Source organism: Lissotriton vulgaris, chromosome 12 (assembly GCF_964263255.1).
Source record: "Lissotriton vulgaris chromosome 12, aLisVul1.2, whole genome shotgun sequence".
Taxonomy (NCBI): domain Eukaryota; kingdom Metazoa; phylum Chordata; class Amphibia; order Caudata; family Salamandridae; genus Lissotriton; species Lissotriton vulgaris.
The window spans coordinates 452,017,181-452,081,481 of record NC_141700.1 but is presented as its reverse complement, the minus strand read 5'-3'; the positions used below and the strand labels follow the sequence as shown (position 1 = coordinate 452,081,481).

The 64,301-nt window shown below is 39.5% G+C and overlaps 1 long non-coding RNA gene across 1 annotated transcript; it reads left to right on the top strand.

The window, feature by feature from the left end:
* Positions 1–3,730: 3,730 nt before the first annotated feature.
* On the top strand, positions 3,731–22,693 carry LOC147676756 (uncharacterized). The gene is made up of 14 exons (XR_015302432.1): positions 3,731–3,841; positions 5,170–5,292; positions 6,621–6,742; positions 8,069–8,191; positions 9,520–9,642; positions 10,970–11,092; positions 12,420–12,541; positions 13,869–13,990; positions 15,319–15,440; positions 16,769–16,889; positions 18,218–18,341; positions 19,670–19,792; positions 21,121–21,243; positions 22,572–22,693. It is a non-coding gene; the product is annotated as an uncharacterized LOC147676756 (long non-coding RNA).
* The last annotated feature ends 41,608 nt before the right edge of the window (positions 22,694–64,301 follow it).

Genomic DNA, 64,301 nt, shown 5'->3' with positions numbered 1-64,301 from the left:
ATCCTCCTGTGTGGTTAGCTTCCACAAGGACAATTGGTCCAGGGGTGTCTGACATCATAAAGCTAAAGCAAGAAGTTGTCTGACATGAGGTGCCATTCTGTTGCCTAGCAGTCTGACATCATAAAGCTAAAGCAAGATGTTTTCTGACTAGAAGGCCACTCTGTTGCAAAGCAGCTGGCATCATGAAGGTAAAGGAAGATGTTGTCTGACATGAGAGCCACTCTGTTGCCTAACAAGGAGTAGGATACATTTATCTTGGTAATGAGATGAGTTGCAGGGTAGACAGGATGCCCAACGAAAAGATGAGATGGTACGAAGAAAGAAATTAGAACTTTATTTAGACTTACTCATTTGTATGAACGCAGGTTTGAGCATAAGAGTCTCAACTTCACCATTGCTGCACTGGTAGGATTTGGCTGAATAGAAGATGCAAATTATGCTATTCATAGTTTCTATTATTCCTGTTAACTGTAGCATAACCCTTCCTCTCTCAACTTACCAGCTGGCTTAATCGCTACTGGTGTACCATATCCTAAAACAAAGGAAGTAAGAAGGGTGCGCTGCCACTTGGCTGGCAAAAAGATTTATATCCCAATGTACGTGCTACAATTGTTTAGAGAGTGTTAGCAAATGAGGCAAGGGAATGCAGAGAAGTATGAGAGGTTATAAACACAAATTGAGATTTGATTTTTTAATTGAGCTGTTGATTTTCACAATAAAACAGACTCCATAGTATTGATCTGGTTACCCTTTATAAAAATCTAAACTTTTTGTATTGCTTATACTAAATGTACTAACAGTGGACTTTTCCATCTGCAGATTATACTGAATGACCAGCAGTGGCAGTGTTTCACAGCAGAGTTTCTCTGAATTGCCGAGACTGAAGCAAAAAAAAAAAAAGGAAGTCTTCTGGCATACTGCATCATTTTACCAATTTATGTGGTAAGTAAAACTCCCAGTCATTCTTTTAGGCATTAAAAAGATGTAAATAGCATCGGAATGTCCTCACTAATTTATAGTGGGAGCCTGTGCCTGAATATAATTTCTGTCAAGATGGAAGTAATATGGATCAGATTATGTTGGTCATGATAGTTAATAAAAGACTGACTGACTCAAACTCTACTAAAACCTGCTTTAGATCCTGGTGCTAGCAACGTTCTATTCGAGGAAATAGCTGCCTTTGAGACTGAAATGCACCATCTCACTTATGAAAAATAGTGTTACATACTCAAGGAAGGAAGCTCATCTAACCTCTTCTCCTGCACTCTCTATGTTGGACTCTGATACTCAAGATGGATTGTTGTTAAGGTTAATCTGTCTTTGTACCTCAATCCCACTTTTGAAAAGGACACAGTGCTTCGACTGGTTCCCATTCCTTTACCATTCCCCCTCCTACGTGGCTGGCAGTCATGAATACAGATAGTAACCTACTGCATAACTTCTGATATCTCATCCTCCTGTGTGGTTAGCTTCCACAAGGACAATTGGTCCAGGGGTGTCTGACATCATAAAGCTAAAGCAAGAAGTTGTCTGACATGAGGTGCCATTCTGTTGCCTAGCAGTCTGACATCATAAAGCTAAAGCAAGATGTTTTCTGACTAGAAGGCCACTCTGTTGCAAAGCAGCTGGCATCATGAAGGTAAAGGAAGATGTTGTCTGACATGAGAGCCACTCTGTTGCCTAACAAGGAGTAGGATACATTTATCTTGGTAATGAGATGAGTTGCAGGGTAGACCGGATGCCCAACGAAAAGATGAGATGGTACGAAGAAAGAAATTAAAACTTTATTTAGACTTACACATTTGTATGAACGCAGGTTTGAGCATAAGAGTCTCAACTTCACCATTGCTGCACTGGTAGGATTTGGCTAAAGAGAAGATGCAAATTATGCTATTCATAGTTTCTATTATTCCTGTTAACTGTAGCATAACCCTTCCTCTCTCAACTTACCAGCTGGCTTAATCGCTACTGGTGTACCATATCCTAAAACAAAGGAAGTAAGAAGGGTGCGCTGCCACTTGGCTGGCAAAAAGATTTATATCCCAATGTACGTGCTACAATTGTTTAGAGAGTGTTAGCAAATGAGGCAAGGGAATGCAGAGAAGTATGAGAGGTTATAAACACAAATTGAGATTTGATTTTTTAATTGAGCTGTTGATTTTCACAATAAAACAGACTCCATAGTATTGATCTGGTTACCCTTTATAAAAATCTAAACTTTTTGTATTGCTTATACTAAATGTACTAACAGTGGACTTTTCCATCTGCAGATTATACTAAATGACCAGCAGTGGCAGTGTTTCACAGCAGAGTTTCTCTGAATTGCCGAGACTGAAGCAAAAAAAAAAAAGGAAGTCTTCTGGCATACTGCATCATTTTACCAATTTATGTGGTAAGTAAAACTCCCAGTCATTCTTTTAGGCATTAAAAAGATGTAAATAGCATCGGAATGTCCTCACTAATTTATAGTGGGAGCCTGTGCCTGAATATAATTTCTGTCAAGATGGAAGTAATATGTATCACATTATGTTGGTCATGATAGTTAATAAAAGACTGACTGACTCAAACTCTACTAAAACCTGCTTTAGATCCTGGTGCTAGCAACGTTCTATTCAAGGAAATAGCTGCCTTTGAGACTGAAATGCACCATCTCACTTATGAAAAATAGTGTTACATACTCAAGGAAGGAAGCTCATCTAACCTCTTCTCCTGCACTCTCTGTTGGACTCTGATACTCAAGATAGAGTGTTGTTAAGGTTAATCTGTCTTTGTACCTCAATCCCACTTTCGAAAAGGACACAGTGCTTCGACTGGTTCCCATTCCTTTACCATTCCCCCTCCTACGTGGCTGGCAGTCATGAATACAGATAGTAACCTACTGCATAACTTCTGATATCTCATCCTCCTGTGTGGTTAGCTTCCACAAGGACAATTGGTCCAGGGGTGTCTGACATCATAAAGCTAAAGCAAGAAGTTGTCTGACATGAGGTGCCATTCTGTTGCCTAGCAGTCTGACATCATAAAGCTAAAGCAAGATGTTTTCTGACTAGAAGGCCACTCTGTTGCAAAGCAGCTGGCATCATGAAGGTAAAGGAAGATGTTGTCTGACATGAGAGCCACTCTGTTGCCCAACAAGGAGTAGGATACATTTATCTTGGTAATTAGATGAGTTGCAGGGTAGACAGGATGCCCAACGAAAAGATGAGATGGTACGAAGAAAGAAATTAGAACTTTATTTAGACTTACTCATTTGTATGAACGCAGGTTTGAGCATAAGAGTCTCAACTTCACCATTGCTGCACTGGTAGGATTTGGCTGAATAGAAGATGCAAATTATGCTATTCATAGTTTCTATTATTCCTGTTAACTGTAGCATAACCCTTCCTCTCTCAACTTACCAGCTGGCTTAATCGCTACTGGTGTACCATATCCTAAAACAAAGGAAGTAAGAAGGGTGCGCTGCCACTTGGCTGGCAAAAAGATTTATATCCCAATGTACGTGCTACAATTGTTTAGAGAGTGTTAGCAAATGAGGCAAGGGAATGCAGAGAAGTATGAGAGGTTATAAACACAAATTGAGATTTGATTTTTTAATTGAGCTGTTGATTTTCACAATAAAACAGACTCCATAGTATTGATCTGGTTACCCTTTATAAAAATCTAAACTTTTTTTATTGCTTATACTAAATGTACTAACAGTGGACTTTTCCATCTGCAGATTATACTAAATGACCAGCAGTGGCAGTGTTTCACAGCAGAGTTTCTCTGAATTGCCGAGACTGAAGCAAAAAAAAAAAAAGGAAGTCTTCTGGCATACTGCATCATTTTACCAATTTATGTGGTAAGTAAAACTCCCAGTCATTCTTTTAGGCATTAAAAAGATGTAAATAGCATCGGAATGTCCTCACTAATTTATAGTGGAAGCCTGTGCCTGAATATAATTTCTGTCAAGATGGAAGTAATATGTATCACATTATGTTGGTCATGATAGTTAATAAAAGACTGACTGACTCAAACTCTACTAAAACCTGCTTTAGATCCTGGTGCTAGCAACGTTCTATTCGAGGAAATAGCTGCCTTTGAGACTGAAATGCACCATCTCACTTATGAAAAATAGTGTTACATACTCAAGGAAGGAAGCTCATCTAACCTCTTCTCCTGCACTCTCTATGTTGGACTCTGATACTCAAGATGGATTGTTGTTAAGGTTAATCTGTCTTTGTACCTCAATCCCACTTTTGAAAAGGACACAGTGCTTCGACTGGTTCCCATTCCTTTACCATTCCCCCTCCTACGTGGCTGGCAGTCATGAATACAGATAGTAACCTACTGCATAACTTCTGATATCTCATCCTCCTGTGTGGTTAGCTTCCACAAGGACAATTGGTCCAGGGGTGTCTGACATCATAAAGCTAAAGCAAGAAGTTGTCTGACATGAGGTGCCATTCTGTTGCCTAGCAGTCTGACATCATAAAGCTAAAGCAAGATGTTTTCTGACTAGAAGGCCACTCTGTTGCAAAGCAGCTGGCATCATGAAGGTAAAGGAAGATGTTGTCTGACATGAGAGCCACTCTGTTGCCTAACAAGGAGTAGGATACATTTATCTTGGTAATGAGATGAGTTGCAGGGTAGACAGGATGCCCAACGAAAAGATGAGATGGTACGAAGAAAGAAATTAGAACTTTATTTAGACTTACTCATTTGTATGAACGCAGGTTTGAGCATAAGAGTCTCAACTTCACCATTGCTGCACTGGTAGGATTTGGCTGAATAGAAGATGCAAATTATGCTATTCATAGTTTCTATTATTCCTGTTAACTGTAGCATAACCCTTCCTCTCTCAACTTACCAGCTGGCTTAATCGCTACTGGTGTACCATATCCTAAAACAAAGGAAGTAAGAAGGGTGCGCTGCCACTTGGCTGGCAAAAAGATTTATATCCCAATGTACGTGCTACAATTGTTTAGAGAGTGTTAGCAAATGAGGCAAGGGAATGCAGAGAAGTATGAGAGGTTATAAACACAAATTGAGATTTGATTTTTTAATTGAGCTGTTGATTTTCACAATAAAACAGACTCCATAGTATTGATCTGGTTACCCTTTATAAAAATCTAAACTTTTTGTATTGCTTATACTAAATGTACTAACAGTGGACTTTTCCATCTGCAGATTATACTGAATGACCAGCAGTGGCAGTGTTTCACAGCAGAGTTTCTCTGAATTGCCGAGACTGAAGCAAAAAAAAAAAAAGGAAGTCTTCTGGCATACTGCATCATTTTACCAATTTATGTGGTAAGTAAAACTCCCAGTCATTCTTTTAGGCATTAAAAAGATGTAAATAGCATCGGAATGTCCTCACTAATTTATAGTGGGAGCCTGTGCCTGAATATAATTTCTGTCAAGATGGAAGTAATATGGATCAGATTATGTTGGTCATGATAGTTAATAAAAGACTGACTGACTCAAACTCTACTAAAACCTGCTTTAGATCCTGGTGCTAGCAACGTTCTATTCGAGGAAATAGCTGCCTTTGAGACTGAAATGCACCATCTCACTTATGAAAAATAGTGTTACATACTCAAGGAAGGAAGCTCATCTAACCTCTTCTCCTGCACTCTCTATGTTGGACTCTGATACTCAAGATGGATTGTTGTTAAGGTTAATCTGTCTTTGTACCTCAATCCCACTTTTGAAAAGGACACAGTGCTTCGACTGGTTCCCATTCCTTTACCATTCCCCCTCCTACGTGGCTGGCAGTCATGAATACAGATAGTAACCTACTGCATAACTTCTGATATCTCATCCTCCTGTGTGGTTAGCTTCCACAAGGACAATTGGTCCAGGGGTGTCTGACATCATAAAGCTAAAGCAAGAAGTTGTCTGACATGAGGTGCCATTCTGTTGCCTAGCAGTCTGACATCATAAAGCTAAAGCAAGATGTTTTCTGACTAGAAGGCCACTCTGTTGCAAAGCAGCTGGCATCATGAAGGTAAAGGAAGATGTTGTCTGACATGAGAGCCACTCTGTTGCCTAACAAGGAGTAGGATACATTTATCTTGGTAATGAGATGAGTTGCAGGGTAGACCGGATGCCCAACGAAAAGATGAGATGGTACGAAGAAAGAAATTAAAACTTTATTTAGACTTACACATTTGTATGAACGCAGGTTTGAGCATAAGAGTCTCAACTTCACCATTGCTGCACTGGTAGGATTTGGCTAAAGAGAAGATGCAAATTATGCTATTCATAGTTTCTATTATTCCTGTTAACTGTAGCATAACCCTTCCTCTCTCAACTTACCAGCTGGCTTAATCGCTACTGGTGTACCATATCCTAAAACAAAGGAAGTAAGAAGGGTGCGCTGCCACTTGGCTGGCAAAAAGATTTATATCCCAATGTACGTGCTACAATTGTTTAGAGAGTGTTAGCAAATGAGGCAAGGGAATGCAGAGAAGTATGAGAGGTTATAAACACAAATTGAGATTTGATTTTTTAATTGAGCTGTTGATTTTCACAATAAAACAGACTCCATAGTATTGATCTGGTTACCCTTTATAAAAATCTAAACTTTTTGTATTGCTTATACTAAATGTACTAACAGTGGACTTTTCCATCTGCAGATTATACTAAATGACCAGCAGTGGCAGTGTTTCACAGCAGAGTTTCTCTGAATTGCCGAGACTGAAGCAAAAAAAAAAAAGGAAGTCTTCTGGCATACTGCATCATTTTACCAATTTATGTGGTAAGTAAAACTCCCAGTCATTCTTTTAGGCATTAAAAAGATGTAAATAGCATCGGAATGTCCTCACTAATTTATAGTGGGAGCCTGTGCCTGAATATAATTTCTGTCAAGATGGAAGTAATATGTATCACATTATGTTGGTCATGATAGTTAATAAAAGACTGACTGACTCAAACTCTACTAAAACCTGCTTTAGATCCTGGTGCTAGCAACGTTCTATTCAAGGAAATAGCTGCCTTTGAGACTGAAATGCACCATCTCACTTATGAAAAATAGTGTTACATACTCAAGGAAGGAAGCTCATCTAACCTCTTCTCCTGCACTCTCTGTTGGACTCTGATACTCAAGATAGAGTGTTGTTAAGGTTAATCTGTCTTTGTACCTCAATCCCACTTTCGAAAAGGACACAGTGCTTCGACTGGTTCCCATTCCTTTACCATTCCCCCTCCTACGTGGCTGGCAGTCATGAATACAGATAGTAACCTACTGCATAACTTCTGATATCTCATCCTCCTGTGTGGTTAGCTTCCACAAGGACAATTGGTCCAGGGGTGTCTGACATCATAAAGCTAAAGCAAGAAGTTGTCTGACATGAGGTGCCATTCTGTTGCCTAGCAGTCTGACATCATAAAGCTAAAGCAAGATGTTTTCTGACTAGAAGGCCACTCTGTTGCAAAGCAGCTGGCATCATGAAGGTAAAGGAAGATGTTGTCTGACATGAGAGCCACTCTGTTGCCCAACAAGGAGTAGGATACATTTATCTTGGTAATTAGATGAGTTGCAGGGTAGACAGGATGCCCAACGAAAAGATGAGATGGTACGAAGAAAGAAATTAGAACTTTATTTAGACTTACTCATTTGTATGAACGCAGGTTTGAGCATAAGAGTCTCAACTTCACCATTGCTGCACTGGTAGGATTTGGCTGAATAGAAGATGCAAATTATGCTATTCATAGTTTCTATTATTCCTGTTAACTGTAGCATAACCCTTCCTCTCTCAACTTACCAGCTGGCTTAATCGCTACTGGTGTACCATATCCTAAAACAAAGGAAGTAAGAAGGGTGCGCTGCCACTTGGCTGGCAAAAAGATTTATATCCCAATGTACGTGCTACAATTGTTTAGAGAGTGTTAGCAAATGAGGCAAGGGAATGCAGAGAAGTATGAGAGGTTATAAACACAAATTGAGATTTGATTTTTTAATTGAGCTGTTGATTTTCACAATAAAACAGACTCCATAGTATTGATCTGGTTACCCTTTATAAAAATCTAAACTTTTTTTATTGCTTATACTAAATGTACTAACAGTGGACTTTTCCATCTGCAGATTATACTAAATGACCAGCAGTGGCAGTGTTTCACAGCAGAGTTTCTCTGAATTGCCGAGACTGAAGCAAAAAAAAAAAAAGGAAGTCTTCTGGCATACTGCATCATTTTACCAATTTATGTGGTAAGTAAAACTCCCAGTCATTCTTTTAGGCATTAAAAAGATGTAAATAGCATCGGAATGTCCTCACTAATTTATAGTGGAAGCCTGTGCCTGAATATAATTTCTGTCAAGATGGAAGTAATATGTATCACATTATGTTGGTCATGATAGTTAATAAAAGACTGACTGACTCAAACTCTACTAAAACCTGCTTTAGATCCTGGTGCTAGCAACGTTCTATTCGAGGAAATAGCTGCCTTTGAGACTGAAATGCACCATCTCACTTATGAAAAATAGTGTTACATACTCAAGGAAGGAAGCTCATCTAACCTCTTCTCCTGCACTCTCTATGTTGGACTCTGATACTCAAGATGGATTGTTGTTAAGGTTAATCTGTCTTTGTACCTCAATCCCACTTTTGAAAAGGACACAGTGCTTCGACTGGTTCCCATTCCTTTACCATTCCCCCTCCTACGTGGCTGGCAGTCATGAATACAGATAGTAACCTACTGCATAACTTCTGATATCTCATCCTCCTGTGTGGTTAGCTTCCACAAGGACAATTGGTCCAGGGGTGTCTGACATCATAAAGCTAAAGCAAGAAGTTGTCTGACATGAGGTGCCATTCTGTTGCCTAGCAGTCTGACATCATAAAGCTAAAGCAAGATGTTTTCTGACTAGAAGGCCACTCTGTTGCAAAGCAGCTGGCATCATGAAGGTAAAGGAAGATGTTGTCTGACATGAGAGCCACTCTGTTGCCTAACAAGGAGTAGGATACATTTATCTTGGTAATGAGATGAGTTGCAGGGTAGACAGGATGCCCAACGAAAAGATGAGATGGTACGAAGAAAGAAATTAGAACTTTATTTAGACTTACACATTTGTATGAACGCAGGTTTGAGCATAAGAGTCTCAACTTCACCATTGCTGCACTGGTAGGATTTGGCTAAAGAGAAGATGCAAATTATGCTATTCATAGTTTCTATTATTCCTGTTAACTGTAGCATAACCCTTCCTCTCTCAACTTATCAGCTGGCTTAATCGCTACTGGTGTACCATATCCTAAAACAAAGGAAGTAAGAAGGGTGCGCTGCCACTTGGCTGGCAAAAAGATTTATATCCCAATGTACGTGCTACAATTGTTTAGAGAGTGTTAGCAAATGAGGCAAGGGAATGCAGAGAAGTATGAGAGGTTATAAACACAAATTGAAATTTGATTTTTTAATTGAGCTGTTGATTTTCACAATAAAACAGACTCCATAGTATTGATCTGGTTACCCTTTATAAAAATCTAAACTTTTTGTATTGCTTATACTAAATGTACTAACAGTGGACTTTTCCATCTGCAGATTATACTGAATGACCAGCAGTGGCAGTGTTTCACAGCAGAGTTTCTCTGAATTGCCGAGACTGAAGCAAAAAAAAAAAAAGGAAGTCTTCTGGCATACTGCATCATTTTACCAATTTATGTGGTAAGTAAAACTCCCAGTCATTCTTTTAGGCATTAAAAAGATGTAAATAGCATCGGAATGTCCTCACTAATTTATAGTGGGAGCCTGTGCCTGAATATAATTTCTGTCAAGATGGAAGTAATATGGATCAGATTATGTTGGTCATGATAGTTAAAAAAAGACTGACTGACTCAAACTCTACTAAAACCTGCTTTAGATCCTGGTGCTAGCAACGTTCTATTCGAGGAAATAGCTGCCTTTGAGACTGAAATGCACCATCTCACTTATGAAAAATAGTGTTACATACTCAAGGAAGGAAGCTCATCTAACCTCTTCTCCTGCACTCTCTATGTTGGACTCTGATACTCAAGATGGAGTGTTGTTAAGGTTAATCTGTCTTTGTACCTCAATCCCACTTTCGAAAAGGACACAGTGCTTCGACTGGTTCCCATTCCTTTACCATTCCCCCTCCTACGTGGCTGGCAGTCATGAATACAGATAGTAACCTACTGCATAACTTCTGATATCTCATCCTCCTGTGTGGTTAGCTTCCACAAGGACAATTGGTCCAGGGGTGTCTGACATCATAAAGCTAAAGCAAGAAGTTGTCTGACATGAGGTGCCATTCTGTTGCCTAGCAGTCTGACATCATAAAGCTAAAGCAAGATGTTTTCTGACTAGAAGGCCACTCTGTTGCAAAGCAGCTGGCATCATGAAGGTAAAGGAAGATGTTGTCTGACATGAGAGCCACTCTGTTGCCTAACAAGGAGTAGGATACATTTATCTTGGTAATGAGATAAGTTGCAGGGTAGACAGGATGCCCAACGAAAAGATGAGATGGTACGAAGAAAGAAATTAGAACTTTATTTAGACTTACTCATTTGTATGAACGCAGGTTTGAGCATAAGAGTCTCAACTTCACCATTGCTGCACTGGTAGGATTTGGCTGAATAGAAGATGCAAATTATGCTATTCATAGTTTCTATTATTCCTGTTAACTGTAGCATAACCCTTCCTCTCTCAACTTACCAGCTGGCTTAAGCGCTACTGGTGTACCATATCCTAAAACAAAGGAAGTAAGAAGGGTGCGCTGCCACTTGGCTGGCAAAAAGATTTATATCCCAATGTACGTGCTACAATTGTTTAGAGAGTGTAGCAAATGAGGCAAGGGAATGCAGAGAAGTATGAGAGGTTATAAACACAAATTGAGATTTGATTTTTTAATTGAGCTGTTGATTTTCACAATAAAACAGACTCCATAGTATTGATCTGGTTACCCTTTATAAAAATCTAAACTTTTTTTATTGCTTATACTAAATGTACTAACAGTGGACTTTTCCATCTGCAGATTATACTAAATGACCAGCAGTGGCAGTGTTTCACAGCAGAGTTTCTCTGAATTGCCGAGACTGAAGCAAAAAAAAAAAAAGGAAGTCTTCTGGCATACTGCATCATTTTACCAATTTATGTGGTAAGTAAAACTCCCAGTCATTCTTTTAGGCATTAAAAAGATGTAAATAGCATCGGAATGTCCTCACTAATTTATAGTGGGAGCCTGTGCCTGAATATAATTTCTGTCAAGATGGAAGTAATATGTATCACATTATGTTGGTCATGATAGTTAATAAAAGACTGACTGACTCAAACTCTACTAAAACCTGCTTTAGATCCTGGTGCTAGCAACGTTCTATTCGAGGAAATAGCTGCCTTTGAGACTGAAATGCACCATCTCACTTATGAAAAATAGTGTTACATACTCAAGGAAGGAAGCTCATCTAACCTCTTCTCCTGCACTCTCTATGTTGGACTCTGATACTCAAGATGGAGTGTTGTTAAGGTTAATCTGTCTTTGTACCTCAATCCCACTTTCGAAAAGGACACAGTGCTTCGACTGGTTCCCATTCCTTTACCATTCCCCCTCCTACGTGGCTGGCAGTCATGAATACAGATAGTAACCTACTGCATAACTTCTGATATCTCATCCTCCTGTGTGGTTAGCTTCCACAAGGACAATTGGTCTAGGGGTGTCTGACATCATAAAGCTAAAGCAAGAAGTTGTCTGACATGAGGTGCCATTCTGTTGCCTAGCAGTCTGACATCATAAAGCTAAAGCAAGGTGTTTTCTGACTAGAAGGCCACTCTGTTGCAAAGCAGCTGGCATCATGAAGGTAAAGGAAGATGTTGTCTGACATGAGAGCCACTCTGTTGCCTAACAAGGAGTAGGATACATTTATCTTGGTAATGAGATGAGTTGGAGGGTAGACAGGATGCCCAACGAAAAGATGAGATGGTACGAAGAAAGAAATTAGAACTTTATTTAGACTTACTCATTTGTATGAACGCAGGTTTGAGCACAAGAGTCTCAACTTCACCATTGCTGCACTGGTAGGATTTGGCTGAATAGAAGATGCAAATTATGCTATTCATAGTTTCTATTATTCCTGTTAACTGTAGCATAACCCTTCCTCTCTCAACTTACCAGCTGGCTTAAGCGCTACTGGTGTACCATATCCTAAAACAAAGGAAGTAAGAAGGGTGCGCTGCCACTTGGCTGGCAAAAAGATTTATATCCCAATGTACGTGCTACAATTGTTTAGAGAGTGTAGCAAATGAGGCAAGGGAATGCAGAGAAGTATGAGAGGTTATAAACACAAATTGAGATTTGATTTTTTAATTGAGCTGTTGATTTTCACAATAAAACAGACTCCATAGTATTGATCTGGTTACCCTTTATAAAAATCTAAACTTTTTGTAGTGCTTATACTAAATGTACTAACAGTGGACTTTTCCATCTGCAGATTATACTGAATGACCAGCAGTGGCAGTGTTTCACAGCAGAGTTTCTCTGAATTGCCGAGACTGAAGCAAAAAAAAAAAAGGAAGTCTTCTGGCATACTGCATCATTTTACCAATTTATGTGGTAAGTAAAACTCCCAGTCATTCTTTTAGGCATTAAAAAGATGTAAATAGCATCGGAATGTCCTCACTAATTTATAGTGGGAGCCTGTGCCTGAATATAATTTCTGTCAAGATGGAAGTAATATGTATCACATTATGTTGGTCATGATAGTTAATAAAAGACTGACTGACTCAAACTCTACTAAAACCTGCTTTAGATCCTGGTGCTAGCAACGTTCTATTCGAGGAAATAGCTGCCTTTGAGACTGAAATGCACCATCTCACTTATGAAAAATAGTGTTACATACTCAAGGAAGGAAGCTCATCTAACCTCTTCTCCTGCACTCTCTATGTTGGACTCTGATACTCAAGATGGAGTGTTGTTAAGGTTAATCTGTCTTTGTACCTCAATCCCACTTTCGAAAAGGACACAGTGCTTCGACTGGTTCCCATTCCTTTACCATTCCCCCTCCTACGTGGCTGGCAGTCATGAATACAGATAGTAACCTACTGCATAACTTCTGATATCTCATCCTCCTGTGTGGTTAGCTTCCACAAGGACAATTGGTCTAGGGGTGTCTGACATCATAAAGCTAAAGCAAGAAGTTGTCTGACATGAGGTGCCATTCTGTTGCCTAGCAGTCTGACATCATAAAGCTAAAGCAAGGTGTTTTCTGACTAGAAGGCCACTCTGTTGCAAAGCAGCTGGCATCATGAAGGTAAAGGAAGATGTTGTCTGACATGAGAGCCACTCTGTTGCCTAACAAGGAGTAGGATACATTTATCTTGGTAATGAGATGAGTTGGAGGGTAGACAGGATGCCCAACGAAAAGATGAGATGGTACGAAGAAAGAAATTAGAACTTTATTTAGACTTACTCATTTGTATGAACGCAGGTTTGAGCACAAGAGTCTCAACTTCACCATTGCTGCACTGGTAGGATTTGGCTGAATAGAAGATGCAAATTATGCTATTCATAGTTTCTATTATTCCTGTTAACTGTAGCATAACCCTTCCTCTCTCAACTTACCAGCTGGCTTAAGCGCTACTGGTGTACCATATCCTAAAACAAAGGAAGTAAGAAGGGTGCGCTGCCACTTGGCTGGCAAAAAGATTTATATCCCAATGTACGTGCTACAATTGTTTAGAGAGTGTAGCAAATGAGGCAAGGGAATGCAGAGAAGTATGAGAGGTTATAAACACAAATTGAGATTTGATTTTTTAATTGAGCTGTTGATTTTCACAATAAAACAGACTCCATAGTATTGATCTGGTTACCCTTTATAAAAATCTAAACTTTTTGTAGTGCTTATACTAAATGTACTAACAGTGGACTTTTCCATCTGCAGATTATACTGAATGACCAGCAGTGGCAGTGTTTCACAGCAGAGTTTCTCTGAATTGCCGAGACTGAAGCAAAAAAAAAAAAGGAAGTCTTCTGGCATACTGCATCATTTTACCAATTTATGTGGTAAGTAAAACTCCCAGTCATTCTTTTAGGCATTAAAAAGATGTAAATAGCATCGGAATGTCCTCACTAATTTATAGTGGGAGCCTGTGCCTGAATATAATTTCGGTCAAGATGGAAGTAATATGGATCACATTATGTTGGTCATGATAGTTAATAAAAGACTGACTGACTCAAACTCTACTAAAACCTGCTTTAGATCCTGGTGCTAGCAACGTTCTATTCGAGGAAATAGCTGCCTTTGAGACTGAAATGCACCATCTCACTGATGAAAAATAGTGTTACATACTCAAGGAAGGAAGCTCATCTAACCTCTTCTCCTGCACTCTCTATGTTGGACTCTGATACTCAAGATGGAGTGTTGTTAAGGTTAATCTGTCTTTGTACCTCAATCCCACTTTCGAAAAGGACACAGTGCTTCGACTGGTTCCCATTCCTTTACCATTCCCCCTCCTACGTGGCTGGCAGTCATGAATACAGATAGTAACCTACTGCATACCTTCTGATATTTCATCCTCCTGTGTGGTTAGCTTCCACAAGGACAATTGGTCCAGGGGTGTCTGACATCATAAAGCTAAAGCAAGAAGTTGTCTGACATGAGGTGCCATTCTGTTGCCTAGCAGTCTGACATCATAAAGCTAAAGCAAGATGTTTTCTGACTAGAAGGCCACTCTGTTGTAAAGCAGCTGGCATCATGAAGGTAAAGGAAGATGTTGTCTGACATGAGAGCCACTCTGTTGCCTAACAAGGAGTAGGATACATTTATCTTGGTAATGAGATGAGTTGCAGGGTAGACCGGATGCCCAACGAAAAGATGAGATGGTACGAAGAAAGAAATTAAAACTTTATTTAGACTTACACATTTGTATGAACGCAGGTTTGAGCATAAGAGTCTCAACTTCACCATTGCTGCACTGGTAGGATTTGGCTAAAGAGAAGATGCAAATTATGCTATTCATAGTTTCTATTATTCTTGTTAACTGTAGCATAACCCTTCCTCTCTCAACTTACCAGCTGGCTTAATCGCTACTGGTGTACCATATCCTAAAACAAAGGAAGTAAGAAGGGTGCGCTGCCACTTGGCTGGCAAAAAGATTTATATCCCAATGTACGTGCTACAATTGTTTAGAGAGTGTTAGCAAATGAGGCAAGGGAATGCAGAGAAGTATGAGAGGTTATAAACACAAATTGAGATTTGATTTTTTAATTGAGCTGTTGATTTTCACAATAAAACAGACTCCATAGTATTGATCTGATTACCCTTTATAAAAATCTAAACTTGTTGTATTGCTTATACTAAATGTACTAACAGTGGACTTTTCCATCTGCAGATTATACTAAATGACCAGCAGTGGCAGTGTTTCACAGCAGAGTTTCTCTGAATTGCCGAGACTGAAGCAAAAAAAAAAAAGGAAGTCTTCTGGCATACTGCATCATTTTACCAATTTATGTGGTAAGTAAAACTCCCAGTCATTCTTTTAGGCATTAAAAAGATGTAAATAGCATCGGAATGTCCTCACTAATTTATAGTGGGAGCCTGTGCCTGAATATAATTTCTGTCAAGATGGAAGTAATATGTATCACATTATGTTGGTCATGATAGTTAATAAAAGACTGACGGACTCAAACTCTACTAAAACCTGCTTTAGATCCTGGTGCTAGCAACGTTCTATTCGAGGAAATAGCTGCCTTTGAGACTGAAATGCACCATCTCACTGATGAAAAATAGTGTTACATACTCAAGGAAGGAAGCTCATCTAACCTCTTCTCCTGCACTCTCTATGTTGGACTCTGATACTCAAGATGGAGTGTTGTTAAGGTTAATCTGTCTTTGTACCTCAATCCCACTTTCGAAAAGGACACAGTGCTTCGACTGGTTCCCATTCCTTTACCATTCCCCCTCCTACGTGGCTGGCAGTCATGAATACAGATAGTAACCTACTGCATACCTTCTGATATCTCATCCTCCTGTGTGGTTAGCTTCCACAAGGACAATTGGTCCAGGGGTGTCTGACATCATAAAGCTAAAGCAAGAAGTTGTCTGACATGAGGTGCCATTCTGTTGCCTAGCAGTCTGACATCATAAAGCTAAAGCAAGGTGTTTTCTGACTAGAAGGCCACTCTGTTGCAAAGCAGCTGGCATCATGAAGGTAAAGGAAGATGTTGTCTGACATGAGAGCCACTCTGTTGCCTAACAAGGAGTAGGATACATTTATCTTGGTAATGAGATGAGTTGCAGGGTAGACAGGATGCCCAATGAAAAGATGAGATGGTACGAAGAAAGAAATTAGAACTTTATTTAGACTTACACATTTGTATGAACGGAGGTTTGAGCATAAGAGTCTCAACTTCACCATTGCTGCACTGGTAGGATTTGGCTAAATAGAAGATGCAAATTATGCTATTCATAGTTTCTATTATTCCTGTTAACTGTAGCATAACCCTTCCTCTCTCAACTTACCAGCTGGCTTAATCGCTACTGGTGTACCATATCCTAAAACAAAGGAAGTAAGAAGGGTGCGCTGCCACTTGGCTGGCAAAAAGATTTATATCCCAATGTACGTGCTACAATTGTTTAGAGAGTGTTAGCAAATGAGGCAAGGGAATGCAGAGAAGTATGAGAGGTTATAAACACAAATTGAGATTTGATTTTTTAATTGAGCTGTTGATTTTCACAATAAAACAGACTCCATAGTATTGATCTGGTTACCCTTTATAAAAATCTAAACTTTTTGTATTGCTTATACTAAATGTACTAACAGTGGACTTTTCCATCTGCAGATTATACTGAATGACCAGCAGTGGCAGTGTTTCACAGCAGAGTTTCTCTGAATTGCCGAGAATGAAGCAAAAAAAAAAAGGAAGTCTTCTGGCATACTGCATCATTTTACCAATTTATGTGGTAAGCAAAACTCCCAATCATTCTTTTAGGCATTAAAAAGATGTCAATAGCATTGGAATGTTGTCACTACTTTATAGTGGGAGCCTGTGCCTGAATATAATTTCTGTCAAGATGGAAGTAATATGGATCACATTATGTTGGTCATGATAGTTAATAAAAGACTGACTGACTCAAACTCTACTAAAATCTGCTTTAGATCCTGGTGCTAGCAATGTTCTATTCGAGGAAATTGCTGCCTTTGAGACTGAAATGCACCATCTCACTTATGAAAAATAGTGTTACATACTCAAGGAAGGAAGCTCATCTAACCTCTTCTCCTGCACTCTCTATGTTGGACTCTGATACTCAAGATGGATTGTTGTTAAGGTTAATCTGTCTTTGTACCTCAATCCCACTTTTGAAAAGGACACAGTGCTTCGACTGGTTCCCATTCCTTTACCAATCCCCCTCCTACGTGGCTGGCAGTCATGAATACAGATAGTAACCTACTGCATAACTTCTGATATCTCATCCTCCTGTGTGGTTAGCTTCCACAAGGACAATTGGTCCAGGGGTGTCTGACATCATAAAGCTAAAGCAAGAAGTTGTCTGACATGAGGTGCCATTCTGTTGCCTAGCAGTATGACATCATAAAGCTAAAGCAAGATGTTTTCTGACTAGAAGGCCACTCTGTTGCAAAGCAGCTGGCATCATGAAGGTAAAGGAAGATGTTGTCTGACATGAGAGCCACTCTGTTGCCTAACAAGGAGTAGGATACATTTATCTTGGTAATGAGATGAGTTGCAGGGTAGACAGGATGCCCAAACAAAAGATGAGATGGTACGAAGAAAGAAATTAGAACTTTATTTAGACTTACTCATTTGTATGAACGCAGGTTTGAGCATAAGAGTCTCAACTTCACCATTGCTGCACTGGTAGGATTTGGCTGAATAGAAGATGCAAATTATGCTATTCATAGTTTCTATTATTCCTGTTAACTGTAGCATAACCCTTCCTCTCTCAACTTACCAGCTGGCTTAATCGCTACTGGTGTACCATATCCTAAAACAAAGGAAGTAAGAAGGGTGCGCTGCCACTTGGCTGGCAAAAAGATTTATATCCCAATGTACGTGCTACAATTGTTTAGAGAGTGTTAGCAAATGAGGCAAGGGAATGCAGAGAAGTATGAGAGGTTATAAACACAAATTGAGATTTGATGTTTTAATTGAGCTGTTGATTTTCACAATAAAACAGACTCCATAGTATTGATCTGGTTACCCTTTATAAAAATCTAAACTTTTTGTATTGCTTATACTAAATGTACTAACAGTGGACTTTTCCATCTGCAGATTATACTGAATGACCAGCAGTGGCAGTGTTTCACAGCAGAGTTTCTCTGAATTGCCGAGACTGAAGCAAAAAAAAAAAAAAGGAAGTCTTCTGGCATACTGCATCATTTTACCAATTTATGTGGTAAGTAAAACTCCCAGTCATTCTTTTAGGCATTAAAAAGATGTAAATAGCATCGGAATGTCCTCACTAATTTATAGTGGGAGCCTGTGCCTGAATATAATTTCTGTCAAGATGGAAGTAATATGGATCACATTATGTTGGTCATGATAGTTAATAAAAGACTGACTGACTCAAACTCTACTAAAACCTGCTTTAGATCCTGGTGCTAGCAACGTTCTATTCGAGGAAATAGCTGCCTTTGAGACTGAAATGCACCATCTCACTTATGAAAAATAGTGTTACATACTCAAGGATGGAAGCTCATCTAACCTCTTCTCCTGCAATCTCTATGTTGGACTCTGATACTCAAGATGGAGTGTTGTTAAGGTTAATCTGTCTTTGTACCTCAATCCCACTTTCGAAAAGGACACAGTGCTTCGACTGGTTCCCATTCCTTTACCATTCCCCCTCCTACGTGGCTGGCAGTCATGAATACAGATAGTAACCTACTGCATAACTTCTGATATCTCATCCTCCTGTGTGGTTAGCTTCCACAAGGACAATTGGTCCAGGGGTGTCTGACATCATAAAGCTAAAGCAAGAAGTTGTCTGACATGAGGTGCCATTCTGTTGCCTAGCAGTCTGACATCATAAAGCTAAAGCAAGGTGTTTTCTGACTAGAAGGCCACTCTGTTGCAAAGCAGCTGGCATCATGAAGGTAAAGGAAGATGTTGTCTGACATGAGAGCCACTCTGTTGCCTAACAAGGAGTAGGATACATTTATCTTGGTAATGAGATGAGTTGCAGGGTAGACAGGATGCCCAACGAAAAGATGAGATGGTACGAAGAAAGAAATTAGAACTTTATTTAGACTTACACATTTGTATGAACGGAGGTTTGAGCATAAGAGTCTCAACTTCACCATTGCTGCACTGGTAGGATTTGGCTAAATAGAAGATGCAAATTATGCTATTCATAGTTTCTATTATTCCTGTTAACTGTAGCATAACCCTTCCTCTCTCAACTTACCAGCTGGCTTAATCGCTACTGGTGTACCATATCCTAAAACAAAGGAAGTAAGAAGGGTGCGCTGCCACTTGGCTGGCAAAAAGATTTATATCCCAATGTACGTGCTACAATTGTTTAGAGAGTGTTAGCAAATGAGGCAAGGGAATGCAGAGAAGTATGAGAGGTTATAAACACAAATTGAGATTTGATTTTTTAATTGAGCTGTTGATTTTTACAATAAAACAGACTCCATAGTATTGATCTGGTTACCCTTTATAAAAATCTAAACTTTTTGTATTGCTTATACTAAATGTACTAACAGTGGACTTTTCCATCTGCAGATTATACTAAATGACCAGCAGTGGCAGTGTTTCACAGCAGAGTTTCTCTGAATTGCCGAGACTGAAGCAAAAAAAAAAAAAGGAAGTCTTCTGGCATTCTGCATCATTTTACCAATTTATGTGGTAAGTAAAACTCCCAGTCATTCTTTTAGGCATTAAAAAGATGTAAATAGCATCGGAATGTCCTCACTAATTTATAGAGGGAGCATGTGCCTGAATATAATTTCTGTCAAGATGGAAGTAATATGTATCACATTATGTTGGTCATGATAGTTAATAAAAGACTGACTGACTCAAACTCTACTAAAACCTGCTTTAGATCCTGGTGCTAGCAACGTTCTATTCGAGGAAATAGCTGCCTTTGAGACTGAAATGCACCATCTCACTTGTGAAAAATAGTGTTACATACCCAAGGAAGGAAGCTCATCTAACCTCTTCTCCTGCACTCTCTATGTTGGACTCTGATACTCAAGATGGAGTGTTGTTAAGGTTAATCTGTCTTTGTACCTCAATCCCACTTTCGAAAAGGACACAGTGCTTCGACTGGTTCCCATTCCTTTACCATTCCCCCTCCCACGTGGCTGGCAGTCATGAATACAGATAGTAACCTACTGCATAACTTCTGATATCTCATCCTCCTGTGTGGTTAGCTTCCACAAGGACAATTGGTCCAGGGGTGTCTGACATCATAAAGCTAAAGCAAGAAGTTGTCTGACATGAGGTGCCATTCTGTTGCCTAGCAGTATGACATCATAAAGCTAAAGCAAGATGTTTTCTGACTAGAAGGCCACTCTGTTGCAAAGCAGCTGGCATCATGAAGGTAAAGGAAGATGTTGTCTGACATGAGAGCCACTCTGTTGCCTAACAAGGAGTAGGATACATTTATCTTGGTAATGAGATGAGTTGCAGGGTAGACAGGATGCCCAAACAAAAGATGAGATGGTACGAAGAAAGAAATTAGAACTTTATTTAGACTTACTCATTTGTATGAACGCAGGTTTGAGCATAAGAGTCTCAACTTCACCATTGCTGCACTGGTAGGATTTGGCTGAATAGAAGATGCAAATTATGCTATTCATAGTTTCTATTATTCCTGTTAACTGTAGCATAACCCTTCCTCTCTCAACTTACCAGCTGGCTTAATCGCTACTGGTGTACCATATCCTAAAACAAAGGAAGTAAGAAGGGTGCGCTGCCACTTGGCTGGCAAAAAGATTTATATCCCAATGTACGTGCTACAATTGTTTAGAGAGTGTTAGCAAATGAGGCAAGGGAATGCAGAGAAGTATGAGAGGTTATAAACACAAATTGAGATTTGATGTTTTAATTGAGCTGTTGATTTTCACAATAAAACAGACTCCATAGTATTGATCTGGTTACCCTTTATAAAAATCTAAACTTTTTGTATTGCTTATACTAAATGTACTAACAGTGGACTTTTCCATCTGCAGATTATACTGAATGACCAGCAGTGGCAGTGTTTCACAGCAGAGTTTCTCTGAATTGCCGAGACTGAAGCAAAAAAAAAAAAAGGAAGTCTTCTGGCATACTGCATCATTTTACCAATTTATGTGGTAAGTAAAACTCCCAGTCATTCTTTTAGGCATTAAAAAGATGTAAATAGCATCGGAATGTCCTCACTAATTTATAGTGGGAGCCTGTGCCTGAATATAATTTCTGTCAAGATGGAAGTAATATGGATCACATTATGTTGGTCATGATAGTTAATAAAAGACTGACTGACTCAAACTCTACTAAAACCTGCTTTAGATCCTGGTGCTAGCAACGTTCTATTCGAGGAAATAGCTGCCTTTGAGACTGAAATGCACCATCTCACTTATGAAAAATAGTGTTACATACTCAAGGATGGAAGCTCATCTAACCTCTTCTCCTGCAATCTCTATGTTGGACTCTGATACTCAAGATGGAGTGTTGTTAAGGTTAATCTGTCTTTGTACCTCAATCCCACTTTCGAAAAGGACACAGTGCTTCGACTGGTTCCCATTCCTTTACCATTCCCCCTCCTACGTGGCTGGCAGTCATGAATACAGATAGTAACCTACTGCATAACTTCTGATATCTCATCCTCCTGTGTGGTTAGCTTCCACAAGGACAATTGGTCCAGGGGTGTCTGACATCATAAAGCTAAAGCAAGAAGTTGTCTGACATGAGGTGCCATTCTGTTGCCTAGCAGTCTGACATCATAAAGCTAAAGCAAGGTGTTTTCTGACTAGAAGGCCACTCTGTTGCAAAGCAGCTGGCATCATGAAGGTAAAGGAAGATGTTGTCTGACATGAGAGCCACTCTGTTGCCTAACAAGGAGTAGGATACATTTATCTTGGTAATGAGATGAGTTGCAGGGTAGACAGGATGCCCAACGAAAAGATGAGATGGTACGAAGAAAGAAATTAGAACTTTATTTAGACTTACACATTTGTATGAACGGAGGTTTGAGCATAAGAGTCTCAACTTCACCATTGCTGCACTGGTAGGATTTGGCTAAATAGAAGATGCAAATTATGCTATTCATAGTTTCTATTATTCCTGTTAACTGTAGCATAACCCTTCCTCTCTCAACTTACCAGCTGGCTTAATCGCTACTGGTGTACCATATCCTAAAACAAAGGAAGTAAGAAGGGTGCGCTGCCACTTGGCTGGCAAAAAGATTTATATCCCAATGTACGTGCTACAATTGTTTAGAGAGTGTTAGCAAATGAGGCAAGGGAATGCAGAGAAGTATGAGAGGTTATAAACACAAATTGAGATTTGATTTTTTAATTGAGCTGTTGATTTTCACAATAAAACAGACTCCATAGTATTGATCTGGTTACCCTTTATAAAAATCTAAACTTTTTGTATTGCTTATACTAAATGTACTAACAGTGGACTTTTCCATCTGCAGATTATACTGAATGACCAGCAGTGGCAGTGTTTCACAGCAGAGTTTCTCTGAATTGCCGAGAATGAAGCCAAAAAAAAAAAGGAAGTCTTCTGGCATACTGCATCATTTTACCAATGTATGTGGTAAGCAAAACTCCCAATCATTCTTTTAGGCATTAAAAAGATGTCAATAGCATCGGAATGTCCTCACTACTTTATAGTGGGAGCCTGTGCCTGAATATAATTTCTGTCAAGATGTAAGTAATATGTATCACATTATGTTGGTCATGATAGTTAATAAAAGACTGACTGACTCAAACTCTACTAAAATCTGCTTTAGATCCTGGTGCTAGCAATGTTCTATTCGAGGAAATTGCTGCCTTTGAGACTGAAATGCACCATCTCACTTATGAAAAATAGTGTTACATACTCAAGGAAGGAAGCTCATCTAACCTCTTCTCCTGCACTCTCTATGTTGGACTCTGATACTCAAGATGGATTGTTGTTAAGGTTAATCTGTCTTTGTACCTCAATCCCACTTTTGAAAAGGACACAGTGCTTCTACTGGTTCCCATTCCTTTACCATTCCCCCTCCTACGTGGCTGGCAGTCATGAATACAGATAGTAACCTACTGCATAACTTCAGATATCTCATCCTCCTGTGTGGTTAGCTTCCACAAGGGCAATTGGTCCAGGGGTGTCTGACATCATAAAGCTAAAGCAAGAAATTGTCTGACATGAGGTGCCATTCTGTTGCCTAGCAGTCTGACATCATAAAGCTAAAGCAAGATGTTTTCTGACTAGAAGGCCACTCTGTTGCAAAGCAGCTGGCATCATGAAGGTAAAGGAAGATGTTGTCTGACATGAGAGCCACTCTGTTGCCTAACAAGGAGTAGGATACATTTATCTTGGTAATGAGATGAGTTGCAGGGTAGACAGGATGCCCAACGAAAAGATGAGATGGTACGAAGAAAGAAATTAGAACTTTATTTAGACTCACTCATTTGTATGAACGCAGGTTTGAGCATAAGAGTCTCAACTTCACCATTGCTGCACTGGTAGGATTTGGCTGAATAGAAGATGCAAATTATGCTATTCATAGTTTCTATTATTCCTGTTAACTGTAGCATAACCCTTCCTCTCTCAACTTTCCAGCTGGCTTAATCGCTACTGGTGTACCATATCCTAAAACAAAGGAAGTAAGAAGGGTGCGCTGCCACTTGGCTGGCAAAAAGATTTATATCCCAATGTACGTGCTACAATTGTTTAGAGAGTGTTAGCAAATGAGGCAAGGGAATGCAGAGAAGTATGAGAGGTTATAAACACAAATTGAGATTTGATGTTTTAATTGAGCTGTTGATTTTCACAATAAAACAGACTCCATAGTATTGATCTGGTTACCCTTTATAAAAATCTAAACTTTTTGTATTGCTTATACTAAATGTACTAACAGTGGACTTTTCCATCTGCAGATTATACTGAATGACCAGCAGTGGCAGTGTTTCACAGCAGAGTTTCTCTGAATTGCCGAGAATGAAGCAAAAAAAAAAAGGAAGTCTTCTGGCATACTGCATCATTTTACCAATTTATGTGGTAAGCAAAACTCCCAATCATTCTTTTAGGCATTAAAAAGATGTCAATAGCATTGGAATGTTGTCACTACTTTATAGTGGGAGCCTGTGCCTGAATATAATTTCTGTCAAGCTGTAAGTAATATGTATCACATTATGTTGGTCATGATAGTTAATAAAAGACTGACTGACTCAAACTCTAATAAAACATGCTTTAGATCCTGGTGCTAGCAATGTTCTATTCGAGGAAATAGCTGCCTTTGAGACTGAAATGCACCATCTCACTTATGAAAAATAGTGTTACATACTCAAGGAAGGAAGCTCATCTAACCTCTTCTCCTGCACTCTCTATGTTGGACTCTGATACTCAAGATGGATTGTTGTTAAGGTTAATCTGTCTTTGTACCTCAATCCCACTTTCGAAAAGGACACAGTGCTTCGACTGGTTCCCATTCCTTTACCATTCCCCCTCCTACGTGGCTGGCAGTCATGAATACAGATAGTAACCTACTGCATAACTTCTGATATCTCATCCTCCTGTGTGATGTCTGACATCATAAAGCTAAAGCAAGATGTTTTCTGACTAGAAGGCCACTCTGTTGCAAAGCAGCTGGCATCATGAAGGTAAAGGAAGATGTTGTCTGACATGCGAGCCACTCTGTTGCCTAACAAGGAGTAGGATACATTCATCTTGGTAATGAGATGAGTTGCAGGGTAGACAGGATGCCCAACGAAAAGATGAGATGGTACGAAGAAAGAAATTAGAACTTTATTTAGACTTACACATTTGTATGAACGGAGGTTTGAGCATAAGAGTCTCAACTTCACCATTGCTGCACTGGTAGGATTTGGCTAAATAGAAGATGCAAATTATGCTATTCATAGTTTCTATTATTCCTGTTAACTGTAGCATAACCCTTCCTCTCTCAACTTACCAGCTGGCTTAATCGCTACTGGTGTACCATATCCTAAAACAAAGGAAGTAAGAAGGGTGCGCTGCCACTTGGCTGGCAAAAAGATTTATATCCCAATGTACGTGCTACAATTGTTTAGAGAGTGTTAGCAAATGAGGCAAGGGAATGCAGAGAAGTATGAGAGGTTATAAACACAAATTGAGATTTGATTTTTTAATTGAGCTGTTGATTTTTACCATAAAACAGACTCCATAGTATTGATCTGGTTACCCTTTATAAAAATCTAAACTTTTTGTATTGCTTATACTAAATGTACTAACAGTGGACTTTTCCATCTGCAGATTATACTAAATGACCAGCAGTGGCAGTGTTTCACAGCAGAGTTTCTCTGAATTGCCGAGACTGAAGCAAAAAAAAAAAAAAGGAAGTCTTCTGGCATTCTGCATCATTTTACCAATTTATGTGGTAAGTAAAACTCCCAGTCATTCTTTTAGGCATTAAAAAGATGTAAATAGCATCGGAATGTCCTCACTAATTTATAGTGGGAGCATGTGCCTGAATATAATTTCAGTCAAGATGGAAGTAATATGTATCACATTATGTTGGTCATGATAGTTAATAAAAGACTGACTGACTCAAACTCTACTAAAATCTGCTTTAGATCCTGGTGCTAGCAATGTTCTATTCGAGGAAATTGCTGCCTTTGAGACTGAAATGCACCATCTCACTTATGAAAAATAGTGTTACATACTCAAGGAAGGAAGCTCATCTAACCTCTTCTCCTGCACTCTCTATGTTGGACTCTGATACTCAAGATGGATTGTTGTTAAGGTTAATCTGTCTTTGTACCTCAATCCCACTTTTGAAAAGGACACAGTGCTTCTACTGGTTCCCATTCCTTTACCATTCCCCCTCCTACGTGGCTGGCAGTCATGAATACAGATAGTAACCTACTGCATAACTTCAGATATCTCATCCTCCTGTGTGGTTAGCTTCCACAAGGGCAATTGGTCCAGGGGTGTCTGACATCATAAAGCTAAAGCAAGAAATTGTCTGACATGAGGTGCCATTCTGTTGCCTAGCAGTCTGACATCATAAAGCTAAAGCAAGATGTTTTCTGACTAGAAGGCCACTCTGTTGCAAAGCAGCTGGCATCATGAAGGTAAAGGAAGATGTTGTCTGACATGAGAGCCACTCTGTTGCCTAACAAGGAGTAGGATACATTTATCTTGGTAATGAGATGAGTTGCAGGGTAGACAGGATGCCCAACGAAAAGATGAGATGGTACGAAGAAAGAAATTAGAACTTTATTTAGACTCACTCATTTGTATGAACGCAGGTTTGAGCATAAGAGTCTCAACTTCACCATTGCTGCACTGGTAGGATGTGGCTGAATAGAAGATGCAAATTATGCTATTCATAGTTTCTATTATTCCTGTTAACTGTAGCATAACCCTTCCTCTCTCAACTTTCCAGCTGGCTTAATCGCTACTGGTGTACCATATCCTAAAACAAAGGAAGTAAGAAGGGTGCGCTGCCACTTGGCTGGCAAAAAGATTTATATCCCAATGTACGTGCTACAATTGTTTAGAGAGTGTTAGCAAATGAGGCAAAGGAATGCAGAGAAGTATGAGAGGTTATAAACACAAATTGAGATTTGATGTTTTAATTGAGCTGTTGATTTTCACAATAAAACAGACTCCATAGTATTGATCTGGTTACCCTTTATAAAAATCTAAACTTTTTGTATTGCTTATACTAAATGTACTAACAGTGGACTTTTCCATCTGCAGATTATACTGAATGACCAGCAGTGGCAGTGTTTCACAGCAGAGTTTCTCTGAATTGCCGAGACTGAAGCAAAAAAAAAAGGAAGTCTTCTGGCATACTGCATCATTTTACCAATTTATGTGGTAAGCAAAACTCCCAATCATTCTTTTAGGCATTAAAAAGATGTAAATAGCATCAGAATGTCCTCACTAATTTATAGTGGGAGCCTGTGCCTGAATATAATTTCTGTCAAGATGTAAGTAATATGTATCACATTATGTTGGTCATGATAGTTAATAAAAGACTGACTGACTCAAACTCTACTAAAACCTGCTTCAGATCCTGGTGCTAGCAACGTTCTATTCGAGGAAATAGCTGCCTTTGAGACTGAAATGCACCATCTCACTTATGAAAAATAGTGTTACATACTCAAGGAAGGAAGCTCATCTAACCTCTTCTCCTGCACTCTCTATGTTGGACTCTGATACTCAAGATGGAGTGTTGTTAAGGTTAATCTGTCTTTGTACCTCAATCCCACTTTCGAAAAGGACACAGTGCTTCGACTGGTTCCCATTCCTTTACCATTCCCCCTCCTACGTGGCTGGCAGTCATGAATACAGATAGTAACCTACTGCATAACTTCTGATATCTCATCCTCCTGTGTGGTTAGCTTCCACAAGGACAATTGGTCCAGGGGTGTCTGACATCATAAAGCTAAAGCAAGAAGTTGTATGACATGAGGTGCCATTCTGTTGCCTAGCAGTCTGACATCATAAAGCTAAAGCAAGATGTTTTCCGACTAGAAGGCCACTCTGTTGCAAAGCAGCTGGCATCATGAAGGTAAAGGAAGATGTTGTCTGACATGAGAGCCACTCTGTTGCCTAACAAGGAGTAGGATACTTTTATCTTGGTAATGAGATGAGTTGCAGGGTAGACAGGATGCCCAATGAAAAGATGAGATGGTACGAAGAAAGAAATTAGAACTTTATTTAGACTTGCACATTTGTATAAACGCAGGTTTGAGCATAAGAGTCTCAACTTCACCATTGCTGCACTGGTAGGATTTGGCTAAAGAGAAGATGCAAATTCTGCTATTCATAGTTTCTATTATTCCTGTTAACTGTAGCATAACCCTTCCTCTCTCAACTTACCAGCTGGCTTAATCGCTACTGGTGTACCATATCCTAAAACAAAGGAAGTAAGAAGGGTGCGCTGCCACTTGGCTGGCAAAAAGATTTATATCCCAATGTACGTGCTACAATTGTTTAGAGAGTGTTAGCAAATGAGGCAAGGGAATGGAGAGAAGTATGAGAGGTTATAAACACAAATTGAGATTTGATGTTTTAATTGAGCTGTTGATTTTCACAATAAAACAGACTCCATAGTATTGATCTGGTTACCCTTTATAAAAATCTAAACTTTTTGTATTGCTTATACTAAATGTACTAACAGTGGACTTTTCCATCTGCAGATTATACTGAATGACCAGCAGTGGCAGTGTTTCACAGCAGAGTTTCTCTGAATTGCCGAGAATGAAGCAAAAAAAAAAAGGAAGTCTTCTGGCATACTGCATCATTTTACCAATGTATGTGGTAAGCAAAACTCCCAATCATTCTTTTAGGCATTAAAAAGATGTCAATAGCATCGGAATGTCCTCACTACTTTATAGTGGGAGCCTGTGCCTGAATATAATTTCTGTCAAGATGTAAGTAATATGTATCACATTATGTTGGTCATGATAGTTAATAAAAGACTGACTGACTCAAACTCTACTAAAACCTGCTTTAGATCCTGGTGCTAGGAATGTTCTATTCGAGGAAATAGCTGCCTTTGAGACTGAAATGCACCATCTCACTTATGAAAAATAGTGTTACATACTCAAGGAAGGAAGCTCATCTAACCTCTTCTCCTGCACTCTCTATGTTGGACTCTGATACTCAAGATGGAGTGTTGTTAAGGTTAATCTGTCTTTGTACCTCAATCCCACTTTCGAAAAGGACACAGTGCTTCGACTGGTTCCCATTCCTTTACCATTCCCCCTCCTACGTGGCTGGCAGTCATGAATACAGATAGTAACCTACTGCATAACTTCTGATATCTCATCCTCCTGTGTGGTTAGCTTCCACAAGGACAATTGGTCCAGGGGTGTCTGACATCATAAAGCTAAAGCAAGAAGTTGTCTGACATGAGGTGCCATTCTGTTGCCTAGCAGTCTGACATCATAAAGCTAAAGCAAGATGTTTTCTGACTAGAAGGCAACTCTGTTGCAAAGCAGCTGGCATCATGAAGGTAAAGGAAGATGTTGTCTGACATGAGAGCCACTCTGTTGCCTAACAAGGAGTAGGATACATTTATCTTGGTAATGAGATGAGTTGCAGGGTAGACAGGATGCCCAACGAAAAGATGAGATGGTACGAAGAAAGAAATTAGAACTTTATTTAGACTTACTCATTTGTATGAACGCAGGTTTGAGCATAAGAGTCTCAACTTCACCATTGCTGCACTGGTAGGATTTGGCTGAATAGAAGATGCAAATTATGCTATTCATAGTTTCTATTATTCCTGTTAACTGTAGCATAACCCTTCCTCTCTCAACTTACCAGCTGGCTTAATTGCTACTGGTGTACCATATCCTAAAACAAAGGAAGTAAGAAGGGTGCGCTGCCACACGGCTGGCAAAAAGATTTATATCCCAATGTACGTGCTACAATTGTTTAGAGAGTGTTAGAAAATGAGGCAAGGGAATGGAGAGAAGTATGAGAGGTCATAAACACAAATTGAGATATGATTTTTTAATTGAGCTGTTGATTTTCACAATAAAAAAGACTCCATAGTATTGATCTGGATACCCTTTATAAAAATCTAAACTTTTTGTATTGCTTATACTAAATGTACTAACAGTGGACTTTTCCATCTGCAGATTATACTGAATGACCAGCAGTGGCAGTGTTTCACAGCAGAGTTTCTCTGAATTGCCGAGAATGAAGCAAAAAAAAAAAAGGAAGTCTTCTGGCATACTGCATCATTTTACCAATGTATGTGGTAAGCAAAACTCCCAATCATTCTTTTAGGCATTAAAAAGATGTCAATAGCTTTGGAATGTTGTCACTACTTTATAGTGGGAGCCTGTGCCTGAATATAATTTCTGTCAAGCTGTAAGTAATATGTATCACATTATGTTGGTCATGATAGTTAATAAAAGACTGACTGACTCAAACTCTAATAAAACATGCTTTAGATCCTGGTGCTAGCAATGTTCTATTCAAGGAAATAGCTGCCTTTGAGACTGAAATGCACCATCTCACTTATGAAAAATAGTGTTACATACTCAAGGAAGGAAGCTCATCTAACCTCTTCTCCTGCACTCTCTATGTTGGACTCTGATACTCAAGATGGAGTGTTGTTAAGGTTAATCTGTCTTTGTACCTCAATCCCACTTTCGAAAAGGACACAGTGCTTCGACTGGTTCCCATTCCTTTACCATTCCCCCTCCTACGTGGCTGGCAGTCATGAATACAGATAGTAACCTACTGCATAACTTCTGATATCTCATCCTCCTGTGTGGTTAGCTTCCACAAGGACAATTGGTCCAGGGGTGTCTGACATCATAAAGCTAAAGCAAGAAGTTGTCTGACATGAGTTGCCATTCTGTTGCCTAGCAGTCTGACATCATAAAGCTAAAGCAAGATGTTTTCCGACTAGAAGGCCACTCTGTTGCAAAGCAGCTGGCATCATGAAGGTAAAGGAAGATGTTGTCTGACATGAGAGCCACTCTGTTGCCTAACAAGGAGTAGGATACATTTATCTTGGTAATGAGATGAGCTGCAGGGTAGACAGGATGCCCAACGAAAAGATGAGATGGTACGAAGAAAGAAATTAGAACTTTATTTAGACTTACACATTTGTATGAACGCAGGTTTGAGCATAAGAGTCTCAACTTCACCATTGCTGCACTGGTAGGATTTGGCTAAAGAGAAGATGCAAATTATGCTATTCATAGTTTCCATTATTCCTGTTAACTGTAGCATAACCCTTCCTCTCTCAACTTACCAGCTGGCTTAATCGCTACTGGTGTACCATATCCTAAAACAAAGGAAGTAAGAAGGGTGCGCTGCCACTTGGCTGGCAAAAAGATTTATATCCCAATGTACGTGCTACAATTGTTTAGAGAGTGTTAGCAAATGAGGCAAGGGAATGCAGAGAAGTATGAGAGGTTATAAACACAAATTGAGATTTGATGTTTTAATTGAGCTGTTGATTTTCACAATAAAACAGACTCCATAGTATTGATCTGGTTACCCTTTATAAAAATCTAAACTTTTTGTATTGCTTATACTAAATGTACTAACAGTGGACTTTTCCATCTGCAGATTATACTGAATGACCAGCAGTGGCAGTGTTTCACAGCAGAGTTTCTCTGAATTGCCGAGAATGAAGCAAAAAAAAAAAAGGAAGTCTTCTGGCATACTGCATCATTTTACCAATGTATGTGGTAAGCAAACTCCCAATCATTCTTTTAGGCATTAAAAAGATGTCAATAGCATCGGAATGTCCTCACTACTTTATAGTGGGAGCCTGTGCCTGAATATAATTTCTGTCAAGATGTAAGTAATATGTATCACATTATGTTGGTCATGATAGTTAATAAAAGACTGACTGACTCAAACTCTACTAAAACCTGCTTTAGATCCTGGTGCTAGCAACGTTCTATTCGAGGAAATAGCTGCCTTTGAGACTGAAATGCACCATCTCACTTATGAAAAATAGTGTTACATACTCAGGGAAGGAAGCTCATCTAACCTCTTCTCCTGCACTCTGTACGTTAGACTCTGATACTCAAGATGGATTGTTGTTAAGGTTAATCTGTCTTTGTACCTCAATCCCACTTTCGAAAAGGACACAGTGCTTCGACTGGTTCCCATTCCTTTACCATTCCCCCTCCTACGTGGCTGGCAGTCATGAATACAGATAGTAACCTACTGCATAACTTCTGATATCTCATCCTCCTGTGTGGTTAGCTTCCACAAGGACAATTGGTCCAGGGGTGTCTGACATCATAAAGCTAAAGCAAGAAGTTGTCTGACATGAGGTGCCATTCTGTTGCCTAGCAGTCTGACATCATAAAGCTAAAGCAAGATGTTTTCCGACTAGAAGGCCACTCTGTTGCAAAGCAGCTGGCATCATGAAGGTAAAGGAAGATGTTGTCTGACATGAGAGCCACTCTGTTGCCTAACAAGGAGTAGGATACATTTATCTTGGTAATGAGATGAGTTGCAGGGTAGACAGGATGCCCAACGAAAAGATGAGATGGTACGAAGAAAGAAATTAGAACTTTATTTAGACTTACACATTTGTATGAACGCAGGTTTGAGCATAAGAGTCTCAACTTCACCATTGCTGCACTGGTAGGATTTGGCTAAAGAGAAGATGCAAATTATGCTATTCATAGTTTCTATTATTCCTGTTAACTGTAGCATAACCCTTCCTCTCTCAACTTACCAGCTGGCTTAATCGCTACTGGTGTACCATATCCTAAAACAAAGGAAGTAAGAAGGGTGCGCTGCCACTTGGCTGGCAAAAAGATTTATATCCCAATGTACGTGCTACAATTGTTTAGAGAGTGTTAGCAAATGAGGCAAGGGAATGCAGAGAAGTATGAGAGGTTATAAACACCAATTGAGATTTGATTTTTTAATTGAGCTGTTGATTTTCACAATAAAACAGACTCCATAGTATTGATCTGGTTACCCTTTATGAAAATCTAAACTTTTTGTATTGCTTATACTAAATGTACTAACAGTGGACTTTTCCATCTGCAGATTATACTGAATGACCAGCAGTGGCAGTGTTTCACAGCAGAGTTACTCTGAATTGCCGAGAATGAAGCAAAAAAAAAAAGGAAGTCTTCTGTCATACTGCATCATTTTACCAATTTATGTGGTAAGCAAAACTCCCAATCATTCTTTTAGGCATTAAAAAGATGTTAATTGCATTGGAATGTTGTCACTACTTTATAGTGGGAGCCTGTGCCTGAATATAATTTCTGTCAAGATGTAAGTAATATGTATCACATTATGTTGGTCATGATAGTTAATAAAAGACTGACTGACTCAAACTCTACTAAAACCTGCTTTAGATCCTGGTGCTAGCAATGTTCTATTCGAGGAAATTGCTGCCTTTGAGACTGAAATGCACCATCTCACTTATGAAAAATAGTGTTACATACTCAGGGAAGGAAGCTCATCTAACCTCTTCTCCTGCACTCTGTATGTTGGACTCTGATACTCAAGATGGATTGTTGTTAAGGTTAATCTGTCTTTGTACCTCAATCCCACTTTCGAAAAGGACACAGTGCTTCGACTGGTTCCCATTCCTTTACCATTCCCCCTCCTACGTGGCTGGCAGTCATGAATACAGATAGTAACCTACTGCGTAACTTCTGATATCTCATCCTCCTGTGTGGTTAGCTTCCACAAGGACAATTGGTCCAGGGGTGTCTGACATCATAAAGCTAAAGCAAGAAGTTGTCTGACATGAGGTGCCATTCTGTTGCCTAGCAGTCTGACATCATAAAGCTAAAGCAAGATGTTTTCCGACTAGAAGGCCACTCTGTTGCAAAGCAGCTGGCATCATGAAGGTAAAGGAAGATGTTGTCTGACATGAGAGCCACTCTGTTGCCTAACAAGGAGTAGGATACATTTATCTTGGTAATGAGATGAGTTGCAGGGTAGACAGGATGCCCAACGAAAAGATGAGATGGTACGAAGAAAGAAATTAGAACTTTATTTAGACTTACACATTTGTATGAACGCAGGTTTGAGCATAAGAGTCTCAACTTCACCATTGCTGCACTGGTAGGATTTGGCTGAATAGAAGATGCAAATTATGCTATTCATCGTTTCTATTATTCCTGTTAACTGTAGCATAACCCTTCCTCTCTCAACTTACCAGCTGGCTTAATCGCTACTGGTGTACCATATACTAAAACAAAGGAAGTAAGAAGGGTGCGCTGCCACTTGGCTGGCAAAAAGATTTATATCCCAATGTACGTGCTACAATTGTTTAGAGAGTGTTAGCAAATGAGGCAAGGGAATGCAGAGAAGTATGAGAGGTTATAAACACAAATTGAGATTTGATTTTTTAATTGAGCTGTTGATTTTCACAATAAAACAGACTCCATAGTATTGATCTGGTTACCCATTATAAAAATCTAAACTTTTTGTATTGCTTATACTAAATGTACCAACAGTGGACTTTTCCATCTGCAGATTATACTGAATGACCAGCAGTGGCAGTGTATTCACAGCAGAGTTACTCTGAATTGCCGAGAATGAAGCAAAAAAAAATAAGGAAGTCTTCTGTCATACTGCATCATTTTACCAATTTATGTGGTAAGCAAAACTCCCAATCATTCTTTTAGGCATTAAAAAGATGTCAATAGCATCGGAATGTCCACACTAATTTATAGTGGGAGCCTGTGCCTGAATATAATTTCTGTCAAGATGGAAGTAATATGTATCACATTATGTTGGTCATGATAGTTAATAAAAGACTGACTGACTCAAACTCTACTAAAACCTGCTTTAGATCCTGGTGCTAGCAACGTTCTATTCGAGGAAATAGCTGCCTTTGAGACTGAAATGCACCATCTCACTTATGAAAAATAGTGTTACATACTCAAGGAAGGAAGCTCATCTAACCTCTTCTCCTGCACTCTGTATGTTGGACTCTGATACTCAAGATGGAGTGTTGTTAAGGTTAATCTGTCTTTGTACCTCAATCCCACTTTCGAAAAGGACACAGTGCTTCAACTGGTTCCCATTCCTTTACCATTCCCCCTCCTACGTGGCTGGCAGTCATGAATACAGATAGTAACCTACTGCATAACTTCTGATATCTCATCCTCCTGTGTGGTTAGCTTCCACAAGGACAATTGGTCCAGGGGTGTCTGACATCATAAAGCTAAAGCAAGAAGTTGTCTGACATGAGGTGCCATTCTGTTGCCTAGCAGTCTGACATCATAAAGCTAAAGCAAGATGTTTTCCGACTAGAAGGCCACTCTGTTGTAAAGCAGCTGGCATCATGAAGGTAAAGGAAGATGTTGTCTGACATGAGAGCCACTCTGTTGCCTAACAAGGAGTAGGATACATTTATCTTAGTAATGAGATGAGTTGCAGGGTAGACAGGATGCCCAACGAAAAGATGAGATGGTACGAAGAAAGAAATTAGAACTTTATTTAGACTTACACATTTGTATGAACGCAGGTTTGAGCATAAGAGTCTCAACTTCACCATTGCTGCACTGGTAGGATTTGGCTAAAGAGAAGATGCAAATTATGCTATTCATAGTTTCTATTATTCCTGTTAACTGTAGCATAACCCTTCCTCTCTCAACTTACCAGCTGGCTTAATCGCTACTGGTGTACCATATCCTAAAACAAAGAAAGTAAGAAGGGTGCGCTGCCACTTGGCTGGCAAAAAGATTTATATCCCAATGTACGTGCTACAATTCTTTAGAGAGTGTTAGCAAATGAGGCAAGGGAACGCAGAGAAGTATGAGAGGTTATAAACACAAATTGAGATTTGATTTTTTAATTGAGCTGTTGATTTTCACAATAAAACAGACTCCATAGTATTGATCTGGTTACCCATTATAAAAATCTAAACTTTTTGTATTGCTTATACTAAATGTACCAACAGTGGACTTTTCCATCTGCAGATTATACTGAATGACCAGCAGTGGCAGTGTTTCACAGCAGAGTTTCTCTGAATTGCCGAGACTGAAGCAAAAAAAAAAAAAGGAAGTCTTCTGGCATACTGCATCATTTTACCAATGTATGTGGTAAGCAAAACTCCCAATCATTCTTTTAGGCATTAAAAAGATGTAAATAGCATCGGAATGTCCACACTAATTTATAGTGGGAGCCTGTGCCTGAATATAATTTCTGTCAAGATGGAAGTAATATGTATCACATTATGTTGGTCATGATAGTTAATAAAAGACTGACTGACTCAAACTCTACTAAAACCTGCTTTAGATCCTGGTGCTAGCAATGTTCTATTCGAGGAAATTGCTGCCTTTGAGACTGAAATGCACCATCTCACTTATGAAAAATAGTGTTACATACTCAGGGAAGGAAGCTCATCTAACCTCTTCTCCTGCACTCTGTATGTTGGACTCTGATACTCAAGATGGATTGTTGTTAAGGTTAATCTGTCTTTGTACCTCAATCCCACTTTCGAAAAGGACACAGTGCTTCGACTGGTTCCCATTCCTTTACCATTCCCCCTCCTACGTGGCTGGCAGTCATGAATACAGATAGTAACCTACTGCGTAACTTCTGATATCTCATCCTCCTGTGTGGTTAGCTTCCACAAGGACAATTGGTCCAGGGGTGTCTGACATCATAAAGCTAAAGCAAGAAGTTGTCTGACATGAGGTGCCATTCTGTTGCCTAGCAGTCTGACATCATAAAGCTAAAGCAAGATGTTTTCCGACTAGAAGGCCACTCTGTTGCAAAGCAGCTGGCATCATGAAGGTAAAGGAAGATGTTGTCTGACATGAGAGCCACTCTGTTGCCTAACAAGGAGTAGGATACATTTATCTTGGTAATGAGATGAGTTGCAGGGTAGACAGGATGCCCAACGAAAAGATGAGATGGTACGAAGAAAGAAATTAGAACTTTATTTAGACTTACACATTTGTATGAACGCAGGTTTGAGCATAAGAGTCTCAACTTCACCATTGCTGCACTGGTAGGATTTGGCTGAATAGAAGATGCAAATTATGCTATTCATCGTTTCTATTATTCCTGTTAACTGTAGCATAACCCTTCCTCTCTCAACTTACCAGCTGGCTTAATCGCTACTGGTGTACCATATACTAAAACAAAGGAAGTAAGAAGGGTGCGCTGCCACTTGGCTGGCAAAAAGATTTATATCCCAATGTACGTGCTACAATTGTTTAGAGAGTGTTAGCAAATGAGGCAAGGGAATGCAGAGAAGTATGAGAGGTTATAAACACAAATTGAGATTTGATTTTTTAATTGAGCTGTTGATTTTCACAATAAAACAGACTCCATAGTATTGATCTGGTTACCCATTATAAAAATCTAAACTTTTTGTATTGCTTATACTAAATGTACCAACAGTGGACTTTTCCATCTGCAGATTATACTGAATGACCAGCAGTGGCAGTGTATTCACAGCAGAGTTACTCTGAATTGCCGAGAATGAAGCAAAAAAAATAAGGAAGTCTTCTGTCATACTGCATCATTTTACCAATTTATGTGGTAAGCAAAACTCCCAATCATTCTTTTAGGCATTAAAAAGATGTCAATAGCATCGGAATGTCCACACTAATTTATAGTGGGAGCCTGTGCCTGAATATAATTTCTGTCAAGATGGAAGTAATATGTATCACATTATGTTGGTCATGATAGTTAATAAAAGACTGACTGACTCAAACTCTACTAAAACCTGCTTTAGATCCTGGTGCTAGCAACGTTCTATTCGAGGAAATAGCTGCCTTTGAGACTGAAATGCACCATCTCACTTATGAAAAATAGTGTTACATACTCAAGGAAGGAAGCTCATCTAGCCTCTTCTCCTGCACTCTGTATGTTGGACTCTGATACTCAAGATGGAGTGTTGTTAAGGTTAATCTGTCTTTGTACCTCAATCCCACTTTCGAAAAGGACACAGTGCTTCAACTGGTTCCCATTCCTTTACCATTCCCCCTCCTACGTGGCTGGCAGTCATGAATACAGATAGTAACCTACTGCATAACTTCTGATATCTCATCCTCCTGTGTGGTTAGCTTCCACAAGGACAATTGGTCCAGGGGTGTCTGACATCATAAAGCTAAAGCAAGAAGTTGTCTGACATGAGGTGCCATTCTGTTGCCTAGCAGTCTGACATCATAAAGCTAAAGCAAGATGTTTTCCGACTAGAAGGCCACTCTGTTGTAAAGCAGCTGGCATCATGAAGGTAAAGGAAGATGTTGTCTGACATGAGAGCCACTCTGTTGCCTAACAAGGAGTAGGATACATTTATCTTAGTAATGAGATGAGTTGCAGGGTAGACAGGATGCCCAACGAAAAGATGAGATGGTACGAAGAAAGAAATTAGAACTTTATTTAGACTTACACATTTGTATGAACGCAGGTTTGAGCATAAGAGTCTCAACTTCACCATTGCTGCACTGGTAGGATTTGGCTAAAGAGAAGATGCAAATTATGCTATTCATAGTTTCTATTATTCCTGTTAACTGTAGCATAACCCTTCCTCTCTCAACTTACCAGCTGGCTTAATCGCTACTGGTGTACCATATCCTAAAACAAAGAAAGTAAGAAGGGTGCGCTGCCACTTGGCTGGCAAAAAGATTTATATCCCAATGTACGTGCTACAATTCTTTAGAGAGTGTTAGCAAATGAGGCAAGGGAACGCAGAGAAGTATGAGAGGTTATAAACACAAATTGAGATTTGATTTTTTAATTGAGCTGTTGATTTTCACAATAAAACAGACTCCATAGTATTGATCTGGTTACCCATTATAAAAATCTAAACTTTTTGTATTGCTTATACTAAATGTACCAACAGTGGACTTTTCCATCTGCAGATTATACTGAATGACCAGCAGTGGCAGTGTTTCACAGCAGAGTTTCTCTGAATTGCCGAGACTGAAGCAAAAAAAAAAAAAGGAAGTCTTCTGGCATACTGCATCATTTTACCAATGTATGTGGTAAGCAAAACTCCCAATCATTCTTTTAGGCATTAAAAAGATGTAAATAGCATCGGAATGTCCACACTAATTTATAGTGGGAGCCTGTGCCTGAATATAATTTCTGTCAAGATGGAAGTAATATGTATCACATTATGTTGGTCATGATAGTTAATAAAAGACTGACTGACTCAAACTCTACTAAAACCTGCTTTAGATCCTGGTGCTAGCAATGTTCTATTCGAGGAAATTGCTGCCTTTGAGACTGAAATGCACCATCTCACTTATGAAAAATAGTGTTACATACTCAGGGAAGGAAGCTCATCTAACCTCTTCTCCTGCACTCTGTATGTTGGACTCTGATACTCAAGATGGATTGTTGTTAAGGTTAATCTGTCTTTGTACCTCAATCCCACTTTCGAAAAGGACACAGTGCTTCGACTGGTTCCCATTCCTTTACCATTCCCCCTCCTACGTGGCTGGCAGTCATGAATACAGATAGTAACCTACTGCGTAACTTCTGATATCTCATCCTCCTTTGTGGTTAGCTTCCACAAGGACAATTGGTCCAGGGGTGTCTGACATCATAAAGCTAAAGCAAGAAGTTGTCTGACATGAGGTGCCATTCTGTTGCCTAGCAGTCTGACATCATAAAGCTAAAGCAAGATGTTTTCCGACTAGAAGGCCACTCTGTTGCAAAGCAGCTGGCATCATGAAGGTAAAGGAAGATGTTGTCTGACATGAGAGCCACTCTGTTGCCTAACAAGGAGTAGGATACATTTATCTTGGTAATGAGATGAGTTGCAGGGTAGACAGGATGCCCAACGAAAAGATGAGATGGTACGAAGAAAGAAATTAGAACTTTATTTAGACTTACACATTTGTATGAACGCAGGTTTGAGCATAAGAGTCTAAACTTCACCATTGCTGCACTGGTAGGATTTGGCTAAAGAGAAGATGCAAATTATGCTATTCATAGTTTCTATTATTCCTGTTAACTGTAGCATAACCCTTCCTCTCTCAACTTACCAGCTGGCTTAATCGCTACTGGTGTACCATATCCTAAAACAAAGGAAGTAAGAAGGGTGCGCTGCCACTTGGCTGGCAAAAAGATTTATATCCCAATGTACGTGCTACAATTGTTTAGAGAGTGTTAGCAAATGAGGCAAGGGAATGCAGAGAAGTATGAGAGGTTATAAACACCAATTGAGATTTGATTTTTTAATTGAGCTGTTGATTTTCACAATAAAACAGACTCCATAGTATTGATCTGGTTACCCTTTATAAAAATCTAAACTTTTTGTATTGCTTATACTAAATGTACTAACAGTGGACTTTTCCATCTGCAGATTATACTGAATGACCAGCAGTGGCAGTGTTTCACAGCAGAGTTTCTCTGAATTGCCGAGAATGAAGCAAAAAAAAAAAGGAAGTCTTCTGGCATACTGCATCATTTTACCAATTTATGTGGTAAGCAAAACTCCCAATCATTCTTTTAGGCATTAAAAAGATGTTAATAGCATTGGAATGTTGTCACTACTTTATAGTGGGAGCCTGTGCCTGAATATAATTTCTGTCAAGATGTAAGTAATATGTATCACATTATGTTGGTCATGATAGTTAATAAAAGACTGACTGACTCAAACTCTACTAAAACCTGCTTTAGATCCTGGTGCTAGCAATGTTCTATTCGAGGAAATTGCTGCCTTTGAGACTGAAATGCACCATCTCACTTATGAAAAATAGTGTTACATACTCAGGGAAGGAAGCTCATCTAACCTCTTCTCCTGCACTCTGTATGTTAGACTCTGATACTCAAGATGGATTGTTGTTAAGGTTAATCTGTCTTTGTACCTCAATCCCACTTTCGAAAAGGACACAGTGCTTCGACTGGTTCCCATTCCTTTACCATTCCCCCTCCTACGTGGCTGGCAGTCATGAATACAGATAGTAACCTACTGCATAACTTCTGATATCTCATCCTCCTGTGTGGTTAGCTTCCACAAGGACAATTGGTCCAGGGGTGTCTGACATCATAAAGCTAAAGCAAGAAGTTGTCTAACATGAGGTGCCATTCTGTTGCCTAGCAGTCTGACATCATAAAGCTAAAGCAAGATGTTTTCCGACTAGAAGGCCACTCTGTTGCAAAGCAGCTGGCATCATGAAGGTAAAGGAAGATGTTGTCTGACATGAGAGCCACTCTGTTGCCTAACAAGGAGTAGGATACATTTATCTTGGTAATGAGATGAGTTGCAGGGTAGACAGGATGCCCAACGAAAAGATGAGATGGTACGAAGAAAGAAATTAGAACTTTATTTAGACTTACACATTTGTATGAACGCAGGTTTGAGCATAAGAGTCTCAACTTCACCATTGCTGCACTGGTAGGATTTGGCTAAAGAGAAGATGCAAATTATGCTATTCATAGTTTCTATTATTCCTGTTAACTGTAGCATAACCCTTCCTCTCTCAACTTACCAGCTGGCTTAATCGCTACTGGTGTACCATATCCTAAAACAAAGGAAGTAAGAAGGGTGCGCTGCCACTTGGCTGGCAAAAAGATTTATATCCCAATGTACGTGCTACAATTGTTTAGAGAGTGTTAGCAAATGAGGCAAGGGAATGCAGAGAAGTATGAGAGGTTATAAACACCAATTGAGATTTGATTTTTTAATTGAGCTGTTGATTTTCACAATAAAACAGACTCCATAGTATTGATCTGGTTACCCTTTATGAAAATCTAAACTTTTTGTATTGCTTATACTAAATGTACTAACAGTGGACTTTTCCATCTGCAGATTATACTGAATGACCAGCAGTGGCAGTGTTTCACAGCAGAGTTACTCTGAATTGCCGAGACTGAAGCCAAAAAAAAAAAGGAAGTCTTCTGGCATACTGCATCATTTTACCAATTTATGTGGTAAGTAAAACTCCCAGTCATTCTTTTAGGCATTAAAAAGATGTAAATAGCATCGGAATGTCCACACTAATTTATAGTGGGAGCCTGTGCCTGAATATAATTTCTGTCAAGATGGAAGTAATATGTATCACATTATGTTGGTCATGATAGTTAATAAAAGACTGACTGACTCAAACTCTACTAAAACCTGCTTTAGATCCTGGTGCTAGCAATGTTCTATTCGAGGAAATTGCTGCCTTTGAGACTGAAATGCACCATCTCACTTATGAAAAATAGTGTTACATACTCCGGGAAGGAAGCTCATCTAACCTCTTCTCCTGCACTCTGTATGTTAGACTCTGATACTCAAGATGGATTGTTGTTAAGGTTAATCTGTCTTTGTACCTCAATCCCACTTTCGAAAAGGACACAGTGCTTCGACTGGTTCCCATTCCTTTACCATTCCCCCTCCTACGTGGCTGGCAGTCATGAATACAGATAGTAACCTACTGCATAACTTCTGATATCTCATCCTCCTGTGTGGTTAGCTTCCACAAGGACAATTGGTCCAGGGGTGTCTGACATCATAAAGCTAAAGCAAGAAGTTGTCTGACATGAGGTGCCATTCTGTTGCCTAGCAGTCTGACATCATAAAGCTAAAGCAAGATGTTTTCTGACTAGAAGGCCACTCTGTTGCAAAGCAGCTGGCATCATGAAGGTAAAGGAAGATGTTGTCTGACATGAGAGCCACTCTGTTGCCTAACAAGGAGTAGGATACATTTATCTTGGTAATGAGATGAGTTGCAGGGTAGACAGGATGCCCAACGAAAAGATGAGATGGTACGAAGAAAGAAATTAGAACTTTATTTAGACTTACACATTTGTATGAACGCAGGTTTGAGCATAAGAGTCTCAACTTCACCATTGCTGCACTGGTAGGATTTGGCTAAAGAGAAGATGCAAATTATGCTATTCATAGTTTCTATTATTCCTGTTAACTGTAGCATAACCCTTCCTCTCTCAACTTACCAGCTGGCTTAATCGCTACTGGTGTACCATATCCTAAAACAAAGGAAGTAAGAAGGGTGCGCTGCCACTTGGCGGGCAAAAAGATTTATATCCCAATGTACGTGCTACAATTGTTTAGAGAGTGTTAGCAAATGAGGCAAGGGAATGCAGAGAAGTATGAGAGGTTATAAACACCAATTGAGATTTGATTTTTTAATTGAGCTGTTGATTTTCACAATAAAACAGACTCCATAGTATTGATCTGGTTACCCTTTAACAAAATCTAAACTTTTTGTATTGCTTATACTAAATGTACTAACAGTGGACTTTTCCATCTGCAGATTATACTAAATGACCAGCAGTGGCAGTGTTTCACAGCAGAGTTTCTCTGAATTGCCGAGACTGAAGCAAAAAAAAAAAAAGGAAGTCTTCTGGCATACTGCATCATTTTACCAATTTATGTGGTAAGTAAAACTCCCAGTCATTCTTTTAGGCATTAAAAAGATGTCAATAGCATCGGAATGTCCACACTAATTTATAGTGGGAGCCTGTGCCTGAATATAATTTCTGTCAAGATGGAAGTAATATGTATCACATTATGTTGGTCATGATAGTTAATAAAAGACTGACTGACTCAAACTCTACTAAAACCTGCTTTAGATCCTGGTGCTAGCAACGTTCTATTCGAGGAAATAGCTGCCTTTGAGACTGAAATGCACCATCTCACTTATGAAAAATAGTGTTACATACTCAAGGAAGGAAGCTCATCTAACCTCTTCTCCTGCACTCTGTATGTTGGACTCTGATACTCAAGATGGAGTGTTGTTAAGGTTAATCTGTCTTTGTACCTCAATCCCACTTTCGAAAAGGACACAGTGCTTCAACTGGTTCCCATTCCTTTACCATTCCCCCTCCTACGTGGCTGGCAGTCATGAATACAGATAGTAACCTACTGCATAACTTCTGATATCTCATCCTCCTGTGTGGTTAGCTTCCACAAGGACAATTGGTCCAGGGGTGTCTGACATCATAAAGCTAAAGCAAGAAGTTGTCTGACATGAGGTGCCATTCTGTTGCCTAGCAGTCTGACATCATAAAGCTAAAGCAAGATGTTTTCCGACTAGAAGGCCACTCTGTTGTAAAGCAGCTGGCATCATGAAGGTAAAGGAAGATGTTGTCTGACATGAGAGCCACTCTGTTGCCTAACAAGGAGTAGGATACATTTATCTTAGTAATGAGATGAGTTGCAGGGTAGACAGGATGCCCAACGAAAAGATGAGATGGTACGAAGAAAGAAATTAGAACTTTATTTAGACTTACACATTTGTATGAACGCAGGTTTGAGCATAAGAGTCTCAACTTCACCATTGCTGCACTGGTAGGATTTGGCTAAAGAGAAGATGCAAATTATGCTATTCATAGTTTCTATTATTCCTGTTAACTGTAGCATAACCCTTCCTCTCTCAACTTACCAGCTGGCTTAATCGCTACTGGTGTACCATATCCTAAAACAAAGAAAGTAAGAAGGGTGCGCTGCCACTTGGCTGGCAAAAAGATTTATATCCCAATGTACGTGCTACAATTCTTTAGAGAGTGTTAGCAAATGAGGCAAGAGAACGCAGAGAAGTATGAGAGGTTATAAATGTAAATGTAAATGTAAATGTAAGGTGTTTTGTAGCGCGCTCAATTACTACCGGAGTATCCTGGCGCGAATGACCGCTGGGGAACCCGTCCTGGCTTTCCCTGTGAGATGGTCCCTTGCTGGGTACCTCCAAGGTGAAGCCAGGCATCCCCGGCGTCTGTGGGGGGCCGTTGTAGAGATGAGGCAAGCTTAATGCCCAGAGTTACCGAGTGTGATCACTGCCCAAAGTGGGCACCGAGGCGAGAATTATCAGTCCGCTGACCCTGGTCCCCGACCCTGCCGCGTCGGGAATCGAACCCTGGTCCCGGGCCGTTCTCAGCCTCTGGGTCTGCCGCCTCTAACCAGTGAGCCACACCTCTCTACGATACACAAATTGAGATTTGATTTTTTAATTGAGCTGTTGATTTTCACAATAAAACAGACTCCATAGTATTGATCTGGTTACCCTTTATAAAAATCTAAACTTTTTGTATTGCTTATACTAAATGTACTAACAGTGGACTTTTCCATCTGCAGATTATACTGAATGACCAGCAGTGGCAGTGTTTCACAGCAGAGTTTCTCTGAATTGCCGAGAATGAAGCAAAAAAAAAAAAGGAAGTCTTCTGGCATACTGCATCATTTTACCAATGTATGTGGTAAGCAAAACTCCCAATCATTCTTTTAGGCATTAAAAAGATGTCAATAGCATCGGAATGTCCTCACTACTTTATAGTGGGAGCCTGTGCCTGAATATAATTTCTATTAAGATGTAAGTAATATGTATCACATTATGTTGGTCATGATAGTTAATAAAAGACTGACTGACTCAAACTCTACTAAAACCTGCTTTAGATCCTGGTGCTAGCAATGTTCTATTCGAGGAAATTGCTGCCTTTGAGACTGAAATGCACCATCTCACTTATGAAAAATAGTGTTACATACTCAAGGAAGGAAGCTCATCTAACCTCTTCTCCTGCACTCTCTATGTTGGACTCTGATACTCAAGATGGATTGTTGTTAAGGTTAATCTGTCTTTGTACCTCAATTCCACTTTTGAAAAGGACACAGTGCTTCGACTGGTTCCCATTCCTTTACCATTCCCCCTCCTACGTGGCTGGCAGTCATGAATACAGATAGTAACCTACTGCATAACTTCTGATATCTCATCCTCCTGTGTGGTTAGCTTCCACAAGGACAATTGGTCCAGGGGTGTCTGACATCATAAAGCTAAAGCAAGAAGTTGTCTGACATGAGGTGCCATTCTGTTGCCTAGCAGTCTGACATCATAAAGCTAAAGCAAGATGTTTTCCGACTAGAAGGCCACTCTGTTGCAAAGCAGCTGGCATCATGAAGGTAAAGGAAGATGTTGTCTGACATGAGAGCCACTCTGTTGCCTAACAAGGAGTAGGATACATTTATCTTGGTAATGAGATGAGTTGCAGGGTAGACAGGATGCCCAACGAAAAGATGAGATGGTACGAAGAAAGAAATTAGAACTTTATTTAGACTTACACATTTGTATGAACGCAGGTTTGAGCATAAGAGTCTCAACTTCACCATTGCTGCACTGGTAGGATTTGGCTAAAGAGAAGATGCAAATTATGCTATTCATAGTTTCTATTATTCCTGTTAACTGTAGCATAACCCTTCCTCTCTCAACTTACCAGCTGGCTTAATCGCTACTGGTGTACCATATCCTAAAACAAAGGAAGTAAGAAGGGTGCCCTGCCACTTGGCTGGCAAAAAGATTTATATCCCAATGTACGTGCTACAATTGTTTAGAGAGTGTTAGCAAATGAGGCAAGGGGATGCAGAGAAGTATGAGAGGTTATAAACACAAATTGAGATTTGATTTTTTAATTGAGCTGTTGATTTTCACAATAAAACAGACTCCATAGTATTGATCTGGTTACCCTTTATAAAAATCTAAACATTTTGTATTGCTTATACTAAATGTACTAACAGTGGACTTTTCCATCTGCAGATTATACTGAATGACCAGCAGTGGCAGTGTTTCACAGCAGAGTTTCTCTGAATTGCCGAGACTGAAGCCAAAAAAAAAAAAGGAAGTCTTCTGGCATACTGCATCATTTTACCAATTTATGTGGTAAGTAAAACTCCCAGTCATTCTTTTAGGCATTAAAAAGATGTCAATAGCAACGGAATGTCCTCACTAATTTATAGTGGGAGCCTGTGCCTGAATATAATTTCTGTCAAGATGGAAGTAATATGAATCACATTATGTTGGTCATGATAGTTAATAAAAGACTGACTGACTCAAACTCTACTAAAACCTGCTTTAGATCCTGGTGCTAGCAATGTTCTATTTGAGGAAATTGCTGCCTTTGAGACTGAAATGCACCATCTCACTTATGAAAAATAGTGTTACATACTCAAGGAAGGAAGCTCATCTAACCTCTTCTCCTGCACTCTGTATGTTGGACTCTGACACTCAAGATGGATTGTTGTTAAGGTTAATCTGTCTTTGTACCTCAATCCCACTTTCGAAAAGGACACAGTGCTTCGACTGGTTCCCATTCCTTTACCATTCCCCCTCCCACGTGACTGGCAGTCATGAATACAGATAGTAACCTACTGCGTAACTTCTGATATCTCATCCTCCTGTGGGGTTAGCTTCCACAAGGACAATTGGTCCAGGGGTGTCTGACATCATAAAGCTAAAGCAAGAAGTCGTCTGACATGAGGTGCCATTCTGTTGCCTAGCAGTCTGACATCATAAAGCTAAAGCAAGATGTTTTCTGACTAGAAGGCCACTCTGTTGCAAAGCAGCTGGCATCATGAAGGTAAAGGAAAATGTTGTCTGACATGAGAGACACTCTGTTGCCTAACAAGGAGTAGGATACATTTATCTTGGTAATGAGATGAGTTGCAGGGTAGACAGGATGCCCAACGAAAAGATGAGATGGTACGAAGAAAGAAGTTAGAACTTTATTTAGACTTACACATTTGTATGAACGCAGGTTTGAGCATAAGAGTCTCAACTTCACCATTGCTGCACTGGTAGGATTTGGCTAAAGAGAAGATGCAAATTATGCTATTCATAGTTTCTATTATTCCTGTTTACTGTAGCATAACCCTTCCTCTCTCAACTTACCAGCTGGCTTAATCGCTACTGGTGTACCATATCCTAAAACAAAGGAAGTAAGAAGGGTGCGCTGCCACTTGGCTGGCAAAAAGATTTATATCCCAATGTACGTGCTACAATTGTTTAGAGAGTGTTAGCAAATGAGGCAAGGGAATGCAGAGAAGTATGAGAGGTTATAAACACAAATTGAGATTTGATTTTTTAATTGAGCTGTTGATTTTCACAATAAAACAGACTCCATAGTATTGATCTGGTTACCCTTTATAAAAATCTAAACTTTTTGTATTGCTGATACTAAATGTACTAACAGTGGACTTTTCCATCTGCAGATTATACTGAATGACCAGCAGTGGCAGTGTTTCAGAGCAGAGTTTCTCTGAATTGCCGAGAATGAAGCAAAAAAAAAAGGAAGTCTTCTGGCATACTGCATCATTTTACCAATTTATGTGGTAAGTAAAACTCCCAATCATTCTTTTAGGCATTAAAAAGATGTAAATAGCATCGGAATGTCCTCACTAATTTATAGTGGGAGCCTGTGCCTGAATATTATTTCTGTCAAGATGGAAGTAATATGTATCACATTATGTTGGTCATGATAGTTAATAAAAGACTGACTGACTCAAACTCTACTAAAACCTGCTTTAGATCCTGGTGCTAGCAACGTTCTATTCGAGGACATATCTGCCTTTGAGACTGAAATGCACCATCTCACTTATGAAAAATAGTGTTACATACTCAAGGAAGGAAGCTCATCTAACCTCTTCTCCTGCACTCTATGTTGGACTCTGATACTCAAGATGGAATGCTGTTAAGGTTAATCTGTCTTTGTACCTCAATCCCACTTTCGAAAAGGACACAGTGCTTTAACTGGTTCCCATTCCTTTACCATTCCCCCTCCTACGTGGCTGGCAGTGATGAATACAGATAGTAACCTACTGCGTAACTTCTGATATCTCATCCTCCTGTGTGGTTAGCTTCCACAAGGACAATTGGTCCAGGGGTGTCTGACATCATAAAGCTAAAGCAAGAGGTTGTCTGACATGAGGTGCCATTCTGTTGCTGGGCAGTCTGACATCATAAAGCTAAAGCAAGATGTTTTCTGACTAGAAGGCCACTCTGTTGCAAAGCAGCTGGCATCATGAAGGTAAAGGAAGATGTTGTCTGACATGAGAGCCACTGTGTTGCCTAACAAGGAGTAGGATACATTTATCTTGGTAATGAGATGAGTTGCAGGGTAGATAGGATGCCCAACGAAAAGATGAGATGGTACAAAGAAAGAAATTAGAACTTTATTTAGACTTACACATTTGTATGAACGCAGGTTTGAGCATAAGAGTCTCAACGTCACCATTGCTGCACTGGTAGGATTTGGCTAAAGAGAAGATGCAAATTATGCTATTCATAGTTTCTATTATTCCTGTTAACTGTAGCATAACCCTTCCTCTCTCAACTTACCAGCTGGCTTAATCGCTACTGGTGTACCATATCCTAAAACAAAGGAAGTAAGAAGGGTGCGCTGCCACTTGGCTGGCAAAAAGATTTATATCCCAATGTACGTGCTACAATTGTTTAGAGAGTGTTAGCAAATGAGGCAAGGGAATGCAGAGAAGTATGAGAGGTTATAAACACAAATTGAGATTTGATTTTTTAATTGAGCTGTTGATTTTCACAATAAAACAGACTCCATAGTATTGATCTGGTTACCCTTTATAAAAATCTAAACTTTTTGTATTGCTTATACTAAATGTACTAACAGTGGACTTTTCCATCTGCAGATTATACTAAATGACCAGCAGTGGCAGTGTTTCACAGCGGAGTTTCTCTGAATTGCCGAGACTGAAGCAAAAAAAAAAAGGAAGTCTTCTGGCATACTGCATCATTTTACCAATTTATGTGGTAAGTAAAACTCCCAGTCATTCTTTTAGGCATTAAAAAGATGTAAATAGCATCGGAATGTCCTCACTAATTTATAGTGGGAGCCTGTGCCTGAATAAAATTTCTGTCAAGATGGAAGTAATATGTATCACATTATGTTGGTCATGATAGTTAATAAAAGAATGACTGACTCAAACTCTACTAAAACCTGCTTTAGATCCTGGTGCTAGCAACGTTCTATTCGAGGAAATATCTGCCTTTGAGACTGAAATGCTCCATCTCACTTATGAAAAATAGTGTTACATACTCAAGAAAGGAAGCTCATCTAACCTCTTCTCCTGCACTCTATGTTGGACTCTGATACTCAAGATGGAGTGCTGTTAAGGTTAATCTGTCTTTGTACCTCAATCCCACTTTCGAAAAGGACACAGTGCTTCGACTGGTTCCCATTCCTTTACCATTCCCCCTCCTACGTGGCTGGCAGTCATGAATACAGATAGTAACCTACTGCATAACTTCTGATATCTCATCCTCCTGTGTGGTTAGCTTCCACAAGGACAATTGGTCCAGGGGTGTCTGACATCATAAAGCTAAAGCAAGAAGTTGTCTGACATGAGGTGCCATTCTGTTGCCTAGCAGTCTGACATCATAAAGCTAAAGCAAGATGTTTTCTGACTAGAAGGCCACTCTGTTGCAAAGCAGCTGGCATCATGAAGGTAAAGGAAGATGTTGTCTGACATGAGAGCCACTCTGTTGCCTAACAAGGAGTAGGATACATTTATCTTGGTAATGAGATGAGTTGCAGGGTAGACAGGATGCCCAACGAAAAGATGAGATGGTACGAAGAAAGAAATTAGAACTTTATTTAGACTTACACATTTGTATGAACGCAGGTTTGAGCATAAGAGTCTCAACTTCACCATTGCTGCACTGGTAGGATTTGGCTGAATTGAAGATGCAAATTATGCTATTCATAGTTTCTATTATTCCTGTTAACTGTAGCATAACCCTTCCTCTCTCAACTTACCAGCTGGCTTAATCGCTACTGGTGTACCATATCCTAAAACAAAGGAAGTAAGAAGGGTGCGCTGCCACTTGGCTGGCAAAAAGATTTATATCCCAATGTACGTGCTACAATTGTTTAGAGAGTGTTAGCAAATGAGGCAAGGGAATGCAGAGAAGTATGAGAGGTTATAAACACAAATTGAGATTTGATTTTTTAATTGAGCTGTTGATTTTCACAATATAACAGACTCCATAGTATTGATCTGGTTACCCTTTATAAAAATCTAAACTTTTTGTATTGCTTATACTAAATGTACTAACAGTGGACTTTTCCATCTGCAGATTATACTAAATGACCAGCAGTGGCAGTGTTTCACAGCAGAGTTTCTCTGAATTGCCGAGACTGAAGCAAAACAAAAAAGGAAGTCTTCTGGCATACTGCATCATTTTACCAATTTATGTGGTAAGTAAAACTCCCAGTCATTCTTTTAGGCATTAAAAAGATGTAAATAACAACGGAATGTCGTCACTACTTTATAGTGGGAGCCTGTGCCTGAATATAATTTCTGTCAAGATGGAAGTAATATGAATCACATTATGTTGGTCATGATAGTTAATAAAAGACTGACTGACTCAAACTCTACTAAAACCTGCTTTAGATCCTGGTGCTAGCAATGTTCTATTCGAGGAAATTGCTGCCTTTGAGACTGAAATGCACCATCTCACTTATGAAAAATAGTGTTACATACTCAAGGAAGGAAGCTCATCTAACCTCTTCTCCTGCACTCTGTATGTTGGACTCTGATACTCAAGATGGATTGTTGTTAAGGTAAATCTGTCTTTGTACCTCAATCCCACTTTCGAAAAGGACACAGTGCTTCGACTGGTTCCCATTCCTTTACCATTCCCCCTCCTACGTGGCTGGCAGTCATGAATACAGATAGTAACCTACTGCATAACTTCTGATATCTCATCCTCCTGTGGGGTTAGCTTCCACAAGGACAATTGGTCCAGGGGTGTCTGACATCATAAAGCTAAAGCAAGAAGTTGTCTGACTAGAAGGCCACTCTGTTGCAAAGCAGCTGGCATCATGAAGGTAAAGGAAGATGTTGTCTGACATGAGAGCCACTCTGTTGCCTAACAAGGAGTAGGATACATTTATCTTGGTAATGAGATGAGTTGCAGGGTAGACAGGATGCCCAACGAAAAGATGAGATGGTACAAAGAAAGAAATTAGAACTTTATTTAGACTTACACATTTGTATGAACGCAGGTTTGAGCATAAGAGTCTCAACTTCACCATTGCTGCACTGGTAGGATTTGGCTAAAGAGAAGATGCAAATTATGCTATTCATAGTTTCTATTATTCCTGTTAACTGTAGCATAACACTTCCTCTCTCAACTTACCAGCTGGCTTAATCGCTACTGGTGTACCATATCCTAAAACAAAGGAAGTAAGTACGGTGCGCTGCCACTTGGCTGGCAAAAAGATTTATATCCCAATGTACGTGCTACAATTGTTTAGAGAGTGTTAGCAAATGAGGCAAGGGAATGCAGAGAAGTATGAGAGGTTATAAACACAAATTGAGATTTGATTTTTTAATTGAGCTGTTGATTTTCACAATAAAACAGACTCCATAGTATTGATCTGGTTACCCTTTATAAAAATCTAAACTTTTTGTATTGCTTATACTAAATGTACTAACAGTGGACTTTTCCATCTGCAGATTATACTGAATGACCAGCAGTGGCAGTGTTTCACAGCAGAGTTTCTCTGAATTACTGAGACTGAAGCAAAAAAAAAAGGAAGTCTTCTGGCATACTGCATCATTTTACCAATGTATGTGGTAAGTAAAACTCCCAATCATTCTTTTAGGCATTAAAAAGATGTAAATAGCATCGGAATGTCCTCACTAATTTATAGTGGGAGCCTGTGCCTGAAAATAATTTCTGTCAAGATGGAAGTAATATGTATCACATTATGTTGGTCATGATAGTTAATAAAAGACTGACTGACTCAAACTCTACTAAAACCTGCTTTAGATCCTGGTGCTAGCAACGTTCTATTCGAGGAAATTGCTGCCTTTGAGACTGAAATGCACCATCTCACTTATGAAAAATAGTGTTACATACTCAAGGAAGGAAGCTCATCTAACCTCTTCTCCTGCACTCTGTATGTTGGACTCTGATACTCAAGATGGATTGTTGTTAAGGTTAATCTGTCTTTGTACCTCAATCCCACTTTTGAAAAGGACACAGTGCTTCGACTGGTTCCCATTCCTTTACCATTCCCCCTCCTACGTGGCTGGCAGTCATGAATACAGATAGTAACCTACTGTATAACTTCCGATATCTCATCCTCCTGTGTGGTTAGCTTCCACAAGGACAATTGGTCCAGGGTTGTCTGACATCATAAAGCTAAAGCAAGAAGTTGTCTGACATGAGGTGCCATTCTGTTGCCTAGCAGTCTGACATCATAAAGCTAAAGCAAAATGTTTTCTGACTAGAAGGCCACTCTGTTGCAAAGCAGCTGGCATCATGAAGGTAAAGGAAAATGTTGTCTGACATGAGAGCCACTCTGTTGCCTAACAAGGTGTAGGATACATTTATCTTGGTAATGAGATGAGTTGCAGGGTAGACAGGATGCCCAACGAAAAGATGAGATGGTACGAAGAAAGAAATTAGAACTTTATTTAGACTTACACATTTGTATGAACGCAGGTTTGAGCATAAGAGTCTCAACTTCACCATTGCTGCACTGGTAGGATTTGGCTAAAGAGAAGATGCAAATTATGCTATTCATAGTTTCTATTATTCCTGTTAACTGTAGCATAACCCTTCCTCTCTCAACTTACCAGCTGGCTTAATCGCTACTGGTGTACCATATCCTAAAACAAAGGAAGTAAGAAGGGTGCGCTGCGACTGGGCTGGCAAAAAGATTTATATCCCAATGTACGTGCTACAATTGTTTAGAGAGTGTTAGCAAATGAGGCAAGGAAATGCAGAGAAGTATGAGAGGTTATAAACACAAATTGAGATTTGATTTTTTAATTGAGCTGTTGATTTTCACAATAAAACAGACTCCATAGTATTGATCTGGTTACCCTTTAAAAAAATCTAAACTTTTTGTATTGCTTATACTAAATGTACTAACAGTGGACTTTTCCATCTGCAGATTATACTGAATGACCAGCAGTGGCAGTGTTTCACAGCAGAGTTTCTCTGAATTGCCGAGAATGAAGCAAAAAAAAAAGGAAGTCTTCTGGCATACTGCATCATTTTACCAATTTATGTGGTAAGTAAAACTCCCAATCATTCTTTTAGGCATTAAAAAGATGTTAATAGCATTGGAATGCTGTCACTACTTTATAGTGGGAGCCTGTGCCTGAATATTATTTCTGTCAAGATGGAAGTAATATGTATCACATTATGTTGGTCATGATAGTTAATAAAAGACTGACTGACTCAAACTCTACTAAAACCTGCTTTAGATCCTGGTGCTAGCAATGTTCTATTCGAGGAAATTGCTGCCTTTGAGACTGAAATGCACCATCTCGCTTATGAAAAATAGTGTTACATACTCAAGGAAGGAAGCTCATCTAACCTCTTCTCCTGCACTCTGTATGTTGGACTCTGACACTCAAGATGGATTGTTGTTAAGGTTAATCTGTCTTTGTACCTCAATCCCACTTTCGAAAAGGACACAGTGCTTCGACTGGTTCCCATTCCTTTACCATTCCCCCTCCTACGTGGCTGGCAGTCATGAATACAGATAGTAACCTACTGCGTAACTTCTGATATCTCATCCTCCTGTGGGGTTAGCTTCCACAAGGACAATTGGTCCAGGGGTGTCTGACATCATAAAGCTAAAGCAAGAAGTTGTCTGACATGAGGTGCCATTCTGTTGCCTAGCAGTCTGACATCATAAAGCTAAAGCAAGATGTTTTCTGACTAGAAGGCCACTCTGTTGCAAAGCAGCTGGCATCATGAAGGTAAAGGAAGATGTTGTCTGACATGAGAGCCACTCTGTTGCCTAACAAGGAGTAGGATACATTTATCTTGGTAATGAGATGAGTTGCAGGGTAGACAGGATGCCCAACGAAAAGATGAGATGGTACGAAGAAAGAAATTAGAACTTTATTTAGACTTACACATTTGTATGAACGCAGGTTTGAGCATAAGAGTCTCAACTTCACCATTGCTGCACTGGTAGGATTTGGCTAAAGAGAAGATGCAAATTATGCTATTCATAGTTTCTATTATTCCTGTTAACTGTAGCATAACCCTTTCTCTCTCAACTTACCAGCTGGCTTAATCGCTACTGGTGTACCATATCCTAAAACAAAGGAAGTAAGAAGGGTGCGCTGCCACTTGGCTGGCAAAAAGATTTATATCCCAATGTACGTGCTACAATTGTTTAGAGAGTGTTAGCAAATGAGGCAAGGGGACGCAGAGAAGTATGAGAGGTTATAAACACAAATTGAGATTTGATTTTTTAATTGAGCTGTTGATTTTCACAATAAAACAGACTCCATAGTATTGATCTGGTTACCCTTTATAAAAATCTAAACATTTTGTATTGCTTATACTAAATGTACTAACAGTGGACTTTTCCATCTGCAGATTATACTGAATGACCAGCAGTGGCAGTGTTTCACAGCAGAGTTTCTCTGAATTACCGAGACTGAAGCAAAAAAAAAAGGAAGTCTTCTGGCATACTGCATCATTTTACCAATGTATGTGGTAAGTAAAACTCCCAATCATTCTTTTAGGCATTAAAAAGATGTAAATAGCATCGGAATGTCCTCACTAATTCATAGCGGGAGCCTGTGCCTGAATATTATTTCTGTCAAGATGGAAGTAATATGTATCACATTATGTTGGTCATGATAGTTAATAAAAGACTGACTGACTCAAACTCTACTAAAACCTGCTTTAGATCCTGGTGCTAGCAATGTTCTATTCGAGGAAATTGCTGCCTTTGAGACTGAAATGCACCATCTCACTTATGAAAAATAGTGTTACATACTCAAGGAAGGAAGCTCATCTAACCTCTTCTCCTGCACTCTGTATGTTGGACTCTGACACTCAAGATGGATTGTTGTTAAGGTTAATCTGTCTTTGTACCTCAATCCCACTTTCGAAAAGGACACAGTGCTTCGACTGGTTCCCATTCCTTTACCATTCCCCCTCCTACGTGGCTGGCAGTCATGAATACAGATAGTAACCTACTGCGTAACTTCTGATATCTCATCCTCCTGTGGGGTTAGCTTCCACAAGGACAATTGGTCCAGGGGTGTCTGACATCATAAAGCTAAAGCAAGAAGTTGTCTGACATGAGGTGCCATTCTGTTGCCTAGCAGTCTGACATCATAAAGCTAAAGCAAGATGTTTTCTGACTAGAAGGCCACTCTGTTGCAAAGCAGCTGGCATCATGAAGGTAAATGAAGATGTTGTCTGACATGAGAGCCACTCTGTTGCCTAACAAGGAGTAGGATACATTTATCTTGGTAATGAGATGAGTTGCAGGGTAGACAGGATGCCCAACGAAAAGATGAGATGGTACGAAGAAAGAAATTAGAACTTTATTTAGACTTACACATTTGTATGAACGCAGGTTTGAGCATAAGAGTCTCAACTTCACCATTGCTGCACTGGTAGGATTTGGCTAAAGAGAAGATGCAAATTATGCTATTCATAGTTTCTATTATTCCTGTTAACTGTAGCATAACCCTTTCTCTCTCAACTTACCAGCTGGCTTAATCGCTACTGGTGTACCATATCCTAAAACAAAGGAAGTAAGAAGGGTGCGCTGCCACTTGGCTGGCAAAAAGATTTATATCCCAATGTACGTGCTACAATTGTTTAGAGAGTGTTAGCAAATGAGGCAAGGGGACGCAGAGAAGTATGAGAGGTTATAAACACAAATTGAGATTTGATTTTTTAATTGAGCTGTTGATTTTCACAATAAAACAGACTCCATAGTATTGATCTGGTTACCCTTTATAAAAATCTAAACATTTTGTATTGCTTATACTAAATGTACTAACAGTGGACTTTTCCATCTGCAGATTATACTGAATGACCAGCAGTGGCAGTGTTTCACAGCAGAGTTTCTCTGAATTGCCGAGACTGAAGCAAAACAAAAAAGGAAGTCTTCTGGCATACTGCATCATTTTACCAATTTATGTGGTAAGTAAAACTCCCAGTCATTCTTTTAGGCATTAAAAAGATGTCAATAACAACGGAATGTCGTCACTACTTTATAGTGGGAGCCTGTGCCTGAATATAATTTCTGTCAAGATGGAAGTAATATGAATCACATTATGTTGGTCATGATAGTTAATAAAAGACTGACTGACTCAAACTCTACTAAAACCTGCTTTAGATCCTGGTGCTAGCAATGTTCTATTCGAGGAAATTGCTGCCTTTGAGACTGAAATGCACCATCTCACTTATGAAAAATAGTGTTACATACTCAAGGAAGGAAGCTCATCTAACCTCTTCTCCTGCACTCTGTATGTTGGACTCTGATACTCAAGATGGATTGTTGTTAAGGTAAATCTGTCTTTGTACCTCAATCCCACTTTCGAAAAGGACACAGTGCTTCGACTGGTTCCCATTCCTTTACCATTCCCCCTCCTACGTGGCTGGCAGTCATGAATACAGATAGTAACCTACTGCATAACTTCTGATATCTCATCCTCCTGTGGGGTTAGCTTCCACAAGGACAATTGGTCCAGGGGTGTCTGACATCATAAAGCTAAAGCAAGAAGTTGTCTGACTAGAAGGCCACTCTGTTGCAAAGCAGCTGGCATCATGAAGGTAAAGGAAGATGTTGTCTGACATGAGAGCCACTCTGTTGCCTAACAAGGAGTAGGATACATTTATCTTGGTAATGAGATGAGTTGCAGGGTAGACAGGATGCCCAACGAAAAGATGAGATGGTACAAAGAAAGAAATTAGAACTTTATTTAGACTTACACATTTGTATGAACGCAGGTTTGAGCATAAGAGTCTCAACTTCACCATTGCTGCACTGGTAGGATTTGGCTAAAGAGAAGATGCAAATTATGCTATTCATAGTTTCTATTATTCCTGTTAACTGTAGCATAACCCTTCCTCTCTCAACTTACCAGCTGGCTTAATCGCTACTGGTGTACCATATCCTAAAACAAAGGAAGTAAGTACGGTGCGCTGCCACTTGGCTGGCAAAAAGATTTATATCCCAATGTACGTGCTACAATTGTTTAGAGAGTGTTAGCAAATGAGGCAAGGGAATGCAGAGAAGTATGAGAGGTTATAAACACAAATTGAGATTTGATTTTTTAATTGAGCTGTTGATTTTCACAATAAAACAGACTCCATAGTATTGATCTGGTTACCCTTTATAAAAATCTAAACTTTTTGTATTGCTTATACTAAATGTACTAACAGTGGACTTTTCCATCTGCAGATTTTACTGAATGACCAGCAGTGGCAGTGTTTCACAGCAGAGTTTCTCTGAATTACTGAGACTGAAGCAAAAAAAAAAGGAAGTCTTCTGGCATACTGCATCATTTTACCAATGTATGTGGTAAGTAAAACTCCCAATCATTTTTTTAGGCATTAAAAAGATGTAAATAGCATCGGAATGTCCTCACTAATTTATAGTGGGAGCCTGTGCCTGAAAATAATTTCTGTCAAGATGGAAGTAATATGTATCACATTATGTTGGTCATGATAGTTAATAAAAGACTGACTGACTCAAACTCTACTAAAACCTGCTTTAGATCCTGGTGCTAGCAACATTCTATTCGAGGAAATTGCTGCCTTTGAGACTGAAATGCACCATCTCACTTATGAAAAATAGTGTTACATACTCAAGGAAGGAAGCTCATCTAACCTCTTCTCCTGCACTCTGTATGTTGGACTCTGATACTCAAGATGGATTGTTGTTAAGGTTAATCTGTCTTTGTACCTCAATCCCACTTTTGAAAAGGACACAGTGCTTCGACTGGTTCCCATTCCTTTACCATTCCCCCTCCTACGTGGCTGGCAGTCATGAATACAGATAGTAACCTACTGTATAACTTCCGATATCTCATCCTCCTGTGTGGTTAGCTTCCACAAGGACAATTGGTCCAGGGTTGTCTGACATCATAAAGCTAAAGCAAGAAGTTGTCTGACATGAGGTGCCATTCTGTTGCCTAGCAGTCTGACATCATAAAGCTAAAGCAAGATGTTTTCCGACTAGAAGGCCACTCTGTTGCAAAGCAGCTGGCATCATGAAGGTAAAGGAAGATGTTGTCTGACATGAGAGCCACTCTGTTGCCTAACAAGGAGTAGGATACATTTATCTTGGTAATGAGATGAGTTGCAGGGTAGACAGGATGCCCAACGAAAAGATGAGATGGTACGAAGAAAGAAATTAGAACTTTATTTAGACTTACACATTTGTATGAACGCAGGTTTGAGCATAAGAGTCTCAACTTCACCATTGCTGCACTGGTAGGATTTGGCTAAAGAGAAGATGCAAATTATGCTATTCATAGTTTCTATTATTCCTGTTAACTGTAGCATAACCCTTCCTCTCTCAACTTACCAGCTGGCTTAATCGCTACTGGTGTACCATATCCTTAAACAAAGGAAGTAAGAAGGGTTGCGCTGCCACTTGGCTGGCAAAAAGATTTATATCCCAATGTACGTGCTACAATTGTTTAGAGAGTGTTAGCAAATGAGGCAAGGGAATGCAGAGAAGTATGAGAGGTTATAAACACAAATTGAGATTTGATTTTTTAATTGAGCTGTTGATTTTCACAATAAAACAGACTCCATAGTATTGATCTGGTTACCCTTTATAAAAATCTAAACATTTTGTATTGCTTATACTAAATGTACTAACAGTGGACTTTTCCATCTGCAGATTATACTGAATGACCAGCAGTGGCAGTGTTTCACAGCAGAGTTTCTCTGAATTGCCGAGAATGAAGCAAAAAAAAAAAAGGAAGTCTTCTGGCATACTGCATCATTTTACCAATTTATGTGGTAAGTAAAACTCCCAATCATTCTTTTAGGCATTAAAAAGATGTAAATAGCATCGGAATGTCCTCACTAATTTATAGTGGGAGCCTGTGCCTGAATATTATTTCTGTCAAGATGGAAGTAATATGTATCACATTATGTTGGTCATGATAGTTAATAAAAGATTGACTGACTCAAACTCTACTAAAACCTGCTTTAGATCCTGGTGCTAGCAACGTTCTATTCGAGGAAATATCTGCCTTTGAGACTGAAATGCACCATCTCACTTATGAAAAATAGTGTTACATACTCAAGGAAGGAAGCTCATCTAACCTCTTCTCCTGCACTCTCTATGTTGGACTCTGATACTCAAGATGGATTGTTGTTAATGTTAATCTGTCTTTGTACCTCAATCCCACTTTTGAAAAAGACACAGTGCTTCGACTGGTTCCCATTCCTTTACCATTCCCCCTCCTACGTGGCTGGCAGTCATGAATACAGATAGTAACCTACTGCATAACTTCTGATATCTCATCCTCCTGTGGGGTTAGCTTCCACAAGGACAATTGGTCCAGGGGTGTCTGACATCATAAAGCTAAAGCAAGAAGTTGTCTGACATGAGGTGCCATTCTGTTGCCTAGCAGTCTGACATCATAAAGCTAAAGCAAGATGTTTTCTGACTAGAAGGCCACTCTGTTGCAAAGCAGCTGGCATCATGAAGGTAAAGGAAGATGTTGTCTGACATGAGAGCCACTCTGTTGCCTAACAAGGAGTAGGATACATTTATCTTGGTAATGAGATGAGTTGCAGGGTAGACAGGATGCCCAACGAAAAGATGAGATGGTACGAAGAAAGAAATTAGAACTTTATTTAGACTTACACATTTGTATGAACGCAGGTTTGAGCATAAGAGTCTCAACTTCACCATTGCTGCACTGGTAGGATTTGGCTAAAGAGAATATGCAAATTATGCTATTCATAGTTTCTATTATTCCTGTTAACTGTAGCATAACCCTTTCTCTCTCAACTTACCAGCTGGCTTAATCGCTACTGGTGTACCATATCCTAAAACAAAGGAAGTAAGAAGGGTGCGCTGCCACTTGGCTGGCAAAAAGATTTATATCCCAATGTACGTGCTACAATTGTTTAGAGAGTGTTAGCAAATGAGGCAAGGGGACGCAGAGAAGTATGAGACGTTATAAACACAAATTGAGATTTGATTTTTTAATTGAGCTGTTGATTTTCACAATAAAACAGACTCCATAGTATTGATCTGGTTACCCTTTATAAAAATCTAAACATTTTGTATTGCTTATACTAAATGTACTAACAGTGGACTTTTCCATCTGCAGATTATACTGAATGACCAGCAGTGGCAGTGTTTCACAGCAGAGTTTCTCTGAATTACCGAGACTGAAGCAAAAAAAAAGGAAGTCTTCTGGCATACTGCATCATTTTACCAATGTATGTGGTAAGTAAAACTCCCAATCATTCTTTTAGGCATTAAAAAGATGTAAATAGCATCGGAATGTCCTCACTAATTCATAGTGGGAGCCTGTGCCTGAATATTATTTCTGTCAAGATAGAAGTAATATGTATCACATTATGTTGGTCATGATAGTTAATAAAAGACTGACTGACTCAAACTCTACTAAAACCTGCTTTAGATCCTGGTGCTAGCAACGTTCTATTTGAGGAAATATCTGCCTTTGAGACTGAAATGCACCATCTCACTTATGAAAAATAGTGTTACATACTCAAGGAAGGAAGCTCATCTAACCTCTTCTCCTGCACTCTCTATGTTGGACTCTGATACTCAAGATGGATTGTTGTTAATGTTAATCTGTCTTTGTACCTCAATCCCACTTTTGAAAAAGACACAGTGCTTCGACTGGTTCCCATTCCTTTACCATTCCCCCTCCTACGTGGCTGGCAGTCATGAATACAGATAGTAACCTACTGCATAACTTCTGATATCTCATCCTCCTGTGGGGTTAGCTTCCACAAGGACAATTGGTCCAGGGGTGTATGACGTCATAAAGCTAAAGCAAGAAGTTGTCTGACATGAGGTGCCATTCTGTTGCCTAGCAGTCTGACATCATAAAGCTAAAGCAAAATGTTTTCTGACTAGAAGGCCACTCTGTTGCAAAGCAGCTGTCATCATGAAGGTAAAGGAAAATGTTGTCTGACATGAGAGCCACTCTGTTGCCTAACAAGGTGTAGGATACATTTATCTTGGTAATGAGATGAGTTGCAGGGTAGACAGGATGCCCAACGAAAAGATGAGATGGTACGAAGAAAGAAATTAGAACTTTATTTAGACTTACACATTTGTATGAACGCAGGTTTGAGCATAAGAGTCTCAACTTCACCATTGCTGCACTGGTAGGATTTGGCTAAAGAGAAGATGCAAATTATGCTATTCATAGTTTCTATTATTCCTGTTAACTGTAGCATAACCCTTCCTCTCTCAACTTACCAGCTGGCTTAATCGCTACTGGTGTACCATATCCTAAAACAAAGGAAGTAAGAAGGGTGCGCTGCCACTTGGCTGGCAAAAAGATTTATATCCCAATGTACGTGCTACAATTGTTTAGAGAGTGTTAGCAAATGAGGCAAGGGAATGCAGAGAAGTATGAGAGGTTATAAACACAAATTGAGATTTGATTTTTTAATTGAGCTGTTGATTTTCACAATAAAACAGACTCCATAGTATTGATCTGGTTACCCTTTAAAAAAATCTAAACTTTTTGTATTGCTTATACTAAATGTACTAACAGTGGACTTTTCCATCTGCAGATTATACTGAATGACCAGCAGTGGCAGTGTTTCACAGCAGAGTTTCTCTGAATTGCCGAGAATGAAGCAAAAAAAAAAGGAAGTCTTCTGGCATACTGCATCATTTTACCAATTTATGTGGTAAGTAAAACTCCCAATCATTCTTTTAGGCATTAAAAAGATGTTAATAGCATTGGAATGCTGTCACTACTTTATAGTGGGAGCCTGTGCCTGAATATTATTTCTGTCAAGATGGAAGTAATATGTATCACATTATGTTGGTCATGATAGTTAATAAAAGACTGACTGACTCAAACTCTACTAAAACCTGCTTTAGATCCTGGTGCTAGCAATGTTCTATTCGAGGAAATTGCTGCCTTTGAGACTGAAATGCACCATCTCACTTATGAAAAATAGTGTTACATACTCAAGGAAGGAAGCTCATCTAACCTCTTCTCCTGCACTCTGTATGTTGGACTCTGATACTCAAGATGGATTGTTGTTAAGGTTAATCTGTCTTTGTACCTCAATCCCACTTTCGAAAAGGACACAGTGCTTCGACTGGTTCCCATTCCTTTACCATTCCCCCTCCTACGTGGCTGGCAGTCATGAATACAGATAGTAACCTACTGCATAACTTCTGATATCTCATCCTCCTGTGTGGTTAGCTTCCACAAGGACAATTGGTCCAGGGGTGTCTGACATCATAAAGCTAAAGCAAGAAGTTGTCTGACATGAGGTGCCATTCTGTTGCCTAGCAGTCTGACATCATAAAGCTAAAGCAAGATGTTTTCTGACTAGAAGGCCACTCTGTTGCAAAGCAGCTGGCATCATGAAGGTAAAGGAAGATGTTGTCTGACATGAGAGCCACTCTGTTGCCTAACAAGGAGTAGGATACATTTATCTTGGTAATGAGATGAGTTGCAGGGTAGACAGGATGCCCAACGAAAAGATGAGATGGTACGAAGAAAGAAATTAGAACTTTATTTAGACTTACACATTTGTATGAACGCAGGTTTGAGCATAAGAGTCTTAACTTCACCATTGCTGCACTGGTAGGATTTGGCTAAAGAGAAGATGCAAATTATGCTATTCATAGTTTCTATTATTCCTGTTAACTGTAGCATAACCCTTTCTCTCTCAACTTACCAGCTGGCTTAATCGCTACTGGTGTACCATATCCTAAAACAAAGGAAGTAAGAAGGGTGCGCTGCCACTTGGCTGGCAAAAAGATTTATATCCCAATGTACGTGCTACAATTGTTTAGAGAGTGTTAGCAAATGAGGCAAGGGGACGCAGAGAAGTATGAGAGGTTATAAACACAAATTGAGATTTGATTTTTTAATTGAGCTGTTGATTTTCACAATAAAACAGACTCCATAGTATTGATCTGGTTACCCTTTATAAAAATCTAAACATTTTGTATTGCTTATACTAAATGTACTAACAGTGGACTTTTCCATCTGCAGATTATACTGAATGACCAGCAGTGGCAGTGTTTCACAGCAGAGTTTCTCTGAATTGCCGAGAATGAAGCAAAAAAAAAAGGAAGTCTTCTGGCATACTGCATCATTTTACCAATTTATGTGGTAAGTAAAACTCCCAATCATTCTTTTAGGCATTAAAAAGATGTTAATAGCATTGGAATGCTGTCACTACTTTATAGTGGGAGCCTGTGCCTGAATATTATTTCTGTCAAGATGGAAGTAATATGTATCACATTATGTCGGTCATGATAGGTAATAAAAGACTGACTGACTCAAACTCTAATAAAACCTGCTTTAGATCCTGGTGCTAGCAATGTTCTATTCGAGGAAATAGCTGCCTTTGAGACTGAAATGCACCATCTCACTTATGAAAAATAGTGTTACATACTCAAGGAAGGAAGCTCATCTAACCTCTTCTCCTGCACTCTCAATGTTGGACTCTGATACTCAAGATGGATTGTTGTTAAGGTTAATCTGTCTTTGTACCTCAATCCCACTTTCGAAAAGGACAGAGTGCTTCGACTGGTTCCCATTCCTTTACCATTCCCCCTCCTACGTGGCTGGCAGTCATGAATACAGATAGTAACCTACTGCGTAACTTCTGATATCTCATCCTCCTGTGTGGTTAGCTTCCACAAGGACAATTGGTCCCGGGGTGTCTGACATCATAAAGCTAAAGCAAGAGGTTGTCTGACATGAGGTGCCATTCTGTTGCCTAGCAGTCTGACATCATAAAGCTAAAGGAAGATGTTTTCTGACTAGAAGGCCACTCTGTTTTAAGCAGCTGGCATCATGAAGGTAAAGGAAGATGTTGTCTGACATGAGAGCCACTCTGTTGCCTAACAAGGAGTAGGATACATTTATCTTGGTAATGAGATGAGTTGCAGGGTAGACAGGATGCCCAACGAAAAGATGAGATGGTACGAAGAAAGAAATTAGAACTTTTAGACTTACACATTTGTATGAACGGAGGTTTGAGCATAAGAGTCT